Genomic DNA, 72,089 nt, shown 5'->3' with positions numbered 1-72,089 from the left:
CAGGACTCTTCAGTAAGCATAAATGATTGCTGTACAGCCTCTAAAGTACAGCTACTTATGCAATGTAGCCTGGTCTGCTATTCGTACAAGTTCTCACATTTTATGCCTATACTATTTATTGGAGGTGAAAATTTACCATACTTTGGCTCAAATTTTATGTTTCATTGGTGTTTTGAAATATTCGAATAATATTCGCATTTACAAATACTGACCATTCAAAGATCAAATCAAATAGGACACTGATCAATTCGAAAGTTTCCAGTATTTGCACACCACTAAAAATATGTAACTCCTAAATTGGAGAGGCATATCTCCCCAAGATGTGGTCCTCAACGGGCTAAACAAGAGCAAAGAGAAAACCCATTCATCTTCTTGATAAATTTAAGCCCATAATCTACTTAGCAATGGTTCATAACCCTGTAAACAGGCAAGCGAAGTCAGGAAGCAGGAAACAATTCCAACAATTTCAGAATGGGAGTATTGGACATGTCCGATGGTCTGTAAGAAGCCTTATACAGTAGTCACCAAAGACTCATTCTCAATTTATTGAAGTATACGGCGAAAAGCCACATAAATATTTTTTTCATATCTTAGAATACAAAGTGATAAAGTGCGCGTTAATAAATACGAGTCGTAGGTTAAGTGCTTAGAATGAGTAAGTGCCCACTAAAGTAGTACTGTTGACAGTGATGCTGGCAACTCTGTCCCTGTTTCTTTGATTGAAAGAACCAAGAGAAAATTGCCACACAACTCATGTTCCCTCTGCTGAAAGGCTGCTGTCTCACATCACATGGACCTCCTTCAAGATAGCAGCAATTTTAATTCAATGTGGTTTGTTAAAATTGGTGAAACTACTGTTTCACATCCCGGAACCTGGAGAGCTGTTTTGATGGCTGAAATTTGGTGAACGTGCTGCTCCTCGAGCTGAGCAGTAACCACATTTGAGCATAGCTTCTCTGCAATTCGTGTATTATAATAACACTTTCAGGCTACTTAAACATGTCCTCCATGCCACTGGCTTTGGAGCGTGCTTCACAGACTATTCATTGCAATGACAGCCAAGTAGCACCGCTAATGCGCAAATGCTGCTCATTTCATCTGGTTGAGCCGCCAAAAACTTCTGGCAATGAAGGCAACTTTTAAATTTTAGAAGCACGTCAGTGTGGTGGCATTAGCCTTATGAACAGTCATTCCAAATGGTAGGCTATTGTAGCACAGAACTGCACACATGAGCTACTTGAAAGTCGTTTGTTATGCCAATGGCAAGTTGCTAATTTTAGAAAAAAAATGTGAATGTAAATATGCAACCGGAAAAGATATATGGTACTTACCTATAACAGCGTTGACCCTGGTGGTGTCAAGAGCCTCTTTTGCCCCTTGCTGTTATTTCCAAAGTGCAAATCGCCCATGAGGTCCTCCTCTGTGAACATATGGTGAAGCAAGGCCCTTGCAAACTTTCCTGGTTCACCATGGCAGGCCATGGTAAGCTGTGCCAGGATAACCTTCTCAATGTGCACTCCTCCAACCTATGTGAACCTGCATGTTTAAGTAAATGTTAGCAAAGCAGTTTTAAGCCTTTCAAGCACATTTACACAACAGCCCTACTGCAAAGAAATTACAAAAGCACCTGTTGCAAATATAGAATGCTAAACTTGACTTCTTACTAGCTTCTTATGCTGTTTGGATGCCATCTGTTTCAGAAAAACAATCCAGCACAAACAAGAAGAATAATAAACCAAACAATCCAAAACATCTAGTACTTGAAAAAGGGGGTGGGTACCAGCGAAACACAAAAGACGGGCACACAAGGAAAAGGCATTAGACACGGGCGGACGTTGGGACGGACCAGCGTCCATCCGTGTCTAACACCTTTTCCTTGTGTGCGCGTCCTTTATTTTGCTGGTAACACCCTTTTTCAAGTTCATCATGCCACCAACTGGCCCAAGAGCTTGCGCTAATGCACATCTAGTACTATTTATTGTGATTAACATTCTTACGATACTTCATATTTTCTATTTAATGTGATTACCATTCTTAGGATACTTCATACTTTCAGGTGTTTGTTTCTATTTTCCCATCCGTTTGTGTCAATGGGTAGCCCATGGTCTAATGGGGAGATTGGGCTGCTATGTTTAGGGATGTAAGTTCAAAATCAACCGCCAGAAAAGCTTGGGTGACTGGGTATGCGACCCTGGGCGTATGCCACTTTTCAATTAATCTCTTTCACACTATCTTGGGCAACTGCTGCTGCTTGTGTTGGCAAGGAGCATTAGGAGCTCGAAGAGGAACATGGCATTCGATCAGAGGGTGTCTACCAAGTCCAAATTCCCTGAGTTTTGCAGGTTTTCCCTGAGTGCCTTTGCAAAATTTCCTGAGTGATGCAGAACTATGTGTTATGTCAAGACAGGCTGAAACCATATTACCCGATGCTGTCACTCTCTAGTAAGCATATGAGTTGAGTTGAGTTTAATGGCACATAAGCAGCTATCATGCGCCAAACACTAGGTATAGATTCTTTAAAAAGTTGGGGCATCTCAGTGAGTCCTTGTCTGGGCAAGAGCCTGGAGGGTCCAAACAAATTAACCAAAGACCTCGGCCTTCTTCTCAGAAAAGAGAAGGTGGATGAGGTGTTGTGTAATGTGTAGTGAAGCTCTCTGCGAGGTTTTAAAGATTTGTGAGAACACCTGCTTCGTTTAAAAAAGCTAAAAACACATGATACATCAACAAACGCATCTTCTCCTAAAAACAAAGCTGGGTGAAATTGTAAAATATGGTAAACAACTTCTTCCTCACTGGCTCAAGTTTTCTGCATGAAAATAAGAGGGGGTTTACTGTTAGTTGATCTACACATAATTCACATTGGGGTTTGTTTTGCTTTGTTAGAAGGAAGTTGTGTGTTAGGTGTGTATGTCCTATGCGAAGACGGCATAGAACCACTTTTATGAAATGTTCCTGGTGTGTGCAAGATTTCCATTCGCATAACATGGGTTTTTACAAGTTTAATTCGTTGTTTAGTTCATTGTTCCCCGCAGACTGCCATTTTTTCGTTAGTTTATAGTGTATTAATTTCATGCAGTCGTTAGGCGGTATCTTTATTTTTGTGACTTGTTTGTGCCGGGCTTGTGCCGTGCATGCATCTGCTCTCTCATTGCCACTAATTCCGACGTGGCTCGGAACCCAGTATAATTTAATGTTCAGTCCTTGTGTGGTGGCTTTTATTAAATTGTGCATAATGTCTCCTAATAATGGCGTGACTGCATTTCTGGCATGAATCGCTCTTCGTGCACTAAGGGAGTCTGTGTATATAATACTATTTCCGAGGTTCTCCTTTACTATTTTCGCTATGGCTATGGAAATGGCGTAACATTCAGCAATGAAAATGTATGTACACTGTGGAAGTCTTACTGTTTCTTCCTAGTTCCCTTGTACAACTGCGCTTCCAACACGTTCATTCGTTTTCGAACCATTAGTATAAAAGTTTCTGAAGCGGCTGTATTTTTCTTCTAGTGCCAGGAATTCCTGAATTATGCGTTGTGGCGGAGTTTGTGCTTTACGGAACTGTGTTAAAGCGAGATCGCAAGCTGTCGGAAAGATGAACCATGGGGGTAGTGGATTTTGTCTGTGGGTAATGCCAGGTAATGTGTCCACTATGCCAAGATTCCGACACATCTCTTCAAATCGCAGGAGCAGTGGTCTTGTAGTTTGTGGTCTGTTGTTGAAAATTACTCGTGAAGGGCATTTTGTTACAAGGGGATAGCAAATGTGTTTTGGTAGAGATTGTACCTTAAGGATATACGCACAGGTTAGAGCAGCTCTTCTAGTTTCTAGTGGGGGTTCGTTTGTTTCTACGTAAAGGATAGTTATAGGGGACGTTCGGTATGCACCGCATGAAATACGCAAGCCTGAGTTATGTACTGGGTCTAATTTTTTTAGGTATGTCGGTCTTGCTGAACCATACACTATGCAGCCATAATATAAGGAGGAACGTACTAAATAACGGTAAATGTGTAGAAGGCATGTTCTATCAGACCCCCAATGTTTATTTACATTGGGGGTCTGTTTGTTTTTTACATTGTTTAGATCTATCTCTTATGTTATGTTATGTTATGTTAGATTGTATTAAGGTATGCAATGTTAGGTTGTAAATTGTTGTTGCATTTATATTTCACGAGATTGTATTGAATGACAATTTATTGTATTTATAACATCTGTTTTATTGTTATAGCTGACTTCACTAATTATATGCATGAAACGATGTCTTTCTTTCTTGCATTTTGTATTTTTCCAGACTTTACTGTGTACCTACATGTAGCGTATCTAGTTCATTGTACTTTGTATTCTCATGTTCTATGAATAATGTTGTATCAACGCTTACATAGTAACAATATGCCCACCTGCTATGGTCTCGATAAAGAGACTGGCAGTATTGAAAATAAATAAATAAATATGACAGTACTTTGAGTATATTTAGTGACTGGGAAGCTTTCTTTTTGAGAGTCGTTATGCATGGTAGGAATGCGAGGTTTTTATCGAAAGTTATACCTAGAAATTTTTGTTCATTCTTTACTGGAAGTGCGGTTTCATTAGGTGTAGGGTGGGGTCAACCTGTAGGCCTCTTTTGAGTGAGAAGAGGACAGCAACTGTTTTTTGGGGTGAAAACTTAAACCCATTTTTGTCTGCCCAGGTCGCGAGTTTATTCAATGTAAGTTGTATGTCTCTCGCATGTTAGTAAGCTGGAGGATGTGCATGGTATCTGAAGGTCATCGACATATACAGAATACATAATGGACCTAAAAATGATTTTTGCCATGAAGTTCATTTTTACTATGAAAAGTGTCGTACCTAAAATACAACCCTGCGGCACTCCATTCTCCTGTACGAATTTCTTCGAAAGGGTTGCACCCAGGCGCACAAGAAATGAACGGTCGGGCATGAGATCTTTCAGGCAGTTCAGCATCCTGCCACGAATACCAAGTTCTGCTAGGTCGCGGAGAATACCAAACCTCCAGGTGGTACCGTAAGCCTTATCGATATCGAAAAAGGCTGCTAAACAGTGTTCGTTTTGTACGAATGCTTCTCGGACTGTATTTTCTAGGCGGACGAGATGATCAGTTGTTGAAAACGTTTTTTAAATCCACGCTGGTGGATGTCAAGGAGTTCACGTGATTCAAGAGTGAACATCAGCCTCATGTTGAGGACACTTTAACATGGTTTTGCGAGACAACTTGTGAGAGCTATAGGCCTGTAACTGCCAGGGCTGGTTGGTGGCTTTGCAGGCTTAAGAAACGGTACAATCACGGCTTTTTTCCAAGCCTCCGGTATTTTTCCCGATACCCATATTTTGTTGAAGAATTGTAAAACTGCGTTCACAGCAGCGTCTCAGAGGTGAGCCAGCATTTCATAGTTTATTTCATCATGGCCAGGTGCCGTCTGTTTACCTGCGGACAGTACTTTTCGGATTTCGTTAAATGTGATTAATGCATTATAGCGCTCATTTGTACAGCAACTTGTAGGAAGTTCTTGTTTTTCGGTTGTATGTTTGTGCTTCAGGAACGATTGAGTGTAGTGTGAGGAACTTGAAACATTGATGATGATGATGTGTGGTGTTTTGTGGCGCAAGGGCCAGGTTTGGCCAAAGAGCGCCATGACACGTGGTAATGTTGACGATGAATTACGGAAGATGTGACTTGGTTGTAAAGTGGCCTAAAAATAGTCGCTGTAAAGTGCGTAAAATCTACATGCTATAAAATTATGGCGATGAATAATGACGAATACTATGAACATTAAAATCCATCGTAGAAGAATGATGTAAAATCAAGCGCATAAACGCTATACGTAATAAAGTTATAGCAATGACTAGTGAGTACTACTAAGAACACAAAAGATACATTGTGATAGAATGATGATATTTAAAAATACATGAAGGTAAACGTTTGCAAGAAGCACTACTGCCTAAGAGAGCCCTTGGAACAGAAGGGCCTGAAGGCATGTGTTATACAAAAATATTTTATTGCAGCAGCATCCTCTGGAGAGAGGATGTGCTACAAATTCGTAGGGCTAACAACATGTAAGACAACATCGTTTAGGAAATTTAGGACTGCTCTGGTGTCAAACAAAGGTTCGTTACCAAGAAACATTACAGGATGAAGGGGAATGTACTGCCGGTATGCTAGCGGAAAATGTTTCTTTCTCTCTGTTTCGGCTTCTCGACACTCCAGGAGAGCGTGGAGGACGGTAAGCCTTTCACCACATCTACCACAGGATGGTGGTTCATTTCCAGTTAGCAGAAAACTGTGTGTGGCATATGTGTGTCCTATTCTGAGACGACAGAATAGGACTTCTGTTCGTCGTGTTTTTGATGCGGGGGGCCAATAACCCAGTTTTGGCTTAATCAAGTGAAGCTTATTATTTGTTTCAGCATCCCATAAGCACTGCCAGTGGCTTCTGAGTTTCTTTCGGATGAAAGGCTTTAGATCTAAGGCAGGTAGTGCAGTGGTAGGATGGATATCTTGTGATGCAATTGATGTGGCTATTTGGTCAGCCAGCATATTACCCTCAATGCCCCTATGTCCAGGTACCCAACATATTATGATTTGCTGCTGAGACATGTACGATGTGCAAATGACAGAATAAAGCTCGGTAAGTACAGGGTTTCGATAATTGCGGAGGAACATTAGGGCTTTTACAACGCTTAGAGAGTCCGTGTATATAATGGCTTTGTGCAACTTTGCTTTCTTGATTTGTTTAACAGCACATAGAATTGCATAAGCTTCCGCAGTGAATATGCTTGTTTCCGGATGCATTCCGCCGGACTGGGAGAAGGATGGTCCGATTGCAGCATAAAACACGCCGGAATGCGACTTAGAAGCGTCAGTGTAAAATTCTATGCACGAGTATTTAGATTGAAGTTCCAAGAAATGCATTCGAATATGTGCTTCTGGAGCGTGTTTCGTCACCTCTACGAATGACATATCGCATTCTATGGGCTTCCACTGCCATGGCGGCAATGGCTTAGCTGGGGTCATCAGGTTTTGCTGTAGAATTGGGACTTGCATATTCTCAGCAAGCTTTCTAATGCGGAGAAAGAATGGTCCTGTAGTTGCAGGTCGGTTATTAAAAAGCATTGCAGATGCCACGTCGTTTATCCTTACATAAGAGGGATGGTCGCGGTTTGCGTTCACTTTTAGAAAGTACATAAAACTGGAGTATGACCTTTGAAAATGGACCGACCACTCATTAGCTTCAACGTAGAGACTTTCTACAGGACTTGTCCTGAAGGCACCGGTCGCCAAGCGGATACCTAAGTGGTGAACAGGGTCAAGCATCTTCAAAGAACTTGGGCTGGCAGATTGATATACTATGGCCCCATAATCTAACCGTGTGCGTATAAGACTTTTTTACAGGTTTATCAGACACTTCCTGTCGCTGCCCCATGTTGTATGTGATAAAAGTTTAAGAAGGTTCATTGTTTTTAGACATTTCTGTTTTAGGTGCTTTAAGTGTGGGATGAAGGTCAGTTTTGAATCTAATATGATTCCTAAAGATTTGTGTCGTTTGACAACTGGTATGTGCTGTCCATGTAGTTCTACACTGGGCTCTGCAAATAATCCTCTTTTTTGTGTGAAAAGGACACATGAGCTTTTAACAGGATTCAGTTTAAAGCCGTTTTCTTCTGCCCATTTACAAACTTTGTTCAAGCCAAGCTGGACATGTCGCTCACAAATAGAAAGGTTACATGACTTGAAGCCTAATTGTGCGTCATCGACGTATACCGAATAAAACATGCTCTGCGGTATAGATGAGCGCAACGAATTCATTTTGATTATAAAAAGGGTGCAGCTTAATACCCCTCCTTGCGGCACGCCAGTTTCTTGTGTATATGGCCTGGATAGAGCGTTGCCCACCCTAACGCGAAATGTACGGTTTGATAGGTAACTTTCAATTACATTAAGCATATTGCCTCGAATACCCATTTCTGAGAGGTCTTGCAAAATCCCATACCTCCAAGTCGTGTCATATGCATTTTCCATGTCTAAGAAAACAGCAAGAAAAAACTGCTTATGGGTAAAGGCGTCGCGAACGCCTGCCTCAATGCGCACGAGCTGGTCAGTAGTCGACCTACCCTCTCTGAAGCCGCATTGATAAGGGTCGAGCATTTTATTCGATTCAAGGAAATGTAAAAGACGATGATTCATCATTTTCTCGAAGAGTTTGCATAAGCAACTTGTGAGTGCTATGGGACGGTAACTTGAAACGTCGGATGGGTCCTTGCCTTGTTTCAAGACCGGTACTACGATAGCTTCTTTCCAGGAGGATGGGAGGTATCCAGCAGCCCAAACAGAGTTAAAGAGCGCCAGAAGTGTCATCTGTGTCTCAGTGTGGAGGTTTTTTAATCATGTCATACTTGATTCTGTCAGCTCCAGGTGCAGAGTTCATACACGAGCGCAACGCAGCTCTAAGCTCGGCAATATTGAAAGGGCAGTTGTACGGTAGATTAGGTCTGCATTTGCGGTTTATTGACCTAAGTTCTGCTATTTGTTTATATTTAAAGAATGTTTGTGAATAGTTTATGGAACTAGATATGCGAGCAAAATGTAATCCAAGGGAATCGGCCTGGTTTTCCAAAGTATTTCCACGCTCATCAATCAAAGGTAATGGATTGATCTGCTGCCCCTTTAGCCTTCTCAGTCCATCCCACACCTTAGCCTCTTGGGTATAGGAGTTGATGCCTGAGAGAAACCTCTCCCAGCTTGCTCTTCTAGCCTGCCGTCTCGTGCGCCGTCCTTGCGACTTGATATGTTTAAATGCAATGTAATTTTCCGCCGTAGGGTATTGGCGCAATTTGCCCCATGCCTTATTTTGTCTTTTTCGTGCATCTCTGCACTCTTCATTCCACCAAGGAACTCGTTTCTTAGATGAGTGACTATTTGTTTGTGGAATGAACGTTTCAGCTGCATCAATAATAAAATCGGTAAAATATGCTACAGCGTCATCCATGCTAAAATCGCGTATAAAACCTTGTGATAAGTAAGTAGATTCCTTAAAACCCTTCCAATCAGCGGAGTCAAGTTTCCAGCGACGTACCTGTGGGCGAGTGTCGTGTCGTGTTAGTAAACTTAAAGTTATCGGAAAGTGGTCACTCCCAAATGGATTTCCTATAACATTCCATTGTAAGTAAGAGAAAAGTATGGAAGATCCAAGGGCTAAATCTATGGAGGAGTATGAATTATGCGCAGCATTGTAGTAGGTGGGTTCTTTCCTATTAAAGAGGCACACACCGGACGTAACAACAAAGGATTCGATCAGTCGACCCCTCGAATCAGTCCTGGAATCTCCCCAGAGACTGTTGTGCGCATTAAAGTCCCCGACAATAAGAAATGGCTCTGGAAGTTGATCAATGAGTTCGTGGAATTCAATTTTACTCATGTGATAGTTTGGATGTATGTAGATAGAGCAGACGGCTACTAACTTATTAAAAAGAATTGCGCGAACCGCAACTGCCTCGAGGGACGTCCGAAGCGGCAAGTGTTGGCAAGCAACAGTTTTATGGACAATTATCGCTACACCGCCGGATGAGGTGTTGACCTCGTCACGATCTTTACGAAAAATAATGTGTGACCGGAGAAAATTTGTCTGTGCAGCTTTTAAGTGCGTTTCCTGAACACACAGTACCTTTGGATTAAGTTTGTGTAGGAGTTCTGTTACGTCGTCAAGATTGTGGATGAGACCTCTCACATTCCATTGCATAATTTGTGTATCCATTTTGATGGAGTTGGATACTGTGTGTTCTGGAAAGGAAAGGTTATTTCACCGGCGCTTTGCAGGCGCCGTGATGGGAGTTTTATCTCTCTTGGAGCGATCGAGAGATCCTCGCCGCTCCTTAGGCGCTGGTGGCGCCGTATTGCTGGCGGTTGTGTCCATCGCCTCTAGCGAGGCGCTGGACACGCGCTCTTCCGAGCGTTTTGCTTGATGTGAAGGCACGTTGGACTACGAGACCTTCGAGGTCACCTGCCCGGAGGTAGATGGCCCCGTCTGCTGGGGTGACGGAGTAGCGCTAGCTGCAACCGCCGCGGGGGCAGGTAGCGTAACTGCCGACTCACTGCTTGCGGGTCGGACAGCCGCCGGAAGCCGTTGTGTCGCTGCCCCCTGACGCGTCGCATCGGCAAAGCTGCTCTTAGGCAGGTATGACACCCGCCTACGTGCCTCCTTGAAAGATATATTTTCTTTGACTTTGATTATCACAATCTTTTTCCTCTTTTCCAGGACGGGCAGGACCGCGAGTATGCGGCATGCTCGCCATCACAGTTGACACAATGTGGAGTTTTCTGGCACGTTTCGGAGGAATGTTCATTGTCACTGCACTTGGCACATGTCAGCCGGCCTCGACAGTTCTGTGAACTGTGGCCAAACCTTAGGCACTTAAAGCATCTAAGAGGATTGGGCACGTACGGCCTGACACGGAGCTTGATGTACCCGGCCTCGATTGACTCGGGCAGGACACTCGAACCGAAGGTGATTATCAAGTGTTTGGTTTGGAATTCTTTGCCATCTCGTCTCATTTTAATTCTTTTGACATTTATAACATTCTGTTCACTGAAGCCCTCCAAGAGCTCAGCCTCAGTGATCTCCAGCAAATCATTGTCCGAGACAACGCCGCGGGAGGTATTCATCGTGCGGTGCGGGGTTACTACTACTTGGGTCTCTCCAAATGATACTAGTTTAGGCAGTTTCTCAAATTGCTTCTGATCGCGGAGCTCCAAGAGGAGGTCACCGCTTGCCATCCTGAAACTGAAACTGACATACTACATATTCCCCTCTTTACAAGAATAAAGTAATAGTTAGTAGATTAGTGTCGTTACACAGATATACAGTATTTACAGAAATGTACAAATATCTGCAACCATACATCGCATGTGCTCTTCGCTATAATACTGCATGGAACAACTATACAGCATGGCCTAGAACAAGCAATACAACAAAAACAACAAATAAACGCTCGCAGAGACACGCGATCGTCTGCACTCAGTTCTTGGAGCACTCAAGTTCTCTGGCATTGCACAGGTCTGCACCTAGCACGCAAGCTACATGTGGTCCCGGTATCGATCTGGAGGCCTTCTTTTCCTCGGTGGTTGGACCCGACGTTGAAGCACAGGGTCCTCCGACACAGCTGGCGTTGCAGCTCGTAGCATGGGCGTAGCTGGTGAGGCTCCGGGTCGAGCTGTTGAGGCGTAATCGTTGGGTTGCCGAGATGCCGACGACGGAGTTACGGGTTCGAAAACAGCACTATGCTGCAGATTCCATGTGGCTGAAGCTGCAGGTACCCTGGATAGCTTCGACGTGTCCAGGCTCGCCCGTCATCAAGCCGATACGATGATGGACCTTGCTGACGGGCTACCTTTCTCGAGTGGCTCAACGTGAGGTCTCCCTTAAGCGATATTCCAGGTTTCTCAATTCTAACGTAAACACCAACAGACACTGTTGCGTTTTTCGCGGCCCTGCGAAAGTCTGTGTACTCTTTGCTGTAGTCTTGCTTGCTCTTAACCCGTTGGTGCAGACGATGAAGTTCGGAAACATGGTCACTGAAGAAAGCTGGTGACGGGTGACTCACAACGTCAAGGCGTGTTTTCAGTCACCGTTCGTGTAGGAGAACAGACGGTGCAACTGCCGTAGTACCATGTGGCGTGCAGCGATATATGCCGGAATACTCCGTTACTACTTGGCGAAGCAGACGCTGTTCCAGCATGGCGACATGCATAGTCTTGAAGACCCGGCTAAGCAGCTCGACAAGCACGTTTGCTTTCGAGTAGTAAACGAAAGAGCGCACAAGGCGGATTGTGCGATCTTTGAAGAACTCAATGAAATCCACAGATGAGAACTGGGGCCCAGTGTCGCATACCACCATGTCCGGATACCCTTCACGGGAGAACACAAAAAGCAAAAAGTTTATGACGGTGCGGGATGATACTTCACTGCAGAATTGAACATCTGACCATTTGGAGAAATAGTCGATGAGTGTAATGGCGTATCTGCAGTCATGGGGTGCTCTCTCCACAGGGTCGTCGACGTCAACGGCAAACTTCTGCCATGGATGCTCTGGCAGGCGTACTGGCTGCAAGGGAGTAGCAGCAGTGGTGGCACTTTTGTCAGCTGTCGCCATATGTAGCAATTCTAGATGTTAAGCTCCACTTGCCTGTCCATGCCTGGCCACCAGAACCTTTCTCGTCACCGAGCTTTTGTTCGAACTGTACCAGGGTGAGCTTCATGAGCGGCAGCGGGGACCTGTGGCGTGAGAGACGAGGGTACGACCATTGGTTCTCCGAGCAAGAGCAGGTTGTCAACGACGGACAATGCTTCACGTAAAAGAAGAAAGGCTGAAGTTTGCCCGAGAGTGTTTTATGTGCAGGCCAAGATGTGGCGACATGAGTATTGCCTTGTTCTGACATTGAGTCTTCACGAAGAGCCTGTTGAAACTACTCTTCTGTTAGGCACGGTAACTCAACAAAGGACGCAACCCCATCAAATGAGACATTTTCCTGCGGAGATGCAACTGGTAGGACGGACAGGGCATCCGCCACCTGGTTTTCAGGCCCCTTCCGATACTCTGTATAACTGTAGTGAAGCAGCCGTTCCGAACAGCGTGTAATGCGAAAGGCGCGGCGCCCAGTACCTTGAGAAAGTTAGTTAGCTCGAGTTTAATGGCGCAAAAGCGACAGAGGCCATGCTGCGCCAGTCACAGGACAGTCCAAGATCCAAGGTTAAGGCAGCAATAGCTGCGTTACCTTAAAGTCGATGTAAATACCCAGTTTCATCGAAAAAGTCGAACAAGTTAGTGAATGGCACTAGCGGCTCATCGCCCAATAATAGGGTAAGGTATAAGCAGGTAAGGTATAAGCATACAAATTGTTAAAATGTTTCCGTTGTTGTGTTTCAGTATGTGTACATGACGTAATGCGGTTTACTGTAAGTGATTCATGGCATTTCCCGCAAGTTGGTGGGTCATCTTTTCAAAATACAAAATTGTGTGTTAGATGCGTGTGTCCAATTCGAAGTCGACGCAATATCACCTCATAGAACCGTTCTTGGCGACTGCGTGATTTCCACTCGCCAAGAAGGGGTTTAGTCATATCTAACGTGGAATTTATGCAGGAGTTCAATTCTTGTTCTCATTTTGGTGTTAGGGCCATACGAATCACTCGGATACTGTCTCTGCATGAAAGCGTTGTACGTGATCGTTGTGAAGAAGTTACAGTGTGTCTTAACGAAGACGAAGAAGGGACGAGGGTGGAGAATAAAGAAGATAGGTGACACCATAGCCTAGCCCTCCTGTGTATTATTACAAATTTGTGCAGCCGCATTTTTTTGTGTGAACATTCCAGTCGAGATGCGGCTGGACTTCATCATTGGAGCAAATCAACGCAGTGACATCCGAATCTTGGCTGCAACGCCTCCACGTGAAGAGGAGCAAGCTCTTCTGGAAGCAGGGAGCACTGACGCATTTGTCTCCTCAGAAGCGCTAGAGCGGAGCTCACTTACGATGATTTAGTTGCGAAAGAAAAAGTGAAGCTGAATATGAAACTTCAAGCTCATGAGAAGTTTGTGCTGGCTCTAATTCGAAACTGCGCGAAGCTTGCTGCTGTTGCTTCGTCTGACAGTGGTGTCAACCTGATCACTAAGTTTCTTCAAGTGCAACAGGACCAGAACAGACAGCAAAATGACTCAATTTGTTTGCTTGTAAACGTGACTGAAAAAGGAATAAACAGGTCGAGTCTCAAATACGTGTAGTCAGACATGTTTGATGGAGATTCCAGTAGTCCAGAGTCCTGGCGAACATTTTATGAATATGCATGCAATGAAAACAAATGGCACAGTGATGAAGATAAAGTGAAAAACATGCGACTGTTCCTATCAGGCATAGCCAAGAGTTGGTACGAATTGCGTGTCAACGCTCACAGCTACAAGCAATGGACGGAGTGGAAAGAGAATTTTCGCGGCCCTTTTGGAGAGAACAAGGTATTACAGTAAACTCTCAGTTGTATGAACGTCGGTTTATCGAATATTTCAGAATAACAAACTTTTTAAAAATCCCCGGCAGTTTTCTTACAGATTCTATGCAAAAAATGTTTCCCTTAAACGAATTTCGGAAGAGTGAATATTTCAGTTTAACGAACTCGCTTAGAGGACCAAGGCTTATTTTTACGATCAGCTCAACAAAGTTTTGCGTCCTGCACTGCAGGCGCGACCGATGCCCGCCCTCATCAAACCGCCGTTCCAGCGGCAATGTAACGTCTCTGGCGCTACAGCGCCCCTAGGGCAAAGCGGCGGCGCGGAGAACGAACGGCAACGTGGCATAGTCTCCGAGATTGCCCGCACAAAATGAACAAGCATGTAATCTCGGAGGCCATGAACAAAGTGACATCTCTGGCGCTTACAACGCCTCCAGAGCAAAACGGCGATACGTTACATCCCAAACAACGTGGTGTGTGTTTCTTTATGACTGGCTAGTCGTTGCGTGGTCCTCCCATCTCTTTCTTTCCAGTCTCGTCGGTTCCGCGTGAGCACACAAACGACCGACGTGGTGTGTTTTTCATCGTCTCCGTTCAACCTTCCAGTTTTAAGTAACAACAACAACTGACTTGCTCTGCCTTAAAAGTACAAGTGCAGAAGAAGATTACAGATTTTTTTTCTAAGTGAGAAAGGCAGCATTATAAATGTTATGAACCTTGTACTTGTTTATATGTACAAATTCCATTTCACACATTTCTAACACTATGCATGCCACGTCTTTTGCTCCATGAATTGCACTTGTAACTTGTGACTCTGTATGCCATGTCTTATGTTGGTCTAGTGAATATTCATTTTAGTGAACTTTCAGTTAAGTGAACTATTTCCTTCGGTCCCTTGAAGTTCACTCAAGTGAGAGTTCACTATATTATGGGTTAAAGTTATGACATTCAAGTAGAGAAGTTTTGCAGAACAGAATAATATGCGGATAATGAATACCTTCTTCCGCAAGCCAAAAGTGGACGTGGAGGAGCTGAATGGCGAGACTAGAAATGATATAGCTCTTATGCTCTGCGCTAACCCTGACATCATGCAAGATGTTGACGTGCTCGGCAAGGTGCGCTGCAGTGACGATAGCATGGTAAGAACTCGAATTAGCCTAGACCTGACGAGGGAACGGAAGAAACTGGTACATAAGAAGCCGATCAATGAGTTAGCGGTAAGAGGGAAAATAGAGGAATTCCGGACCAAGCTACAGAACAGGTATTCAGCTTTAACTCAGGAAGAGGACCTTAGTTTTGAAGCAATGAACGACAACCTTGTGGGCATCATTAAAGAATGTGCAATAGAAGTCGGTGGTAGCTCCGTTAGATACGATACCAGTAAGCTATCGCAGGAGACGAAAGATCTGATCAAGACACGCCAATGTATGAAAGCCTATAACCCTACAGCTAGAGTAGAACTGGCAGAACTTTCGAAGTTAATCAACAAGCGTAAGACAGCTGACATAAGGAAGTATATGGATAGAATTGAACATGCTATCAGGAACGGAGGAAGCCTAAAAACAGTGAAGAAGAAACTAGCAATTGGCAAGAATCAGATATATGCGCTAAGAGACAAAGCCGGCAATTTAATTACTAATAAGGATGAGATGAGACAGGAGGTATTCGGAGACCTGAATTGGGAAGAATTGGGGATAAGAGTTACCGGAGAATAACCTTAGTAACATGCGATTCGCTCGTGAAATTGCCTTACTTTATTAACTCAGGGGACCAATTGCAATGCATGCTCACTTACCTGGAGAATTAATCCGCAGAAAACTAATGTTTAACAGTCTCGGAAGCGAACAGCAATTTGCAATAGGCAACGAGGCACTGGAAATGGTAAGGGAATACATCTACTTAGGGCAGGTACTGACCACAGATCCGGATCATGAGACGGAAATAATCAGAAGAATACGAATTGGCTGGGGTGCGTTTGGCAGGCATTCTCAGATTATGAACAGCAGGTTGCCATTATCCCTCAGGAGAAATGTCTATAATTGCTGTGTCTTACCAGTACTCACCTACGGGGCGGAAACCTACAGGCTTACGAAAGGGGTTCTACTTAAATTGAGGACGACGCAACGAGCTATGGAAAGAAAAATGATGGGTGTAACGTTAAGCAATAAGAAAAGAGCAGATTGGGTGAGGGAACAAACGCGCGTTACTGACATCTTAGTTGAAATCAAGAAAAAGAAATGGGCATGTGCAGGACATATAATGAGGAGGGAAGATAACCGATGATCATTAAGGGTTACGGACTGGATTCCAAGGGAAGGGAAGCGTAGCAGGGGGCGCCAGAAAGTTTGGTGGGCGGATGAGATTGAGAAGTTTGCAGGGACGACATGGCCACAATTAGTACATGACCGGGGTAGTTGGAGAAGTATGAGAAGGGCCGTTGCCCTGCAGTGGGCGTAACCAGGCTGATGATGATGATGCTGCTGATGATGATATACCGTGAGGGGCGCCATAGGAAGAGCCATTTCGTAAACGTCAATTTGACGTTGCGTGACGTGGCGCTATGTCGTCATTCCAGAGATATCCTACTATAATTTGTGGTGCGACGAGCTGCGCGATTGGTCCTGATGAGCGGCAATATGTAATGGCGTTAAAATGTCATGCGTATCGCCGCATTTCCCCCGTCATGTGGGCCCATGAAAATATTTTGTTCAAAACACGTGCTCACAGTATTTACATCGCTGTTGGGTGATGATGGCATATGTGTTTTGGGCGATAATTTTTTTTAAAAAACACGCCTACTTGAAGTAATATTGGTTGAACATGGCAAACCTTCTGAGACGTTTTCCACTTTTCACCTCTGCGTTTATATTGTAATCAACATTAATTACTTTTAGCAGCATCTGAAGTTATGACAACGTGGGGTTTTTTATTTACAACGAAATCTACGCAACGCAGCTCCTTGAAGTTTCCTCACGCGGTTCGGGTAAGCAGCGAAATGAACAAGAGATTCAACGCCGATGCTTACGTCATGCAAGCGGACACTTCGGGCGTGCGCAACGCTGTCGGTGATGTTGGTCGTTTCTCTGCCAGCTGAGTAGGGCTGGGTTGCTTGCGTTTCGCGAGATAGTGATAACGCGGCCCGGAACGCGGGCTCATCGCTACTCGCAAGTCAGGTATGTTGCCTCAACATAGAAAACAAGCGCGTTGGCGCCAATATATGACGACTCATTCCGTTCCCGGCGATACGCATCCTAGCTAATGAAGCAGACGGCGTAAGCCAGAAGCGCGCGCTTTGAGCTTGCAGCTTTAATTTTACTGAGGAGGAAAAATCTTTTGCTTTATGGAGAACGTTAGGTTCAATGCTTCCATTTCCATTTCTTAGACAAAACGGCAAGTTTGCGCCACGTTACGAAAGCAAAACGGGGCTATCATCGCCAATTTGTACGGGCGCGGCTACATTAAACCTTAAAGAAAATGGCGGATGTTCAGAATGAACCCCCTGGAGCAGTGTCGATTGTGGCCAGCATCGGTGGCTTGTCACGTGGGTAGGACGATAAGTCGGATGTATGCTGAATCAGCAACTAGCAAACGGAAATGTGCGCGCACTTGCCGCTATGAAACGCTCGGCACTCCATGCACTTGCTCGCTGCCACATCGCGCATATGTCATCCACCGCCAGCTGAGCACGCACAACTACAAAAACCTCAGCGGAACACGTGGGCGCAAAACAATATCGATTGCCTTTCTTTCATAAGCATAGCTTCTTCGTGAAGGAAAGAACTCAAGCATTAAGAAAGAAAGAAAGTTGCTCACACTGCGCAATCTAAGTTTACTAGTAAATGTTGCAAGGTTCCAGGCATCTTGTTCCCAATTTGCGCTTGAAATCTGTCTTATATTTTGAAAGACACGAAGGCTGCATTCCCATGAAAAAGATTACCGCCATCTATGTTACACCGTGCACGGAACTAATTACTCAACTGAAATCCAGCAAGGTGAGCTTTATTGCGCATTTGGTGTCATGATTCTCTATAACCCATCGTGTGCGATTGTTTTCTATGTGAGAGCAACATGGGCTCACTCCAAAAGTGTACCCAATCGCAGCACATTTTGATTTCGGTGCACTAGCGTGCTGTCGTCGGGTATCCGACGACGGCCAATGTCAATTCTCAGCTCATATGGGAGGCTTTTTCCTTTTTCAATCCCCTGCACGGCACCCTGCCATCTATTTGTTTTAGAGCGCAGCTCTTAGGCGCCCGTTCCTGCTTTTAGTGTGGGCGTCCCTCGGCGTCGTACATCCTCGTAGTCGAGCAAGCGAGCACAGCGGGGAGATGAAAGGTGGTGGTAGTGAAGAAAGCGCGATGAGGAAAGTGGAAGAGCCTTTGTCTAAAAGCGTCAGAAGAAAGGCGTAGTGATGCGCAAGACGATCTGTGCTGCGGCGACCACTACAGGACGGCGCCAGATAGCGCGCTGGCTTTTGTTTATCGATGGCATGCGGCGAGCGCGGCCACCGATACCATATTAACGGGACAGCGTTAAGGAGCTCGTGTCACAGAAAAACCGGTGTCGGCGGCGTTGGCCGTGAGCGAAAAATCCTGGAAGGCTATTCATAAATAAAAATAACTTGCAAGATGGGTTCGGCGGGAATCGAACCAGGGTCTACGGAGTGTGCGACGGAGTCGCTGCCACTCAGCCATGACTTCGACGGTTCAAAGCTGTACAAAAGTGCCTGTAGTGAATGCGGTGTTGCCTTAGAAACGTGCCGTAGAAAGTTATACAGCGGTGTTTATAGGTAATTATGAGCATGTAAATAACAGAAGTTGCAGTTAAACGAGTAGCGAAGTACGTTTCTGCTACATTTCTTCTGCGCTTGGCGCACACGCAGAGCCATCTTGCAGCAAACACAGAATACTCCCTCCTCGCAATGTACGGCGCTGCCCCGACAGGTGGCGCTACAATCGTCCGCTTCTCCCGTTCGTCTCGTTTGAGCGCATTGGGGCCGTGCGGGGACCGGTGTGAGGATGCCCCAATACCCTTGCGTTTAATAAGTTTTCTCGCTCTCTCCCCTTCCAACTTCCAGCGTACGTCACTCGAACCCTCGTGTTTAGGCGACGAGGCTCCTTTTTCTGCTCACAGCGCGATTCCTAGGTGCAGCGTCCGATGCGCGACGCCTCTGACGTGATCGCAGCGCCATAGCGCGTCTGCGATGTGTGCGTCCCCTGCAATGTGTTCCGAGCTGCTGGCGACGAGTCATGCGTCGTTGCGGTGCTCCGAAGCGAGATAGAGGACGACCCCATCGAGGCGTCAGCCCCACGATCGCGTTCGCCTTCGTGAAGCGTCGCGTTCCGGCTCTCCGTGCCGATCACGACGTTTGGCTCGCGTAGATCGTTTCTCCCGCGAGACACCGAGTTCGTTGGTTCGTTCTGCTTGCTCAGGTGCACATTTAGTCTTTGTGTGACTCAAGATTGAGCATGCCGTGCGAATGAGTGGGCGGTGCGAACGGGGTGCCATAACGCTATCGCGTTCTACTCTTGAAGGCGTCCTCCAATTTTTTGTAAGCAAAAGCGCTGCATTAGCGGAGGTCCGCTTGCGGTGCCTGCTGTGATTGAAAGCCACGCGTCACCCACGAGCTGCTACTCGCGATCTCCCGATTGGAAAGGGAGTGGCGCCACTCTTCGTCCCGTTTACAATATGCTGCACGAGACAGATTGCCGCACGCGCCAACATATCGCGAAATGCAAACACGTATAGAGGTGAGCTGAAATTTTGCGTTAGGGAGCATTGCAATCTTCTATGAATATTTTGTTGCTCGCATTTTACGTATTTATTGATAGCATCCGTGGTAGTGTCTCTCCCAGTCGTATTTGCCAGCCAACAGTGCACCGCGATAGCCTCGCGTTTCGAGGAGCGACAGTGGCAAAAAAGCTTTGCGTGCCACACTCATTTCTAGCTGCCCATGAGGTTTTCTACGTGATCAGTTCGTGACATGACCCCACGGTGGCGTGAAATTTTGTTACCCGCTTCCAAAGAAGCGCGAAAAGAAAGTGACTGCCCCGTAAAGTGAAGGAAACAAGAAATGAGGCGAGAGGAGGCAGACACTACGGCACATCGTTTGCCTGCCTTATCTCTTACGCACTACTTGCACAAAGAAAATGCATCGCAAGATTGGCAAATCTGCGCTCCTGTCAACCATACTGAGTACCTAGGATTATAACAAAAATGATTTACTCAGACGGTAGATCTTTGGCGGAATTCATATATCTTGAGAGAGACGCTCAAGTCTAGATGAATAAAAACAGAATCGCTCAGCTAGAAAAAAGCATGTTTCGGCTATTAGTATATTTGGTTTCCTGAAACATGACAGTCGAGAAAAACATAATAGGAGCACTGCAAGTCCAGCCGACGCCTAACACCACCTACGAGCAGATGGTAAGGCAAACCCAAAGGGTATTACCGATGACACTGAACGAAACAAAAATAACAGCAGCGATAACAAGTGGGGAAGATGATAGGGTGAAAAAGAGTAGCAAGCAGGATTGTGATTCACGCAATTGTACAAAATGTTCCGCGGCAAATACTTGGACAGCGCTGCTCTTTTTTACGTTAGTAAGTATTCGCCTCACATTTGCACGCTGTAACACAACTAATGATAGCCTTCTTAAAGGGAAGGCTCGAAATATCAGTAATATAACAAACACTGAGATAGACCGCATGCTGGGTAGGACTAAGCTTACCTTTATATTGTTCAAGTTCTCCCCGTTATCAGTCAGTGTTTCAGAAGACGTCGTCTGTACGAGTATGATGAGAGAGCAAAACACAGTGAAAATGGTTGAATATAACCTAAACGACTTGAGCATTTTCTGAGAAAAAGAAGCCTTATAAAAGGTTTGAAGTGAAGAAAGTGTCTGCGAAATCGTCGCTTCGATGAATTTCACTGACTCACTTCTGTTTCTGCATCTTATAAAGCATCCATGTTTGTATGTATAGTGATGGATATATATTTGGTGCACATAATTTTTTGAAGAATTTCATCGTGCTGGCACTTATTGCAAATTCTACAACCTTTCTGAGATGCATAGATATTGAGGTGCTCTTATTTTTCTTGTTCTAAATTGCCATGGTATTGAGACATATCCAGCGGCCGCTTCTATGCATCTTCAAGTTTACAAGCGCAAAATAATTGTAATAGGCCTTGTTTACGTCATAAGAATGTTGGCGAGAAAGCATGTTCATTTACTTGCAATGGAAATGCGATAGCTGGAGATATGCTGCTAGAATAATTTTTCCCAGGAATATTTTTCTATTTTTACTGTTCACTTACACTATCTTTCAGAATTTCGAATGGGTTCTTGCAATAAAAGAACGCAAGACGACAGTGTTCGACGACAAGGATGTTCTTAGAAAGCAATGTAATTATTCATAATTATAGAAGTCATTTATGAATTTATATTGGCGTTCGTCGAGTGCAACTTTTACGTTTGTGAGTTTGGAAAAATGACGGCCTTGATAAGAAGTATAATATTTTACAGGCTTTAAAACCACGTTCAAGCCATCTGGTACACCTCCCTTAAATACACATGGAAACGATGTATTCCCTGACAACACATAATATATAGTGTTTGAATTATGCCAGAAGCTAATCGAACATCTCTGAGATTGTTATCGAATAACGAGCAGCCTTTGCCACTGTCAATATGAAATAATGATCGATAGCTAAAATTAGGAACGGAAATAATCCTCTGTCATTGCTTCGCCCATTAATATGCGCGGTTTACCACAACAGAGAAAAAAAACACATTAAGATAGATAAGTAGTTTCCGTACTCTCACTTTTCGCAGCGTACGTAGCCATCCATTAAAGGAATCCCACTTAGAAAGGCTGTCTTGGTGAGGTGAGATTGAGCAGGATGGCAGGCATCACTATCAGTAAATGTAGGTCTACAGTTCAACCAAGGAAGATTTCAATAACCTCGATTTACTCAGATCTGGGGTTAGCTACCCGATCTTATACATCATAATTATAGATATGTAACACAACCATTCTCCAATCTGTTTTAATGCGTTTGCATTCTTAGGGTACTTCACGCGCTTTCCGGGGCTAACTCTCTATTGTTATTGTTTGTTTCTAACCGTTTTCCCCTCTAGCTGTGTCCCTGGGTTGTCCATGGTCAAATCTGCAGCGCACTGGGTTACTGTGCTGAAAGAACACGGATGAAAACCAACCATCTGTACAACTTGGGTCCCTGAGTATGTGGCAATGTGTACCGCTTTTTACCGAACACCTTTCAGGCTGAAATGGATCACTGTGGATGCGGGAATGCGCAAGCGAGGCTCTTCAATGAACCTCTTTGACGCCACCATGGCCCACGGGGATGTGCCACTCGTTGTGTGATCATCTTCAGTGAACTTATTGATGTGAATACCGGTCTCCGGGTATGCGCCTGTACGTCTATGCCGCTCTACAACGAACATATGTGACGCCATCTTGAATAGATAGGTATGTGCCACTGAAGATGCTGATGCATATGTACAGCGTCGCATCATACTGGGACGAGCTGACGTGCGCAGCGGTGCTTCGCAAACGACTGACACTGCTTATTTTGATAGCGGTTTCGGTTTCCGCATGTGTCGCCGTCACCTGCTTTTTGTGTGCGCAACGTACGAAGTGCAGAATGGTTCATTTCATAATGCTGTGGCAAGAATTCAACAGCACTGAAATAAGAAGCACAACACCAGCCTCGTGTCGCCCTTGAACGAGCCTTTAGTTCAGGACCGCAGGTCGTGTGTACATGGCAATCCTAAGATGGACGTAAGCTCTCCGGTGCTCGAAATCTACGCACGCTCAATACCTCGACTACGACGGACGGCATGGGCTTGGAAGGGGCATTTCAAATTCGGAAGTAGCTTTCGATTCATTCGGTTCGGTCCATCAATATATAAAATGGCGCATCTACCAAGAAAATCGCATTTTCCATGGGGTGTCTTTGCGTTGTGGCGGATTCCAAGAAAACTGGCCGAACCACAGTCTGCAGACTGGTTTTTGTCTGTTTGAGTGTCATGAAACACTATCACACTGCGACAACTCGTGTCACCAGTCGCGTAGGAGGCGGCGCTGTCGGTCTAATGTGGCAGAATGCCTCTCAGCGGCACAGTCTGCCGACAAGTCGGCTGAACATTGGCGTTGCTGTCTTTTGTCGGTGACGTATCGGCCCAGCCTGTTGATTGGTCGTCATATATTTATGACTACGCATTGCCACTTTCTTCTTTAAATTTGAATTTAGCGAACTCGTTTTCAGTTCTCTGAATTTGTCGTTGTGAAAACTTATGTTTGTATCGCTTCATGCTACTCACTTGAACGATATACACTGTGACATTTGAACGGTAGACTAAATCATGGTGTTCGAAGCACCCAACCTTTAGCAATATTATGAGCGTGACAGCTGACACACGATGGCAATGTACTTAGAAATAGTATTCGGTTGACGGTGTGTAATTGGCATATGTAAATGCTGTGAATCATAGCCCCAGCCTAAAAAGCGACATTGATTGATTGATTAGTAGGGTTTTTTGGCGCAAGGGCCAGATGTGGCCAAAGAGCGCCAAGTCGATGGTCTGTACTTCTGAATGATATATGGGTGTTAATTGCGGGGAGTAATGAAACACGGCTGTATAGTGGCCTAAAATATTCGATAAAAAACGCAGTATATGCATGTGGTGCGATGTGGCTGTAAAAGGGTCTAAAATTTATTTGCTCTAAAGTGCGTAAAATACAAGTATATACATAATATAAAAAAATGACTGTGATTGATCGTTTCTGCGATGACAATAGATGTTTCACAAGATGGGGATGGTCAGTAAATTATGTAAAATCTGTAGCACTAGTGCCTCAGCAAAGCCTTGAAAGCAAGGGCTGAGAGGCAGGTGCTCTAGAAAATGTTTTCATTGCAGCTACGACCTCCAGGTGGAGGCCGCGCTACAAGTAGCCTGGCCAAATCACATTTAGGGTGTCAGTTTCAAATAAAAAGTTGAATAGTGATTGAAAAGTAAAAAGGGGTTCATTGCTAAGAAAAAATGCTGGATGTAACGGTATGTGTTGGATATAAGCAGAGGGAAAGTGCTTTTTTCTCTCTGCCTCTATTTCAGTGCATTGGATAAGAACATGAATAACTGTAAGCCTGTTGCCACATTTGCTACATGTCGGTGGTTCGCTTCCCGTCAGAAGGTAGGAGTGAGTGGCGTACGTATGTCCTATTCTTAATCTACACAGAAGCACTTCCTTATGTCTTGTTGTTTTTTCAGTTATCCAGTTCCCTAATTTTGGCTTGATAACGTGTAGCTTATTCAATACTGCATTATCCCATTGGTCCTGCCAGTACTTCCTCAGTTTGTTGCGTAAGAAGGGCGTAAGTTCTTTTGCTGATATAGGTTTATTCATATCCGTTTCATTAAACGTGACTAACGTTGCACTTTCGTCAGCAGCTACATTGCCTTTTATGCCCCTATGGCCAGGTACCCAACATAGGATGATGTTCTGGTTGTACATTAATGCTAGGCATAGTTGTGTGTATAGTTCATTAAAAACAGGGTTCTTATGTTTTCGAAAACTCATTAAGGCCCTTATTACGCTTAATGAATCTGTGAAAATGATGGCCTTATTCAGATTTGTTTTTCTGATGTGCTTTACGGCTGAGAGTACTGCGTACGCTTCAGCCGTAAAAATACTTGTGTTAGGATTTAGAGTACCGGAGGTGGAAAAAACTGGCCCAAGAGCTGCATACGCGACACCAGCAGATGATTTAGAAGCATCTGTATAATACTCGGTACAGCAGTACTGCGCTTGGAGTTCGAGGAAGTGTGATAGTATATGTGCCTCAGGTGCATGTTTCGTTATTGCAACAAAAGAGATATCGCACTCCATGGTCTGCCATTCCCAAGGCGGTGGAAGGCGAGTGGGAGGCATTAAGATATTTTCTGGGAGATGGATGTTTGTTTCTTCTGCCATTGCTTCCAAACGTAGGCTCAAAGGAGTTCTAATACGTGGGCGGTTACTGTAAAGTCTGGCAGCGGACAGGTCGCTAACAATGGAATGACATGGATGCTCGGTGTCTGATTTTACCTTAGTGTAGTATGAAAAACTTAAGAATGTTCTGCGTAGATGTAAGGACCATTCGTTGGCCTCGACGTACAAACTTTCAACAGGGCTAGTTCTAAAGGCGCCTGTTGCCAGTCGTATACCGAGGTTGTGGACTGGGTCGAGAATCTTTAGCGCACTTTCAGTTGCGGAGTGGTACACTACGGCTCCGTAATCGAGGCGTGATTGTACGAGACTCTTATACAGGCTCAGCAGACACTTCCTGTCACTGCCCCAGGTTGTTCGAGAGAGCAGCTTGAGGAGGTTCATGGTCTTGAGGCATTTTTCTTTAAGATATTTTAAGTGGGGGACGAAGTTAAGCTTTGTGTCCAGGATAACACCTAAGAATTTGTGTTCAGGGCTAACAGTTAGTCTTTCTCCATTAAGGTTAATATCGGGTTGTGGTAGTACACTTCTCTTGTTAGAAAACAGGACACATGTGCTCTTTTGGGGGTTCAATTTGAAACCATTCTCGTCCGCCCACCTTGAAAATCTATTCAAGCCAAGTTGTAGCTGCCTCTCGCAAATGCTAAGATTGCATGACCTGAACCCTATCTGTACGTCGTCCACATAGACGGAATAGAAGAGTGTGCGAGGTAATACGGTGTGGAGGGAATTCATTTTAACAATAAATAACGTACAGCTCAGTACTCCACCCTGCGGTACGCCTGTCTCCTGTATGAATGGTCGAGATTGCACGTTGCCAACTCTAACACGAAATGTCCTGTTAGAGAGATAGCTTTCAATTATTTTCAGCAGGTTGCCGCGAATGCCCATTGCAGAAAGATCCCGAAGGATCCCGAAGCGCCACGTGGTATCATACGCCTTCTCCATGTCAAGAAACACGGACAACACAAGCTGTTTGTGGACAAACGCTTCCCTGATATACATTTCCATGCGTACAAGCTGATCTGTCGTCGATCTGCCTTCTCTAAAGCCACATTGATATTGATCTAATTTCTTGTTAATTTCTAGATAATGTACCAGGCGACTGTTTACCATCTTTTCAAAAACTTTGCATAAGCAGCTCGTCAATGCTATAGGCCTATAACTATTTGCCACAGAAGGGTCCTTACCCTGTTTCAAAATAGGAATTATGATGGCCTCTTTCCAAGCAGAGGGAATGCGGCCGGACGACCATATAGAATTGTAGAGACAAAGAAGGGTTTTTTGTGTTTCAGGCGGCAGGTGTTTAAGCATTTCATATAGGATGCGGTCAGATCCGGGGGCAGATTGGTTGCAGCTGTTTAGGGCTGCCTGAAGCTCTGCCATGCAAAAGGGTCTATTGTATGCCTCGTATTGTGTGCTTTTCCTTTCTAATGGTTGTCCTTCTATTTGCCTTTTGTACCTTTGGAATGTTTCAGAGTAGTGCGACGAGCTGGATATCTGTTCGAAATGTGCGCCAAGAAAGTTCGCCTGATCTTCCATGCTGTCGCCTTGAGTATTCACTAAAGGCAGAGAGTAAGACTGTCGACCCTTTATTCTATTAACTCTATTCCAAACCTTTGTTTCGTCAGTGTAAGAGTTAATGCCTGATATATACTTTCTCCAACTCTCTCTTCTAGCTTGTCGCCGCGTTCTTCGACCCTGGGATTTGACCTGCTTGAAATTGACTAGATTTTCTGCTGTCGGAGAATCCCGAAGTAAACCCCATGCCTTGTTTTGCTTCTTTCGCGCTTTTCGACACTCATCGTTCCACCATGGAAGACGGCGTTTTGTGGACAATCCACTTGTTACAGGAATACATTTGGAGGAGGTGTCAAGGAGAAAAGCCGTAAAATATTCAACCGCAGCGTCTATGCTTAAAGCACACATGTCGTCCCAGGATAAACAAGCAAGCTTTTTGAACGTTTCCCAGTCAGCTGAGTCAGTTCTCCAGCGAGGTAATTGTGGAAGGCATTCATTAGCGATAGGTGTGCTTAGAACTACAGGGAAATGATCACTCCCGTATGGGTTTTTAATAACTTTCCATTGAAAGTAAGGTAGAAGAGTAGGAGATGATATGCTAAGATCTATTGAGGAGTATGTTTTGTTTGCCATGTTATAATACGTGGGCTCCTTCCCATTCAAAAGACATGCACCTGAAGAAAAAAGGAACTGTTCAATCAAGCGACCTCTCGCGTCGCAGCGCGAGTCGCCCCATAGGTTGCTGTGAGCATTTAAATCTCCAAGCACAAGATATGGTTCGGGTAACTGATCTATTAATGTTTGGAATTCTTGTTTGTGAAGCTGAAAATGCGGCGGTATGTATAAAGAGCAAATGGTGATCAGTTTATTTAAAAGTACTGCACGAACGGCCACTGCCTCAAGGGGTGTTTGTAGCCGTAAGTGTTGACAGGCTATAGATTTGTCAGCTATGATGGCTACGCCGCCGGATGATGCGAGGGCATCATCGCGATCCTTCCGAAAAATAACATACTGACGTAGGAAGTGTTTGTGTTTAGATTTCAAATGAGTCTCTTGGACACACAGCACTTTAGGAGTTAGTTGATTAAGGAGTTCTTGGATATCATCGAGGTTGCAAAGCAGGCCTCTGATATTCCACTGAATAATCAGTGTATCCATATTAAAATAAATGTTGTGCTATGTGTCAAAGAGGACTTGATTTAGCTTACAGCGCCCTTTTGAGGCCCTGTAATTGGAGTTTTGTCTTTCCTGGAGCGGTCGACAATGTCGCGCCGCTCCTTAGGCGTCAACTGCGCCTTCTGACTGGGTGTTGTGTCCATGGCCTCTTGAGAGGCACTGGACACGCGCTCTTGCGAGCGGTGTGTTTTACGCGAAGGCTTTGCCTCTAAAGACAAGGCCTTGGAGCCCACCGTCCTGGTGGTTGGTGGGTTTGTCTTGACCTCGGAGCTGGGCTGACTGGTGCCAGCACCAGCAGAGGCCTCCACTGTGGACAAATTCGGGAGAGGTAGGGCAGCCTTCGCCGCTCCCACCATGGGGGCGGGTGGCGTTGCCGCACGCTCGCTATGCGTGGCGCTGGCGTCCGCCAAGTGCCGTTGTGGTACTGCCCCCCGACGTACCACTTCGGCGAAAGATGTGCTCTGTGCAAATGTTGGTGAGATGCGTTGTCTTGCTTCTCTAAAAGTTATGTTTTCTTTTACCTTTATCGTAACTATTTCTTTTTCTTTTTTCCAGACTGCGCATGATCGTGAATATGCAGGGTGGCCACCGTTACAATTACTACAACGGGGCTCAGCCTTACAGTCATCTGCAGAGTGATCATTGATGCCGCATTTCGCACATGTTAGCCGCCCTCGGCAGCTCTGGGAAGCGTGGCCAAACCTCTGGCATTTAAAACAGCGTCGCGGGTTGGGGATGTAAGGTCGTACTCTGATTTTGATATATCCAGTTTCTAATGTCTCTGGTAACGTGCTAGAGCCAAAGGTAACTATTAGGTGTTTAGTTGGCAGCTCCTTGTTGTCCCGTCTGATCTTTATTCTTTGTACGTTTATTACATTTTCATCCTTCCATCCTTCCAGGAGTTCTTCATCGGTCAAGTCCATCAAGTCTATGTCAGAGATTACGCCTTTGGCCGTATTCATGGTTCGGTGCGCTGTCACACTGACAGGGATGTCTCCAAGTTGTACAAGGTTCGTTAGCTTGTCGTGTTGTGCTTTGTCTTTCAATTCGAGTAACAAGTCGCCACTGGCCAGCTTGGTGATCTTATAGCCGCCTCCAATGGTCTCTGTGAGATACTTCGCCACAATGAATGGTGAAATCGTTCTTGCCTTCTTGTCATGTTTCTCACTTTGTACAACGTGAAACTTCGGGAAAGTCTGAGTGGGTTTTAGAGAAAACTGAAATGTAGCATCGGTGCGCCCCCTTTTAGAGGGACGATCGGCTGAAAAAGGGTTGGAAGTTCCCATCAAATATATTGAGTATTCAGCAACGATGCCAGTCACCCACCACCGAGCCCAACAAGGGGACAAGGCAAGGTATGTGGTGAAACAAGCCCTGCCATGCCAACTGTACATCGTCGCTATAACCACATATGTTATAACCAAGGTAGGTCATACCACACCAGGTTAACCCTCGCCGCCAGGAATGTTGGAAGTTATCAGAAAAAAAAAGAAGACAGGAAAGACTAAAAGGGAGAGGGAAAGACGAAGATGTGCGAAGAGAGAGACAGGAAAAGGCGACTGCCGATTTCCCCCGGGTGGGTCAGTCCGGGGGTGCCGTCTACGTGAAGCAGAGGCCAAAGAGGTGTGTTGCCTCCACCGGGGGGCCTTAAAGGTCCAAACACCCGGCATCGGCTCAACCCCCAGGATCCCCCTTTCCCCGGACACGGCTGAGCCGCGCACGGCTACACGCGGGAGGGTCCAACCCTCGTGTGCTCGGGTACGTGGTGTCGCAACACACCAAACGCCTGCTTACGCAGACGCCCCTGCGGGGTAAAAAGCGACATAAACTAAGCGATGAGTGTGGCTATAACGATGATATATCTCTGTTCCCTATACTGATTTACTTCTTTAACAGCGTCACTCACTGCAGAGAAAACACACATTGGCGCTCCGGTGCTTCCGGAGGCGCCGACGGCCGGCATTAGCTCGTCGGTGTCACGGTCTGCGTGTCCTCTGATGTGCGTCATCGCTGTGACGCACGCACAGCGATGATGCCATTCACCGCGTGTCTTCTGCTTTGGCAGCGGTGCTCTGTGATTTCTTTGCTGCCAGTGCACGCGCTTGCAATGACATTTCGTTTCATCCGTCTTAGATGAAATTGACATGCTCCATGAAGCGGTAATTATGTACCCACTCGTGGTCGGGACTAACGATCTGTCCTTGCCTGTCAAATGCCAAGCGGTGTGGTTCTAGATGACTCCTGGAGCGTACCTCTCCAGTAGCTGTGCGCGGCGCGGTGGGGGTGCCATGCAGCGGAAGCCGCCATCTCGCAAAGCACTATCAATGCACTGGCTTGTACTCAGGTTGAGCCGTTAAGGCACGCCTAGGCACCACGGACGTGTGACATTAAAACAAGAATGCTTCGACGAGGTCTCTGCAGAAATTCACGCCCAAATTAGCCCTAAAGATGTCCTTGTTAGGGCACACGATAGCGGCATCTCCTTGGAACGGCTGCTGTGTTGATCTTGTTTGCATGGAAATACACTCCTTCTATCATCCTTCTGCGTACCTCCCATAGTCCATAGCCCAATCTGCAATAAATTTTTCAGTTCCAGAAAAACCATAGCATTTCAATATGACTTTTTATGGAAGGCTGCGGAAGATCAAGGACACACTGACACTTTTGCGTCCTTTACCTCTCAGCTATCACGAAAGGCAATGCAAAATAATATTCATCACATTCACCAAAACGGAAAGGCTGATAAAATACGGCTCACTGATAAATACGGTACACACGAGCATCTGTTTGTCCACAAGCACCCAGTATCGACCGTGTACGTTGGCCCACACCGTTCCGAGAACTTTCGAAATCCTCGTTAACGTCGGTTACAAAAGTATCGTTTTGAAAGCAAAAACAATAATTTCTTAAATGCGGATGGGCTTTTCGATAAAATACAGGGATAGTGAAATGCGACTCTCCAAATTTAGGCAAAGGCCCTTCAGCGCGAATGTAATTATGAATAACCATGAAATATTAAACCCTAAATAAATAAATGCAAGAACGACTGTGCGGTCAACCAAGCGTACAGAAAAAAACTTTTTGATAGGCGAGATCGATATTTTCCCAAGTCATCATTTAATAGATACATTCCCGGCGCATTCATATTTTCTAGATGTTTGCCGAGTTTAATATGATTAGCAATCAAGATGATTAGGGGAGCGCATTTGGTAAGGCTAGGTAGGTTTTGTAACATTAATTATAGTTATGATCATAATAAAAAGTGGCGCATACCCAGTGTTATACGGTTTGTTTTTTCTAGACCCTACAAAACAAAAACAAAAAATGCCAAGGGAAATTGCGCAGGGAATTCGAGTCCTTGAGCTAGATCTCTCGAAGCGGCGGACATCAAGCGGACGAGAAATTGAAAGGCCTAATTGACGAATTAACAAAAATAGTGTCATTGGCTTTTCTAATTATTTCGCTCCGCTCCTTATTGCAATTCACGAATTGTAGCCGGTGAGTTTGGCGGCCATGCCTATTTGGATCGAATTACATGGGGCGCACAGGTTGTCAGGTATGCGCCGTGAACCTTCCGGTGAAAATGCTGTATAGCTCCGCTTGCTTTTCAGGAGACTGTCGGTTAATGCATTGTAGCACAATATCAACTGCAATAGCTATGTATTTCGCTGCGCATTGGAGAGTAAATATCGCGAAACTGGTGACATTCCTTCTTTTTCAGCATCTGCATGTCATCGTGCCTTGTCTGTCATGCACTGAACAGTTTCAGTGGGTGAATTACCTCTGTCATCTAAACTGGTACTTACCGCTGTCATCGAACCATCATCATAAGTCTAATCTGGCCAAGGCTTTCAACTATGTTGCCGTCAGCGATTTCTGTCTAAGCTATAAGTCCTCATATTCTACACTATTTCTTTCTGATGGATCATCTGTTTTCCACCAACAGCTCTCGGCACACCCTTGCTGACCTCACCATTCGGCCGCTGCCACCTTGATATCTGTATTACTGCAAGGAGGGGTCTATCCTAGGCCCACAGCTTTCTAAGATTTTCGAAAATAATTTATTACTGGCATACTCATTGCAGACGACGGCGTACTTTGTGATCGCAATCGAGCACAGACTGGGCGAAGCAGCGCTTCAAAAGAAGCTTCACTTAATAGAAACGTGATGTTCAGCGTGATAAAGGTTAACGTGTTCAAATGTAAAGTTACGGAATTATCTCATATGCCATCCTACAAGAATTACCTATACTCTCGAACCCGAAAGCCATCTCCTGTTGAACTATTTTGGGACCTTCGTAAGAAGATTTTGACCCATTCCGATGGCAAGCTACCGGGGTAACTTGGTTCATCTCCCTGACTTTTCCAAATGCCTTTTATATATCTGCCCCCCTCTCTCAATTTTTATACGTACACACACTCACCAGCTAACTTCACAGTTTTTATCCTCGTTCTATCAGTGCCGAATATCCGTATACAGTTGCTGAAAGCCCGAAAAGACGTTACTGCACATGTATTGTGAGATGCTACACACGATATACTGCAACACTAGTCGCGGTGGGTAGTTGCCCCCGAAGGTCGAAAGCAGCCAAGTCGAGCAACTCCGCGACCAGGTGCGCACACTTTTCGGAGACCCACTACGCAGAAGCACTCTGATATTTTAACCACGGGTTCGTTTAAAAGGCTCGTTGAATTTAAAGAAATCCCATGTGCCAAACTGGGCACGCCGGAAGCTTGCGCACACGGCGCAAATATTTCCGGGGATTTAATCGCTAAAATATTTGAGAACGATCAAAATAAGATGTCTTTTTCATCAAGGACTCTTTCGGCTTCTACGAAATAGCTCGATTCGGTGCCAGAAAAAAGAAACGTGACCACAGCACCAAGCAAAATAGCCGGAGTGAACCTGCGTATCATAGCCATCTTTCTTCTTTGGACTGTGTTGCCAGCTCGAGTAGCGGATTTCGAATCGCCAATATAGATCGATCTGCAGCCAAGGGGAAGAAGGGTTTCCAAGGATCTTGGATGAAGGCGATTCCAATCCCAGTCCGGCTCTTCAATGTTTAAGACATGTACTACCGGTTCTGATGTACAGCCTTTAACTAAACCTCTATTCTTACACAAATAAAATAAAACAAACTAAACAAAGCAACGAAGGCGCAACGTTTACACATCGCATAGCAGCGAGACTCGGAAGAGAAACAAGAACATTCTGGATAAGCAATGGCAAGTGCTCTTTCATTGCACTTTAGTTCATTGAATATGAGTGGCTTGAGCAGTGAAGAGAGGCTGCTTCCATTTGCTGGACAGTAGTCATTTATACTTTGTTGGCACCCATGAAAGCAAGCTTGAGATTTATGCAGACACAGAATCAGCCGATATAAACCCTTTCTTGTCTGTTTATTAGGCAAGTGTAAGCCTTGTGGTGTGGGCACTTTTTAAGGAAGAAACCGAGGTTCGATATCTTCTGAAGAGTGAATGATTTCGAAGGGTGTTTAATATTGTCTTACGTGAATATATATATATATAACCGCAATTGGAGATTCATTTTTTTATATGCTCGAAGTCATTTGCCGGAAGATGAGAGCATCTTTTTCTCTATGAGTCATTATTGGCAGAGGTAACGCCGTTCGTGTTTTGTAAAGTTAATTTTGTGCACACGCTACAGGATTGGTCGGTGAGACGAAAAAGATGACGTATGTGCTGACACTTGCCTTGGTATAAAGTCCTCTGTGAATTTCGGTTCGCTGACATTGGTGAATATGATAATAAGCTTTTGCAGAGATACACGCATATCTACGATTCATACCGCATATGCTGAGAATTTATTTTCGCTGTGAGCCCTTCTTTGAATTTTTTACTGTAAGGCATATGTTCAGAGTTATCATTTTGTGGTTAACGCATATTTTGACAACCAGTGCGGGTCGAGACGCCATACAGGCTGATATTTGCTGAAGTGTTTGTTTGGTAAGCCTTTTCTTCAAAGTTTATATTGTAAAGAAAGGAGCACTTCCCTTTTGCACACTGGAGATAAACTGATAGGTAAGCATCTAGAAATATTATTACTTCAAAAGAAGGTCAATCACAAAAATACCTATAGAGCTATTTTCTTCCCTATTTCAGTTTTCGGCAAAATTTTGTTTATTGGCTCACGCCTTCCCTGTACTCAGTCTCCCGAAGTACACCGACTGCACCGTTCACGAGTCCGTCCTTAACGTGGATGTTGAATTTCGCCATGTAAGGCTTGTCCTGACCGAGCAGTATCGTATGGAGTAAATTGCCCATTTAGACAAGTGTCATACCGGCCATGTTGGCCTGTACGCCAACACACTCACTGTGGGACGTGTCCGAGGTACACATCAACTGCTCTAGTGTCGTGTACGTATCCGACGCCTAGCAGGGCAACATCGGTGTTGACCGCACCGGGGTCCTGACTGGAGTGGAAGAGTCGCATAGCACCGGGTGCAACGACTAAGGCTCAATCGGCGCTGACGAACTCTCGATGACGTGCACCTTTTACGGTTGGAGAGCCTTCCCGTCTCCGAGTTTAGTGAGGACTGCTGAGAACGCGGCGTACTTTTTACACAAAAGCTGCCGCAATGGCAAGTAGGAGAGATAATGCCACTTCACCTCCGGGCTCAGCACCTTGCTGTTACCGCGTGCACGCCTAAAGACCTGGTTAGCACAAACCGGAGGCAGTTGTCGCAGATGGCCGCACATTGTGACGTCCAGACCCCCGAACAGCTCGTCGTATATGTACGTGATCTGTAAGTCGTTTGTCTACAGAGCCATATCAGGTACAGGCTCATACCCCTTAAGCAATGGCTTATACCCCCTTCAGCATGGCCCACGTTATGATTGCTTTGGCACACGCACATCATGAAACGGAGGAAACTTTCTTAAGACACCTACGCTGTAAAAAAATGCGTGACATTTTCAATGGCTCATACCCGCTCAAGCAATGGCTCTTACCGCGCAAGCAGGAAAAAATGCAATGGCTCATACTCCCGTAAGGCTCAGGCAAAAAGCGCTCAGAAAAGTGAATCGAACAGTGTATACATTCATTGAAATCACCCATACAACACACAGAAGAGCATGCGTTTCAATCTCCTGCAGAGAGGATACAATGTAGAATCGAAGAGGAACTTCGTTGGCGCGAGCGTGACTCAATATGCGAGCGCGCGATGCCGCAGCAAGCGTCGAAAACGAGCCCGAGAAGCCGAACTGCGAAAGCAGCAAGGCGACAATGCTAGACGGCGCATTACCAAATGTGTAGCAGGCTTTCACCTTCACGGGCTACAGGAGTGTAACGAGCTGCCGAACTGTTTTTCTCAGACATGTTCGCTGGTTGAAAAATATCGCAAAGCTTGTTGCCGCTCTTGGAACTTAGAATTACTCGCTCATAGAAATTTAGTATGACGAAGAGTAATAGCACAATAACATAGTTAGCGTAGCTTAGATAAAGCGTAACAATATATTTATTCGTGCTACTAGAAGAAGATGATGTCGATCCTTGGGTTTAGTGGCGCGTACCCGTAAGCGGCGACTTCCTGATCTGATTGCGACAAGGTGCCTTCCTTCATATTGGCGTCCTTTCACGTTGTCCAGTACTTGCTATCCTTGCAAATACATCGTGAAAATAGTTTTCCCATTGTGCTTCCAGGTAATATTTACCGTCCTTAATATCGTATGTTATTTGTTGAGATACCAATTATAGGAAAAGAACGATCCGGTATACGTTGTCCACCTTGCTGAACGTGCTTATGTGTCATTGTGACGCCGATCTTCGTTTACTTGCTAGAGAAACTTACCTGGCATACTTGTACAGAACTCTGGTAAAAACTCCGAGTGACCACCCTCTGTCTACCCACGTTTTGCATGCAGAGAATTATGCTTTGTCTACATTATTTACCACTATACGCGTGCAAGTTCGCGATTTTTTAGCTTGCATCTGTATTAGCCCTATTTACGGGTAATTATCCTTATTTATGTATAGCTTCATTATTACTGCAGTGAAGGAGTGCGCACTTATACCATTCTTTTGTATTTTTGTACTTGTTGTTCCAAGCTGCAACTTATGGGAGAGGCCGCCTCACTAGGCGATTAAGTTTAGCAGCTATTCCGCGCTGCTGTTACCGCTGTATTGAAGCTAAATAAACCTGATTTGATTTGATTAGAATCGCGCAAAGAAAATGTGGCCTCCTTTTTGGCTCGTCAACGTTCAATACCTGCCTCCAGATGTTTTTCCTGAGTTACCGTCAAGTTGCCAATCTCACGGATGGCATCGCGGATCAGCTCACACAAGCAATTGTAGCTGTTGGCGGTCATGCAGAGGCAGTGACTGAGGCTTGGTATTGCCGGTTGCATGGGCGGCACCATTGCTGGAGCACAGGCTTAGTCACAATAGCCTCCTTGATGCAATACAGGGCAGTTTGCGGCGGATTGCGCAGAAAGCCGGCAAGCGGCTGTTCCTTGGCGCTTTGCATCCTATGTCGAAGCTCATTGGCATCCGTTACCTTGAGGTAGGCTCGGCAAAACAGGAGCCCATCTTATCCACAAGTTATGTCATGGTAAACACTCAGCAGGTTTTTGACGGCGCGACGCAATGCGTTGCTGCGTGGAATGAGGGCGATTGCTCCGCGCGAAGATACAGAGAATTTCACGTAGAAAGTCATACCAGAAAAGCGAAGTGGCCAACTGGTTCTTGTGCTAAGTGAAGAGCTGTCTCCTCAAATGAAATAGACCGTTGAAAGTTTTTAGTGTCGTTTTCATTCATTTACTCTTGACAGGCTAGTAGTATCGTTCAATGCAGCCACCGAAGTCCACAAATATGTCACCATGGACAGCATACATGAGCAGATGAGTCGCGTGAGAAGGGTTGGTGGGGGCTGCCTTGGTGTGAGAAGAATGGCTCCTTGTTTAGTAAAATTTCGGTGAGGTAAACACGGGGCTAACACTAGCAGGTGGTGACTGAAAGGGTTAACAGGAGTATCGATAGTAAGAGGCTCATGTGAGTCCGGGTTGGATGGACACCTCCGAGCAGGAGTTCAGAGAGTACGAGCACTTTGCTCGTACGAGTAAAGTACGAGCAGCTTTGCAGTATCGCACACCGATAAAACAAGATATATGATCACGGGGTGGCAAAAGCAACACTATATTACGAGACTGACAAACTGTTTATCCAGACCTAGGGTGGTGGTTGCTGCCTATATTGATCGTTTATTTACGTCTATGGTAGCATTGAAACGCAGCAATATAAGTATACAATGCATTTGAAGACCGGCTGGCTTTAAATGAGCACATCCACTTAGGATGATAAGTAGAACTGTGCCAATGCAATCTCTGAACTAGGTTTTATTTACTATTCATTGACAAGCGGAATCCAAGCTACCCATCTAGCAACGGCTATGGTGTTAGAGGTTAACAAGAGCCCACTCTTAAACAGGACCACAGGCAGGACCACAGGACCACAAACAGGATCACAGGTTAAACAGGACCACAGGCAAAGGAGACAACATAAAAGAAGAGAGAAATTTCCGCTGTTGTTTATGTATATTTTTATGCTGCAATGCTTGTGTTTAACACTATATAAAACTTGTTTACTATCCTCAAATTTGCTTTCCCGATGACCGCTTTTCTTAATAAGAATACATTTTATTGCCACCAGACCAATAGTAACATGTTCTATTCGCATAAATTTGCTGGAAAAATGAAGCATAGGAAGCAAAAGAAGAGCTTGCGGAGCTCATTACGAAGAGCCTTCTGTTTCGTCTTTATCGTCACCGTTAACTCTGTCTTCTGTCGTCTTACATGAGGCGCTGTACGGCTGATATATCTTGGTTGTATTGCAACGTTGTTTGAAGAAGGTCTGGCAGCTATCTGAAGGTCCCTCTTGTACCCTGCTGTCTCTTACATACATTTCGCAGGTTCCCATTTCTGAAAGACAGTAGACCACAGAGCAGTTTCGTTAAAGCTTTCAAATGAACCATCGTCCTCACTCTGTGAATTGTGTCGTGATGTATGTGGAATAACTCTTTTGATTATTAACACTAAATAGGTAGTCTTTGCTGCCCGGTATGCCTAAACAATGCTTGAGTGCCCATGTTTGTGTATCCTTAAATATGCAAACATTTTATACGCTTATTGCATATTAAAATATCTTCCTTTGAGTGGAAGATCTTCATAATCGATTCGACACGAATGTTCTATATAAATGCGAATCGAATAGCGATTCATCTTATAGGAAACAAAGAAAGATAGGGACATTGCGAAAAATTCTCTCGATTAATAAAAAAGCAAGCTTGTTTACATGAGTTGAACCTCGCAATGCAGTTGAAAAGCAAATTAATTGTCAAATGAGGGGTCGGGAATTGCATCGCAACATAGACATGATTATAGCTGGTGCACTACAACAGCGGCAGTAATAAGCAGGCAGCGGCAGCACGTCATCTCACCTGCGCAAAGTTCTCAGTTTGTTCGGGAGGGAAAGTGTAGGCTAGCGCCCATCGTTTTCAAGGGATGCAACATGTTATCCAAATAGTCAGTTGTTACACCTAAATCAAGAAAACAAGTTCCTAAGCCCCACAAAGGCGGGGTTTCTAAAAGTTAATGACTCGAAATACTGAATAAAGTAAGCCACTCTCAGCCGTTGTCCAACATATTATGACTATTCACAGCAACCGCAGCTCCACCACTACAGAATCTTTTTGAACAATCGCGATTTTGGTATGACGTGCTCCGCGTAGTCTTCTGCCACTATTTATAAAACCATACTTGATTTCTCTCTGCCATCTATACGTGAGGGCGGGCTGCTGTCTGGTAGCTGTTGTCTCGCCATGTATGCAACAGCTCCAGTCACAGACTGTGCGCCAGGATAGATAATTTGGGACACCGGGTGCGTGCACTGTGCGTATCTTACTGTGTAAATTAGGGAAGCAAAACATTGTCATCGTAATACCAGTCAAGGAGTGCCACATGACAGATCGTTGAACCCTCTAATTCACATCACGGTATGAATCGCCTGATCAGACCGCAAACGAGCGCGACGTGGTCGAGCTGCAACCAATATTGCCGCAAGCAGCTCGTGAGGGGCTGCTGCTTTTGCGACGGTGTAAATGGGTAAGTTGTGAGTATAGACAGCATGCTGCTTTTTGATGGCGGATTCTAGTAGCCACCTACTAGGAGCAACCTAGTCATCCTTGGTTAGTGCCTATATTCTTGGCCTATTTCCTAAATTGGCGTACAAGTGTGATGAAATGCGCATAAAGCACTACATATAATTAGGTGTGTCCACTTTACGGTACCTACACCTCTCATTAATATGCTTCACTCGGGAGGCATCATATATAGCTTTTGTTCTCGGTACGAAGATAACCAACCGCTCCAGGCGACGACACTGGCCTTGTGTCATCCATTACTCGTGCTACCCTACTGTCACTAACAAGCTTCGCGTCATTCAGATTCGAACTGTTTTGAACTTGCGCCTTTTCTTGGTGATTCTGTGATTCATACATCCTTGTTGGATGCGGCAGTTTTGATATATTTCTTTTACCGTAGCGAACTATTTGTGAAAAACCTCAAGCATTAAAATGTCAAATTCAATACAAATTCAGCAGCAAAATAGGGTTGATGCATATTTGAAGTTTGGTGTATTCACATTCGCCTCAATAACAGAAGAAACATTCATAATAAACATAAACATAGAAAATGTTGGCTCTCCCGTAATGGAGAGTAGATGTAAGCAGGAAATAGCTACCGACACAGCAGATTATTTGGAGATGGTACTAGCCACAATCTTAAAACGAGTATAGTACATGTTCGCAACGGCACACCCTACCGTATAACACCGCACCACACCATACTGTGCACTGGTCCATACGGACACAATTGTTTCCTGTCACAAACCGTGACAGGGAACAATTGCGTTTGCAGCGCGCTCAGCGTCTATCGCTACTTTTTCTTCTTGTCGCAGTGGTCGGCTACGAATGTGCGAAATTTGGAAAGTGGCCACGGTCCGTGGCGGTATTGTCACCATCGTGAACGGCCGCACGAGCCTCAGTGTTGATGGCACAGTCGAGGAATCTTCTGCTCTGGCGTATAACTCGCTAAGCGATTGGTTTATCGAAAGTGCCACCTACCCCTCCTTTCATTGGGCTGCACTGTTCGGCTTAAGCATTTGTGAAGGTGACCTCATGAAGAAAACTAACGATGCAGTAGCGTATGCGGCCACAACGCGACACAGGCCTGAATGATTACAGAGCCGAAATATAACTGTTTAGAACTGAACCTCGTTTCAATACTCGTCCCAACCATCCGAGGCGCGCCGGAAGCGGCTAGCTTGGTCACGCAGCGTGGCGCCATCACTCGAGGCAGCGCAAAGCCCGCGCCGCGGAACTCAGGGACTGCTGGCGTTGAAAAGAGCACAGAAAACCCTGCATCAACGCCAAAAGATGACACTCGAGTGTACGGTGCCCTGTATGTGCCTCTTGAACGTCGGTATTGGAAATGACAAAATATAGCTCAGCGTACTAAAAATTATAGCTTGCGCGATATTGTGAAGAAACATTAGGATGAAATCGGAAGAAATATTCTTGTAACTTGCCTAAGCAATAACTAGCGTACGTAATGCGGTCCTGTAGAAATGGTTGGGGGCCGGAGACCGTATTGTCTGAAGTTCTGACTGGTTGCCCGGAAAATCTGGCTGCGTTCTGGCTTCGTTGTCGTCTTAAGGGCCCCGAGAAGGGCTCGGGATTTTTGCTCAAGGCCTCTTTAAGGTAGTCGAGCATTTCATGCTTAAAACGATTACGAATGCGAAAATATGCTTCATCTGAGCGATCTGCGCGCTACGCTCCGGTTAACGCAAATTCCACAAGTTGTTCGTTGGTAGCCTAAATGAAGGTTTATTGACAAGGGGACAATGATTCAAATATAGTAATAAAGATTTCTTTCACACGGTCGAAGTCTGTAACCAGGCAAGAGACGTCGCGATGTCCGATCGCTACAAATGTGTCGGCCGTTAAGCCGCTATTTCAAAAAGAAAGGTTATGCGATAGCTCAGGTCTAATGCATTTGCACTGCGTAATTTTGTAGCTGGGCAGGGAAAATGATTAAGTACATGATACTTTTTTGCACTAAGGAACAAGTTCGTATTGCAAGGCCGCCACTGCGCAGAGTAGAAAAGAGGGCATTATGTCGACCATAGCTAAGTTTACTCTTTGCTGCCTCTCGAACTCGAAAGTGGGTGCATCATATACTAAGGATGTGTCTTGTTTTTCCTTTGTTTCTAACCCACAAAGAAGCTGCTCCATATTTTCTGGAGGACGAAGACCCTGTTCATATATTTTTTTTTCACCGGCTAGCTGCTCAAGACGAGTCATATAGATGGATGGGGGATCCTATGAACCATTATTGGGAACCTTGGTTTCGTGTGGCACCGTCGTTTGTGATCTTTCTATTTTACATCCACCAAACCTCCAATCGCATTTTACTGATCTCAAACGCAGGTATGTTTAGCTTCGCCTGCAGGCCCATGGCGCCAAATCCGGCAATGGGATTTACCTTCGCACTCTACTAAAACATGTTCCATCGCTTCCATAGCTTTACCGCAAGAAGCACACGTTTCTTCTTCCTCGCGCCATCTCGCTTTATAAGTGCGTGTTTTAAAGCATCGTCATCTCGCTTTGAACCATAAAGAGCTCTTCTTTTAGTAACCAAAAAGAATTACTTTCCTGAATTTACCTTTAGAGTAGTTACTCATATTCTGTATAGCTTCAATTGCCGCCACCTAGGAGATTGTCTCAGTCAGCATCTCTGACTTTGCGTTTAACGTTGCTTGTTGCCACGATGCTTAGTATAGAAATCGCTTACTTGAAGGTAAGCTTCTTAGTTCTTTTCCTCCAATGTGAGTCAATATTTGTCCGGTAAAAGTACTTGAACTCTCTTGCAACCAATTTATTTTCGCATTCCTCAGTCGTTCTTCGAAATCAATTTTACTCTGGGCATCCTTGACTTCAAAAGTTCTACAGCCCATATAAACATATACAGCTTCATTTGTATTCTTCCCGTAAGCGTCGAATGCGAGGCGTCCCATTCACTTTTGGTTGTCATGGATTCCAGATTCTACGTCTGGCTTCGCATTTCCAAATGTATGTCCTGGCAATATTACACCTTTCCATTTACCCCCGTGCACATCGTGCCTATTGTATCCCCGTAGCGCTCTGTTTCATTATGGTCACATTTATCTTTCCTCTGTTATTACTATCTTTTCTTTGTTTCGCCAAATATATTGCCTTCGTTTATCCGTATACCAAGGTAATTATAATCTTTGCCCCGAGGTATTCGGTGGCCCCCTATTGAAACTCTCTGTTCACTGTTTTCCTTGAATACCATAGTACATATGTTAATAATGCTAAATTTTAATTCTAATTTCTGGCCTTTCTGTCCAGCGATATTAGCCAGACGTAGCTTATCCCTTTTATTCATATACCCTAAGGGCCCATTCGGGCATTATATAAGGGGGGGGGAGGCAGTTACAATTTGCCGTTTATCATTCAACATAATGTTTTCTGTATAAAAGAAACCTGGGAGATGCTCACCTAGCATAGTTCCCTCCCTTTTGTATGTGAGACTAAACCCGACATTGATTCTTTCAAGCGGCCTGTCCGTTTTTACTATTGTAATTTCTAAATACAGCACAAAAAGTACACATACACATAACGAAAACACGAAAGACGCGGTCGTCCGCGTCTGCCGTGTCTTCTTTGTGTGTATGTGTACTTTCTAAGCTGTTTTTGGAATTTACAATGTTATACCAACTAGCCCAAGAGACGGTCCTTTGGTTCCTATGTAGACGCTTCCCAAATAAAATCCACATCCCTTCACAACGCAAATGGAAGTTTCTAGATAAATCCACCTAAAAAGCTGTATACAGTCGTTGCTTAAGCCTTCTCCTTCCACAATATCCCATCGACGTCAGAATTTGCGCCCTCTCGTGCCGATGACCAATTTACGTGTTATCGAGTTTTCCGCAATCTTTATGAATGGGTCAAGGTAACGCATAGAGGAATATGTTCAAAAGGGCCATTCTAAAACACTTTAGGTTAGAACATTCTTTTTCGGTAAGTGACGAGCAACAACATTTTTGATGTTGTCTCGGTCAACGATGGGTTTAAAAACGCTCCTATATCGGAGGCTGTTCACGAAGCAACAAAGCACGCGGAAATTTCGTTGTCGGTGACAATTTGTGAGTAACAGTGATTAGTTACTGCACACACAAAGTGACAGAAATGTTTACCTTTCAGTATATTTTTCCCTTTTACCTTTAGCAGTATCGTAATAAAGTGAGGAGACAGACCAAGGAGCCAGCAGGGCCGAACTGGGATGGTTCTCAAGAAAACAATCTGCCTGTTGCATCTCCTAGGATACATATTCGGCATCCCATGGTGCATCCATTCGGCTTCGTCACTTTAGATGGCAATATCACGGCACGTCTATGCGCCCTTGGAGACCTTCTAAACCTGAACGCGTGAGCTGAGCTTGTACCTTCGATACCGGGATGACACAGTGGCGCGGAAGGCGATGATGGTGCGAAAGCGCCTCGAGTGACCGTATATTCGCAAAGGCGCAATAAAGATGCCTTTTCGGTCCGTCTTCATGGTGGCAGCTAAGCCATGATGCTTTCTATAGTGTTGATCCGTCGCGTTCTCTATTATTTCGCTGTTGGTATTCGGCACTTTCAGCATTGTACTCTGCAAGCATGCCATGTTTTTAAAGTCGCACATCGCTGCCTGATGTCATCTGGCATTGGATCCCATTTGTATCAGTACCGCGCCATTTTAGCCCAACTTTCCGGGTTACCGGTGTTCATATCTTGGCAAAGTCAAGGATGAGGGTAGCCTTATTGCATATTTAGTAGATTTTGAAGACTAAGTTAAATAGTACAACGAAATACAAACCAGTGAACTTTGGTATGTGCCCAGTTGAGTCAAGTTGGTGCCTCCCGCGAAACGAAATTCTGGCTGCGCCACTGCCCGAAATTAAATGGTAGACATAAAAGTTGCTAGCACAACAGCTGCGTTAACTTCTGACAGCATTCCATTTTGCCGATTTTATTCACGCAGCGGAAGAAAGCACAAGCACAGAAAGTTACGACCATATTTTTGGAAGCGTAAATGACAAGAAACTGTAGAAGGGTTTTTAGATGGGCTTGTTGGTGCATGTTAACTTTTGGGTGAACGGCCCAAGGACGGCACAAGGAAGGAAACATACAAGAGCGCGGACTATCAACATATGGTTCATTTAGAAATAAACAGAACATATATACTGACGGGAATTGCGCACTTGGTTAGTCGAGGAATCAACCCCTGTCTGTTAACCGAGGTAGACAAGCTCCATATGTGTCAGATCGATTAATGGGATGCTGACGCAAGTGTGCCTTCTGTGGATTGTGTGGGCCCCAAAAATTTCGCGCGGGCGAGGCAATTCTTGTATTTCTTCAACATAGTGCTACGCGCAAATTCTGTTTTGCAACCGCTGTACGCCGACACGTCCAAAGCCAGATTGCTTTCCTTAGCCAGCTCTGAACGAGTATGAATGTTCTCTGAGGTGGCCATTGACACAACGACCCGCCCTCTGTCTCATCGATGTACGAGAGACCACATGACGGAGGGACGCTGTACACAACATCGCTGCGGCAATCCACGAAAGTTTACGAGTTTCCTTTTGCACTTTTCGGTCGCTGAATCGTCTCGGTATATTTTCAAATAAATCACGTCTTGATAGTCCGCGCTCGTGTTTCTTTCCTCCCTTGTCCCGTTATCGCGCAGCTCACTCAAAAGTAAATGACAATATCGAGTACTGGTGAACTACTTACGACATTAATTTTTTTTTGTGAAAAGAAGACGCGTACCTTTCATAGGCTTGATATGCCTATAGCGAGCCGACTTTTCCAAATAACCACTGGATTGCAAATTTATGACCAAAATCTGTGCTTATCGTTTATGATATACCATGTAGTTTGTAATGGGTGTATTTTTCGACAGACAAAGGCACTTTTATGTTGCACGGAACTTGAAAATAATATCATGACCATTGAAAAACTTAGCACTTCACAATAAACGATGAATTTATTCGGTGCAGTTCCAGCTAGTACGTTTACAATTTTTTTTGAATTCATTCTCGACTGACTGATCAGTACCTTCATTAGCTATGCCATAATATTTATAGACTGGCTTTATGTAAATTATTTGGGTTGCATAGTGCCCATGAGCTTTTCAGAAGCGAAAAGCGAACGTTTCTTGTTTTCCGAGATTCATTGGCTACTTTATTGTTACTTGTTTCAGAACATGGCACGCAATCTTCAAAGTGAACACTGCTGGACTTCTAATTTACTTACCCATTCTGAAACAATAAGGGTTCGGAGAAAAGCATCGTTTCTGCATACAATAACTCCTGAGTCAAAATTCGTTCTTTCGCGAGGAAACATATGTATATGGGCCTCCTTGAGAAAATGCCTAACTGCATGTGGTATAATATATGATACCTGAAACACAGCTTGTCTTACAGAACCATCCAAGTGTATTTCGAAATTGAAACATCAAATTAGGGTAGTAGATAAACGCTCTCATATTGTTTGTGCGCTCATTCCAAGTTTATAATTGTATAGTAGCCTTTTCACTTACAAAACCTTTGTTCAGTGTGTTACCAGCTGCCACCATGCAATTTTTTATTGATATATAGGTGAGTGCTAAAGTCATAGTACTATTTATGTGGTTGCTAGAGAGGACATACATTCTGGGTTGATATCTAGAATTTTATTTCATTTAAGAGTTTTTATGCTAGACATTGTTTTATGGATATTATATATTATACACCCTGTGGTAAGGGGTTCGATTACCCTCCTCCTAGAATTGAGAAGCCACAGAAGACTTGACATGCACATCGCTGATCACGAAGTTTGTAATCGATCTTGCTCAATCAATTTGAGCTATCCTAAAAACAACAATAAATCTACGACCTCACAATGCAAGAGGCGGCACTGCAATGTTTTCCATTTCGGCAAGCAAGATTGCACCACATCCGTTTATTGACGACTTCTTTCGGAGGGGGGGGGGGCAGCAGAATTTCGCGAACTCTTAAGCAAAGGTTTGTTTCATTGTTCCTGTACCTAAGTGCACGGAGTCCATCCAGACGTCGAAGCCAATGCCTCATTATTCGTAGCACGATCCAAGATCAACGGCTGCAACATGGCTTCCTCCGATTGACCAAGATATGGTTCGGTGTGAGGTGCTCGTCACGCCACGCCATGGGGAGTCGCCCACGGGATATTAACAGACAATCGGTCAAAAATAAATTCTGCAATCATGGACCATTTTCGCCTTGTTGCTGCTATGAATTTTGCCAAATCTTTAGCAGCGTATGCGTTTCGGTGTGCGCGAAGTGGTACTAAATGACGGAAGAGGTTGATTATTGTAGATATTTCTGAAACATGTTGGTATAATCTTAAAAATGCAAGTGTTAGACATTACTTGAGGTACTCAGTACGGCCGTCACTCGTTAAATTTAGAAGTACAGGTACAGTACAGATTGTTACGCTGCACCACCACTTCAACAATAATGAACGTATCACGTGATGCCGCACGTACCTCTTCCATACCCTTATGAAGAAAACTACCTGTAATACGCAAACATTTTCGTTCTTACCGTCGGTAATGGTATTGGCTGCAGAAAAGATGAAAAAGACGCTACATCCGAAAGTGCCGTCATCATCAGTGTACTGTAGAGTCATGCGCTTGACGGGCTCTGGGGGTTCTGAAAAGGAAAAAGCGCTAAATCATACGCCTTGAGTGTTTCAACATAAAACGGGTGGGAAAGCAAATACGGCAACTCTACGCATGAAATACAAATATATACTTTAGCAACAATATTGAGGCCACTAGAGATACCTTGAGTAACTAGAAAAAATTTTGGATTTCTGATAATAAATAAAGGTGCCTAGGTGTGCTAAAAGAACGTGGTCACTCTTTCGAAAGGATGAAAATGAACATCTTCGTTTACCATTTTGTACTTTGCAGCTCTAGGAAAATACTGCTTCCATAAAAATTCCTTCAAAAACTAGCTGAAGCCAAAGACCACATATTTTTTTGAACTTACTAAGCTGCTCTTCAAGGATACCAGAGTAAATGTTAGTGAACTTTAAGCAAGCTCTACCATTCTGGTAGAGCTTGCTAAACTGGTGGAGCAATGTTTAATGTGGAATCCGGAACGGCACTCAATAACCATTTTAAATGCCATTTTCTGGCTAAATTAATGTTGTCCCTACCTAATCGTAGTTCTTGAGAAAAGAATGTTTGAAATTCAGATAAGCCACAAAGGCATATGCAATTTAAGCAATTTCCTTAAGATTTCAGTGTCATCTGTTTGCGTCAAAATAACGCTAATCTACTATATGCGGATTCTTAATATCAAGAAAGATATTTCAGGTAATATTCACGCATCTATTAGTAAACCAACACACCCCAGTTGATTGGAAAAGGGATCTTGCTATCCATATCTTGTAGGCAGGTTGCCTCGCACTTGCATGTTTAAATCGTCCCATTCTCCATTACTAGCGGACCCTAGAAGCTACTGTACCACGCGTATCAAGCAATATAACGAATTTTTTAGGATCTAATAAATTGTTCAATGCTCGCCAGCATAATTTTAGCGAACACCTTTTGTGCGAGAGCTAGCTAGCGGAATTCGCTCATGACGTACTAGTATGCTTGCGGGCAATCCGTATATGGATGGTATGGTTTCAGATTTTTCATTACCGCTTGACGACATATGATACCAGTGCTGCCAAAGTGTCACCACTTGGACTTCAAATTAGTTTAAATCCTTTGGCTAAATAATCTCGCTAGAAGGCACCTGCCGGTAAACTTTGTAAGAACCACACATGTAACCTCAGCAGTATGGTGCCTGTACTTCCCCAGGGTGCTAGCTTTTAACATCTACTATTCTTGGCCAATAGTATTGTTTCGATTTGCAAGTATCAAAATAAAACTTCGTGGATGATTGCTACTTGTATAACCCCTGTATGCCCCGTGAACTGTATGACGTAGCCAAAAGACATGTAAAATATTTGCGTGGTGCAGCAAAACTATTTCTCAATTTATGGAATTCACACCGGTATTCGCCACACTTATTTCATATATTGATTCGAATTACCAGAAGTCTTTTGTACGTCCACGTTTTCCCCTTGATTATACCACTGCTTTCGTGGATAGTATGCGTTGATCATGGCACCAAGAATGCGAATATCTGCAGGTGCACCTGCAGAAGCGGTCCACCTGCAGTGAATATTAACGCATTCAGAAAGCAGCTTTTCAGGCATTTGTCACGTTTTAACACGGCCAAAGAAATTAATTAGACGTTTACCACGAGGCTAAATCCTCGCCCCCCCCCCCCCATTTATCAGCGCCTATCAAGAAGTCGACGCAGCGTTGACACCGACTGTTTACGGGTCCACAAAAGATCCCTTTGCTTTAACCTGATTACCTGAACTAATTGATGAAAAGCGCCAACGTCGAATGCTACCGTAGCAACAGCTGAGACATCGAATTCCCAGATTGCTAAATATATGGGGGCGAGGTTTCAACTTCGGACGGAATGGTGCGATGTCGTGGGCGGGGTATTTTGACTAATTCAACGATTTTGAATTGCCGAGATACAGTTTCGTTGTCTGTTCTCCGGAAGCCGACGCAGGATGACTCCACCGCCGACTCGGACACGTCGATTGCCATCTCCGCGTCGCCGCTCGCCTAGGCCGCCCCAGCTCGGGAAACTTGCTGGTGCGACTGATGGAGGTAAGGTCGCAGGACGGTCACTTTTTCAAATGCCTCCACCTATCACGATGTTAAAGAACAAAGTGTGTGTTTGTTTTCATGGTGTATATATTGTGGCTCTGGTAGATACTGGTGCTTCGGTGTCCGCGATGTGTCATTCTTTCAAAAGTCACCTATAGGACCGAAAGTGATGTTTCCTTGGGGCGCAAATACCATGTTTCGCGGAGTTGGCGGTGAACTGTTACGTCCTGTGGGAGTATGTTTATTCGTCATAACCGTTGGTGGAAACGCATTCCGAATGGAATTGAGTGTACTCACACTGGCCACGCACGACGTAATTCTTGGCACTGACTTTTTACGGGAGTGTGGAGCAACATTAAACTGTAGGGCTGGTGAACTTTCACTGAGCAGCGATGTTAGACCACCAACGCTCGACGACGTGCCATCCGATTGTCAAGAAGTATTTTCCGTGTCCACGGATGTATGTGTGCCAGCGCAGACGGTAATGTTCATCACACTGTCCTTGTAGCGCGCCCGTGTGGGTTTTTTGTTGTGGATGAATTGAACCCGAATGCGTCAATACTCGAAAGAAGAATGTACTTGTCTCTCGCCCACTTATCGAAGTTGTAGAAGGTCGTGCTCAAGTATGGACGGTGAATGTGTCCTCCAAGTCAGTTATTTGGCCAGCCGCACTGAAAGTAGCACGGTTTTAGGAAGATGTGAACACTAGTGAAGTCCCTACGGCCACGGCCGCAAGCTCGTTGCTCAGCAACCACTCTACAAAATTTTAAAACATGATTATTAATGAATCGCTCCATTTTTCCTACCGACAAGTGTTGGACTTTGCACAAGAGCGTCTACATGCACCATGGCACACTCGCGTACACCACCGCATCAATACTAGAACAGCATCGCCAATACGACAGAAGCCGTAATATGCTTCGTCAGCCGAGCAGAAAGTGCTCACCGAACAAGTTACAAACACGCTGCAGAAACGCGTCGTTCATAAGTCCAATAGTCCGTGGACGGCTCCAGTTATATTGTTCAAGAAGAAGGATGACTCATGGCGATTCTGCGTCGACTACAGGTGCCTAAACGCAGTGACAGAGAAGCATGTGCATCCCATCCAGCGTATAGATGACGCTATTGACTGTTTACATTCTTCATCGTACTTCTCTTCTGTCGATCTGCGCTCAGGCTACTGGCGGATACTCAATGACGTCAAATATGTGAGGCGATACCGAGACACGTAAATGGCATATAATTACAAAACAAAAGCAACACAAATTTACATATCTAGAGTTTGACCTAATGTCGTCTGGTCGGGAAGAAGCATCATAAAAGAAAGACACTGCAGGCCAAGAAAAAAGAACGTATTAAGCAAAAATTAAAAGGCGTTTCGCATCCAACACGGGAGGCCCGTCTAGGAACCCAAATGTCTTTTAATTTCGCACTAAAGAACTTTTTTTGGGTCGGCGTTCTTTTTTTTTCATGAATGCGAATCTTAGGTTAGAATTGCATAGCAATTGAAAAAGAATTGATTTTTAACGGAAGCCCCCATTGTGCATCAGAAATAAATACAGTAGTGTAACAGAGTACTAACCTCGGCCGCCTAATAACGGTTGAAATGCAACCGAGCAACATCGCAATATCTAAGACAGACAGATACAGTTTTCCTTATAAGTTTATTGCGGCTTAAAACAAAGCGTGCTTTTAGCTGTTTCACTGTGCCGAAAGTCTATATTTTCGTTTTTAGATAAAAGACGTGCGTTACGCCTCAAGACTAGTACATAAAATTTTCGTATGACTCACGGCAAATGGACTTGTAATAGTGTCATTATATACAGAGGAATAGTGTTGAAAATAAACGGGCTTAAAGTTTAACGCCTTCCTGCTACTAAATATAGCCGCCAATGCATTTCTTGCTCGCTGTGCAGAGCGGGCTTCATCAGTGAGCAGAACCAGAAGCGGTCCGAGGCCTTTGTTTGTGAACAGCGAAAGGTTCTTTATAGCACAAGGACCCGCCGTGGTTGATCAGTGGCTATCGTATTGGGCTGCTGAGCATGAGGTCACGGGGTCGAATCCCGGCCACGGCGGCCGCATTCTGATCGGGGCATAATGCGAAAACACCCGTGTACTTAGATTTAGGTGCACATTAAGAACCCCAGGTGGTCAAAATTTCTGGAGTCCTCCACTACGGCGTGCCTCGTAATCAGTAGTTTTGGCTCATAAAACCCCATAATTTCATTCTTGAAACACAATGTGGGTGCACTTCGATCTGTGACCTCATGCTACCTTGCACGACTACCACAGAATCCAATGGGGACGCTACCGAGTGAGCCGCGCTACCGCTTTCGTCACGTCAGGCCTGTCAATGGAAATTTCGGTCCGAGTATCTGGCGTCATGAAGGAAAGTGCACAGGCCTGCCATCTAGGAAGGGCTGACTTGCTGCACCAGCAGGTGTTCCCTCTCACCCGCTCTGCAGGCTTCGTCCAGGCGCCCACGTGACGTGATGTCGCAGCCAATGGGATTTCGGAAGCCGTTTCGCTGCTACAGGTGCCGGCTTTTTCGCTCAGTGGGGCATTTAATGTTTCCGCACTGAAAAGCGTGTTACTTTATGGGGAATGTAAATAAAGAAAACTGTCAGGAATGTAGCTTACACGCACGTTTATGAAGAACCTGTGATGTATGATTTCAACGGTGCAAAGTGAATAGATAAAAACATACAGCAAACCTCAGCAATACGTTCGGTCTGTATTAATTTACTGCGATAGCAACATTCGGGTGCAGTGAAAACGAGCATCTTATTTTCGTTTGATTGATAAAGCAATACCATCACACACTAAGGGTAAAACACAAGAATGCAGCGATTGTAGGGCAGTTGGATGGGGTTGGCGTTGTCGAAAAATAAGGCTTTATTGCAACATTTGATGAAATGGCTCATTTGCCATATTAGTTAAACAATAAGTAAAATTACGTTGCATTAGAGAAAAAAAAGCTTGTCCTTAATAAAAAAATTTCTGCGGCATGGAGGTGGACGGAGCACCCAGCGCGATGTGCGTGTGCCATCAGCGCCGGAGATTGCTTTTGTACTTCTGAACATTCGTTTACTTTATGTGATATTACCGCACCATTTTCACTATAGTTCGCAGCTGCGGATTAGCAGCAATGATTAGCTCCAAACCAAATGACTAACCCAGCTGCGTGGGAACTCTTCTGCTGCGGAATCAGTAGTGCTGTTTACTTTGACAGGAGTTCAAATTGTTACCAGTAGATACATTGCGCGGCTACCTCATTTGTTCGCAGAGTTTCAGCCCACAAAGCAAATAGTGTGGTTAGTAATAGCAGTATAATGCAAAGAGTAAATTACACCTGTCGAATCGGCCAGTGACCATCCGCGGACTGTGCTAGGGTCTGAAGCAGGGGTACACGGTGGGTGTATAGATCTGTTTGTTCTATATAGCGAATTGTCCAAGCATGCGGCATGACCTTGCAAGGTGGCCCTATTGTGGCGTTATCATGTTTTAGTTTTTGTTTCTCGCTCGCGAAGGAACACGATGACAAGCGATTCCTTTTTTCAATGGTGTATGTCCCCGCCTCTGCGACGCACTTACCGGTCTTATGGAAATTGTGTCTTTTTAAATAGCCACTGAATTCTTTTGCCGTCTCCTTTAAACATTTCTGTTTTGCTGGTTAAATTGGCAATGACGAAACCCAAAGCCAACATGTATCAGGCTGGTTTACCTGCCACTGTGATCGGTGTGTTCACTAACACCATCAGCCTCACACAAGAGGGTAGCGTAGACATACCACAGTGATTTCAAGTCTACTAGACTTGAAATGCGTGAAAACGAGACCGGTGGATGGCGCAAATATATTATAGCGATTGGTGCTTTGATATTTTAGGTTTCCATTGGGATGGTCATACAGGAACGTGCACTTTTATATGTGAGTTTCCGCGCCAAGCGATAGGCTGTTAAGATTTTACAATTCACGCTGTCAATTCAGAGGCCTCGGTTCTCTTCGTCGAGTGACCGCTTGAACAGCCAAAATAGTTCACATTACGTACAACAATCGTCATGTGATGATGCTGGTTACTTGCTTGCGCAGCAAAGAGAAATTGCCGCAGGCTGTAGCTACTGCTGCACTAAGAGGCTTCGCAGTAGTTCCTCGACAACCTTGTATGAGCTGACATCGCGAGAATTTCACAGAGAACGACCTAGAACATCTCGAAATTATTCCGCAGCGCGTGACAGGAATAAATTCAAAGAAGCACCACGTCGGCACGCACAGCCAGAGAAGAGGAAAGGCTCGGCACGTGCCCTTTCCTCCTCACCCGAAGAAAAGGTGTATACATGGACATAATTTAGGAATCCAAGTTTCCCCATGTCTCAGATGGCCTAAAAAAACTGCGAGTCTTTTCGTTCGAGGAATCTGTATGTGTTTCCATTGTAGCATTTGCTACGAACGGGTGGATGTCTGATTTTCCCTATAATAATTACTTCTCTGCACCTTACGGGTTTGCGCAGAACTATTACGTCAAAATCAAATAAACTTCTTTGCAGTATTAAGCTAGTGTCGTAGTGATTCCCGCATCCCTTCGTGGGACAACCGCATTGCTCGGCAAAGCGGTTTCAGTTTTAGCCACTTTATGTTCCTTAAATTATGGGGTTTTTAGGTGCAAGAACTACGATTTGATTACGATGCACGCCATAGTGGGGGACTCCGGGAATTTGCACCATCTGGTGTTCTTCAACGTGCACCTGAATTTAAGTACACGGGTGTTTTCGCATTTCTCCCGCATGGTAATGCGGCCGCCATGGGCGGGATTTATTATTTCTGTTCATGTAGATGCGTATAGAAATGCATTCGCATGTTGGCAAACAATAGTAAACATTTCGTGTACTCACCCATATCACTGTCGTACACTGTCATAGATTTAGGCGGCTCTCCGTCGTTTACAAATATTCCCAAGTAGTCGTCAGTTTCCCTTGAAAAAAAATAAATGATGAGGTGGTTGTAAAATTGCCGCAGCTACTTATATGCGTTGGCAAGAAATAACATGTGCGTTATGTATTGCAGATTTGTTTTTGTGATTGATCACTTGTGCGCAGTCAGTTTCAACACATCCGGTGGAATCCATGTCACGATGTCTGGTAATGGTAACGCGATTAGCGTTGAATGAATATCGCGACACAACGTACGGCCATCGTTGAAATGAGTTATATATGACGCGTATGCAGCTGCGGGTCCCTTGTTTTGCACTCTCCTAAAAGCAGGCGGCGCCTTCTAGCGGCACCCCCGCAAAGCTTGCGCGTGACCTCCACAATGTGTAACATTCCGGTTCGTACGAACGCCGAGGAGTGCGCCATACGGCAAGCGGGCTTCTCTATCGCAAAGAAGGGCATGTCTGGCCTCCTAGACGTGGCGCGCCGGGGCATAAACACGCTGATAGTTGTTCCCTCGATCCAAGTTGGCGCTAGGTTTGTTGAAGAACGGGAGATACGCAGTGCGTTCATGGCGCAGCTTTCTGAAGCCTCAACATGATAGACGTTAATTGTAGAGCGGCACAAATAATGTGGTTGTGGCGTAGTCTGATAAAACTTCGGGTGGCTCTCCTTGTAGAACCGTTCTGTCATGGGCTCGATTCTGCGCAGCATCACAGAAATATAAAGGATCTTTTTTGGTAATTCAGGGCGGCACACTACGGGTGACACACACACGAAGTTGCCAAAGTTAACCTCCAGGACGTTTATTAAATAGCGACACACACCAACTGGCGCTAGCCCAGCGAACGAAGTCGGCGTCAAAGTGTTCCATTGAGCAGCGCCACCTACGCAGTCTCACTTCTAAAATGACCCCTGTTGGCGTGAAAAATGTTCGTAGAAGAGCGGTACTAGCGTACGCATTGATACGTACTCGGACCCAAGTTGGTCCAACTGTTTGTTTTCAGCACTGTTCCCGCAGCAGAGCAACCCAGGCTGGCGGAAGAGAGAGATAGATAAAGGAAGAAGGTAAGGCAGGGAGGTTAACCAGACCGAATCCAGTTTGCTACCCTACATGGGGGAAGGCGAAGAAGCGCTCGAACTGCTTTCTGGGCTAATGAACTGTGACGCCTGGCTGGCGCGAAACTGTTAGTCAAAGATACGTAGACCAACAGCCACAGCAAGGTGTGTGAAGTGCCTAGGCACCGTAAAACACTAAAAGATCCTTTTAATTTATCCGATGACGGGCAGAATTGAACGCACTTCACAAAGACTCATCATGCGCAACAAAACTGTGCTTTAGAAGGCTGCGGCGCAAAATGCCCCATACTGCGTTCCATACATAGCAGTCAACGCTGGGGAAGCTGCGCAAGAAGTTGGGTAAAGAAAATGTATCTCTCCGTATGTTCCGTCCATGGTTCGCGGCGCGCCAACAGCGTTCGCTTGCACGAGCATACACGTGAGGCTCCTCGCGATTGGTTGCAAAAAACAAAACAAACGAAAACAAGCCTTCGAAAAGAACAATAAAAATAAATATGGTCTGAAACAACGCACTAACACCCTTATACCAGAGTGTGTTTGTTTCTAAGGATTAAAACTTGTTTCATTTAATACTGTGCCTATATACACAACAGTTGCTCACAGTTTCGGTCAAAAACATCGAAGTATATGTATGTGCGATTGAACCCACTGCAAGAATTCTCTAGCCTCCACAGCGCGGACTGCTATCGATGGAACGGAGTATAGGTATGCGCCACTTCTCAACGTCTTTCTTTAGCGATCTGCACCATGAATGCAGGCGGTATGTGCCGTTCTTCAGTGAACCTCTCGCCAACGTGAGTCACTGAGTTTGTGCCACTGGGTGCGAAGCAACATTTCCCAGAGATGGAACAATTTTTAGCCTTCGCACGCACCGACTCACCATGCTTCTCTTCTCGGAGGCCACGGGGATTTCTTGGCAGCGCCACTAGGTGGCGCGGCATGTCGAGAAATAAATGCGAAAACAGAGCATGCTGGATGTGTTTCTCAGCGTTCGCAAGCACCGGTGCGCCATGCATTTAGTAGGCCACGCATAGGCTTCCCGTCGGCACCATTGGATGGAGCTGAGTGTTCTTAGGGAAGCGCGAGAGAAAAACCCCACTGCAGTCGATCACTCATGCATAAATATTTTCCACGGTGGAAATATGTCGTGTCGCTATGCTGATTCAATGCTGAACACATTACCGGGCACAGTTAAGGTAGATGGGTTGTAGCAAAATTTTTCGATCTAGAATTTCTGCCACAATCCCAGAGCTTATGCTTTTGTTCATAATGCATTGCTGTCCCCCCTAATGTTTATTATAATCATAGCGGACAGTATAAACGGCAGACGAAGTATTTTCTTATATAGTGTAACCTAATTTGGGATAATGATACTGCTCTTTTTCACTGTTTCAGAACTTGTTTATAAATATATATTTTGCTTTCACGAATTCGTTTGTATTGCGGCGCTTGAGGACAAGTTTTATTATCCCCCAACGTTCATCTTTCTCGGACACAAAACTTTAAAAAAAATCATGAAGGCTTACATTACAGGAGAAGCAGTATCACCTTTTCTGAAATGAGAACAGACATTTCATCAGGAACGAGAAGCAAAGCAAAGGCAGCGAAGTTAACCGAAAATATCTCCGGTTGACTCCCGTGTACAGGGCGATGTGGATGGGATACGCTTGATGAGAGGAAAATATTACGAAAAAAAAGCTCATACACATTCAAGAACTATATCTTTGGGTACTGACACATAGTTGCGAAGGCGTTGCATAATGTGACACTGTGTAAACTTCCCACCAACATAGTCTAAGCCACGCAGCACACAGTCTCAACTTGGATACAACTTGCCAGCCAGTCAGGGGTGTTTTAAAGGGACAATAAAGCGAACGAATTAATCAGTTTAGACTAATGAACCATTGTTTGAGAACCCTGCAGGCAGTCATTTAAAAAAATAGTTTGATTATCAGATGAGAAAATGAAGGTCCAAGTATCAGTATTTGAATTGCGCGCCGAAACCCGAGCGCTGGTACGTCAGCGTGACATCAGGGATTCCAAAGTATGTTTTCGTATTTGGGCCGCGTCGGCTGAGTAAAGGTACCCGAAACCTGCCATGTTGATTACTGGGTTCCTTTAGAACACAATGTAGTCAATCTGTACCGCTATATATAATTAGTAGACCTTAGAAGATGCCATCAAAATGCAAGGCGTCACAGCCCCCAGGTGCGGGAACTCAAGTAGGCGTCGCCACCCGCATTTCGTTCTTGCGCTTTTTCTAGCGTATCCAACCCTCTTATTGTTGTGACATTGGTGTTTTTGGTGTTGTAGAACGGTAATTTACTGAGGCAGAAGAAATCATTTTTCATTTTAGTGTCCCTTTAAATAAGGCACCACTGCCTTCATAGCTGCTCGCGGTAGTGTTCGTGTAGGTCAGTTTCCAATAATGTTTTGCGTGTGTGGACGCTTGCTCAGTTGGCCTAGCCTGGATGAGAGAACTCTTCTTTGCGAGTTCAAACGAAGGCACTCGCAAAGAAGGTCCGCGATCATTTCGCTGCACCCGTACAAGTCAGAAAGCGGGCTATTGGCTATTGCGATCAAAAAGGAGTACGCATTCGAAAATGCCACTTGAAGGAATAGACGGACTAGAAGGGTGCAGTCCCGCCGCCGAGGTTCGGGCGGAAGGCAGAGCTGAAAATTAGAGTACAAGGTATGGAGGCGTGCACTTGTGAAGTTGGAAGAATTACACGGATCTAATGCTGGAGGTTACGCACTAACACGCAATGTTCTTTTTTAGCAGCCTTGGCTCCCGAGAGAGGAATGACAACTCAGTCGCCGCCGTCATTAGCAAATCGGGCAGCTGCGTCCGCTTGATCATTGCCATGAGTGCCACAATGACTAGGCAACCAGTGACATCGTATCTCATGTCGTTCGTCAACTACTGAATGATGGACTTGTCTGATGTCCGTGACCAGCTTGTCATGGGATCAACGAAGCAGTGCGGAGAGTAAACTCCGGAGGGCTGTCTCGGAATGTGGCCTGTCTCAGAACAAGCGACCGCATGTTAGCTTTCTTCGCGATTCCTGGGATGGTGAAGCCTATTTCACGTTTGTGCACGCACCATAAAGAAGAGTATGGTCTTCCTGCATGCACGTAGTTCGATGATTACGAGGTACGAGAGGCAGCAATTATGCGACTTAGAGATGTGTGTGGCCTCTCTGCCGATAAAGAAGCAAGATGCTGAGAAGGTAGTCGAGCTATGTGCCTAATATGCACCCTGAAAGCGTCGGTGGCTGTGTGGGTTGATAGTGGGTGATCTCGCGCTAGAACAGCTGCTGAAGCTGTGAAGCGCACTTATGAAGACCGATGCATGGTCTTAAATTTTCAGCATGTAGTACCTGCAGTGCGTGCAGGTTTGTTTCGTAGGTGTTGAGAGAAAAGGGAGGCTGTATCTTGCGAAGCCGAGGTACAAGGCATTATAAAGCTACAGCATTGACCGTACCGATGTGCCCCATGACTTCCCACCAAGAAACTTGAGGAGGTGCGTTAGTGTAGTTAACCTCTCTTTATGTATGAAACATGCGAGCGCCATGATAGGTCGTGATAGATGATTACCCCTAAAAAGCAGTGTTTGTGTGCATTTGCAAATGCTTGCCCACTGACACATAAAGAGTAAGGCTCTCATTAACTTCCGAGTGAATGCGAAAAGCAACATTTCTGTGAAGACAGCTCCAAATTCTGCTTTCGAAAGTACAACAATGTTCGCACTGCTGCCTCTAGTAGCGTTGGTCATTCCTGCAGTCGTATTACGGCAGACGTCCAGATATATGTGTCATCAGCGTAGACTGACATTTGAACTGTGTTGGGCAAGCATCGGACAAGGCCAACGTGCACTACGTGGAATAGTGTCGTGCTCAACACTCTGGTTTCTGGTACTTCACGGAATGTTTGGTGACAAGTCGTGGTGCCATGCTTGGTCATCACGAGTGTTGTTACTGCGCAAGTCTTTCCCCATATAATAGCACCAGTAGAATGCAACGATTGCGTAACTCTCTCTTAATGACAATGATAAGCGTCCAGCCAGGATTTGGTAATGCCTGCTGTATGCACTCTAACCCATTTTTTCCGTTTATTTCTTTTTCATTGTCGGGGTCCTCTGTGAGTAACTGACCTTGATAAACGTACTCCTGCAAAAACCCTAGAGGCTTACTGGTTATCATAAATTCTCATTTTCTTACCAGCTTATTGAACATTACCGGTGTCTTAAGCATAATAATAATCAACCCTACTCTTACAATTTCTCAGTTAAGGTCCTGAATCATTTGTTGCAATTTATCTTTAGTGTTGCTGTACAGGACAATGACGTCTGCAAACTGAAGGTTCTTGAGATATTTGTCATTGATACTCACTTAGCCTTCACAGCGCAATAGCTTATGTTTTTAAGCATGCAGTGAATGCTACTGGAAATATTGTGCCTGCTAGCCTGAAGTCTTCCCTGATAGAAGTTTTTCCACGTTTATTGTGGAGAATTAGGATAGATGTGGAGTCTATGTAGATATTTTTCAAAATATTCATGTATGTTTCCCGTACTGCTTGATTACGCAATGCCTCCATGGCTACAGCATCTCTACAGCATCAAAGCCTTTTCCGTAAAGTGTAAAGCCGTACAGAGGTTACTTGTATTCCAAAGATATCTCAATCACCAGATTGAGGAAATACACGTGATCCATCTTAGAATAGCACTCCCTGAAGCCAGCCTGTTCGATTGTTTGACTGAAATGAAGTGTTTATCTGATTGTATAGGATGTTACCCTGTTGAATTTCTTATAGAATACTGAAAGCAAGCTAATGTGTCTATATTTATTTATTTCTTTAATGTCTGTCTTGTTATGGATTAGTGTATTGTTGGCATTCTTTCAGCTCTGCTGTACACTTGAAGGCATGCGGCATTGCGCAGGAAGGGCCAGACATGTTTAAAGCATCGCAATAACCAACAATGAAGTTAGGAGTGCCCGAAAGGACATGTTCGAAGAAAAATCGGCAAGGGTAAATAGAATAACAGTTGATTCAGTCAACCATGGAGGAAATATTATGCTCGAAATGCTTCCGGTCGAATAATAGAGTGGCCCAAATATAACTATGAGCAAAGGTGAACAAATCCCTCACCGAGGAGCTAAAGGGTTATTTTAGTAGAAAGCAGTGGTAAAGTCTGAATCGGTAAAATGAGGATGAAGAGCCGAGCCATTCTCCTTCACCGCGCTTCCACAACTTCCGTAAGTAAACAAGATTAACTCTTTCTTTACTCCTCGAAAAGAGACTGCTAACTCGCTGCAGGCAATGATCACTTCAACCAACACAACACGAAGCCGTTTTAAGCTTACTACACATTTTATTTCGGTCGCTATCGCGTCGCAGCTTCTCGTTACTAATCAAACTGTCTTTTGTTTTCTTTTTGAAGAAATAGGTTTTGCTGACAAACCATCACTTTAATGTAAAGACAAAAGTATCTTACGCTTTATTGTTTTTTATATTCGCATGTCCGTTGGAAAGAAATCGACGGTGCTAGAGATGGTGATTCATTGCATCAATCAAATCACTTGCTGTTTTTTGACTTCAATACAGGCAGCAACTTTTACACACCGCAATCTGAGAAATATTACCTACATTTGACCAGTGAGCAGTAATGTCTGCGTGAATGTGTAATTTTTCATTGTAATATTTTTCATATCGTTGCGGATGCAAGTCATGGTTTCTTCAATAGCAAAATCTTTCAGGGTTTCAGTATAGCCATTTCTCATAGTTTCCCAGTATAACCAAAGCGAGTCAGTTGTATTGAGTACCTTTACGGGAAAGAGAAACCATAAAGAAATGAAATGCTGTACATAAAGAAAAAGCAGAAAGTGAAAGCAGATCCACGCGTATTAATATGAATAACAACTCAGAATTCATCGATCGTGCATCACCTATGAGGCATCATTGCGAATGAGGTAATCACCGAAGCAAACGTATTAATTTATATTGGGGTAGATATTGCAACATGTAATAAAAAGAAACTAATTAACAATTAGCAAAAATTTAACAAGCAGCTAGCTTGAGATGTAATTAGCTGTGTTTTATACTGCAGGTAACTGTTGATATTTTTTTAGTGACGGAACTCAAGTAACCCGAACTTACAGTTGCCATTGCTGTGTGGGACAAACGTTGAAGCAGTGCACCGACTTGCTGCATATAATAAAGTGTTCTCCTTCGTGGTTGCTCTGCCGGGGTTGCTCAGTGGTTGTGGTGTTGGGCTGCTGAGCACGGGGTCGCGGGATCGAATCCCGGCCACGGCGGCCGCATTTCGATGGCGGCGAAAACACCCGTGCATTTAGATTCAGGTGCACGTTAAAGAACCCCAGGTGGTCGAAATTTCCGGAGTCCTCCACTACGGTGTGCCTCGTAACCTGAGAGTGGGTTTGGTCCGTAAATCCCCATAATTAATTCTCTTTAATAGTAGAAAGGCTCGTCGTAGGACCACACGGCGGCCGGGGCATCTACTCAGCTACGTGCACGGCGTATGAGATAGGGCGGCGCGCGTGCGTGCCAGCGGGTCGTGGACGCCACACGGTGATTAACTTTCCTGCGTTCAAAGACGGGAAGCACGTACGCACGCGTTTTTTTTTTTGTAGCGATTGTGCACTTCAGCGTGGCCGTTCTATGCGGCACGGAACGGCGGTTTTCTGCACTACCGTTACCAGCAGATAGTAGCTAAATCTAATTTCTGCATTTTAGAGCAGTATCAGTAGCCCAGTACAGGTTACGAGGCGTCTGGGCAGTAGTAAGCACGTGCTCGTGCGCATTCCCTGCAGCCTCTAGGTGCATTATAGGCGAGGCGGTGCAGGTGCATGAGAACGAGTTATCACGCGCGTGAGGCGCTGTCACGCGTGCGCATGTAGGTTTCCGTCGCTTTCATCTTGCACACTACCGAGGCATGAATCCGGTAACGCCCCTACGTGCGTTTCTTATTGTGGCAGCGTTGTGGCGCATCTGGTGTCTGCTAGGGTCATGTTCCACCTGGGCAGGAGTAGTCGTAGTGCATCCCCCACTGCGCCAGCATCTGGTTCCCGAAACTTATTAGAACGCTTTCTAGGGCGCTCGAGCGCAACGAAGTGCTTTGCTGTCACACTTCATGCTTCAGTTTTCTGATGATACAATTTTATTTTCAACGTTGTAGTCTACCTGATAAAAAGTAGGCCTACACCAATACTTTGGGTTGGCGCACCCGGAAGTTTAAGTTGGCCCACCCCTAAATTTCATTTGGCCAACCCCTAAATTCCAAGTTGGCCCACCCTTAAATTTCATTGGAGCCACACCTAAATTTCATGTTGGCCTACGAACCCAATTTTAAGTTCGCCCTTCCGCAAATCTGGAATTGGCGAACCTCCCATTTAACTTTTCCCACCCCGAATTTCAAGTTCCCCCACCCCTAAATTGAAATCGACCCATCCCAGAATTTCAAGTTGGCCCACGCCCCAATTTCAAGTTGTTCGACTCCCTAATTTCAAGTTGGGCAACCCCTACTACACGCTTCCTTATGCATTTTCGATGGCGCCCTATGTATCCTTATGGGTATGCATAAGTGTCATCATATGAGCATTCTCTCGTACCAATTTTTCTTCAATTGTTCCTTATCCCTTATTCTTATCACTTTATTGCGACGAATCAAGCTATTTGCAAATCATGCATTTTTGTGCAGATGCAAGGGGCACTTCTCCAGCGACAGACAGATTTAGCTGGCGTACTCGCTAAATCATGCTGATGCATTGTCGCTACAATATTTACTTCAGGTAACCGTTACTTAGTTACCTTAGTAGTGATGGCTAATGAATGCAATTTGTGTGAAGTCCAGGCTTATGATTTCAAAGACTATTCTGACAATATTTATTACGCTTCAGCTTTCAACATTTCCGAGTGCTGACAGACTTGCGAATAGATCAAGGCAACGAAACATGTGCGATCGCTGCAAATTGTACAATGTGTGCAAGAATCTGATATCGTGGTAGCAATGACATGGATACACAAGGTAAATATTCGCCGGCACTATAATTCTCCGTATATACTGATGCACATTTAATACACATGTTTACATATGCGGCATACAAGTATTTCACATAACTGCCACAGCATTCATAGCGAAACGGCAGTAACTGGACATAGTCCTCAAAAGGGGGCTTTCTACCCTCAACAGACTCACTGGAGGAGTGCACTAGCTTGAGTGCAAATTGGGAGAGTAAGGGCTTAGTCTCTGGTAGGAAAGAGATCACTGCATGACGAGCGGCAACCAATACCATGCCCTTCGCAGTTTTCGCCAGTGTTGTCAAGTGAACCAGCAGAAACGGTATTGTCTGTAAAAAATTTGAAGTTTGTGCGCTGTGAATTCAACTACATGCCGGCCAGCACTCTGCCTTTTTGTGAGAAAACTGCGTCAAACTTAAAAGGCAGAATATGAAGAGCCATGCCCTTCTTGTGCACATCATATGTAAACGATACACATTGAACGGGCAAGTCATGAATAGACTGGTAGATTTTCGTGTTAGATAGCAGGTAAGTTGCTTCTGTTCGAACTATCTAACGTGAAGCGATGTGTAGCTAAAATTGGTCACGCTATGTGCCACAGAAGTTAGTCTTCTCTATCGTCCTGCATGCCCCATTTGAGCAACACGTACATCACGTACATCTCTTATTGGGTACGGGGTGAATCATCGTAAGAATAACCAAGCAGCTTTCATTTATTGCGTATAACCACTCCAGGCGCAGTTTTTCCCGTCGCCGTCGCCGTGATGCTGCGTATAAAGTCCAAGGGTGATGTTGGTTTATTTAACAGTTGCCTTCACCCAAAAAGATCACGCTCTCGTGACGTCTGCGGCAAAAAGGACGTTCCACGTCCACCGCCAAGGTCTGTGAGTGGTGGCGCGGGCTAACACTCCCTAACATAATAGCTAACACTCGGGCTAACATAATAGGAGCACTGCAACTCTAACCTACACTTAACACCGCATACGAGGAGATGGCAATACAAATCCAAAGGGCATTACCGATGACACCAAACGAAACAAAAATAACAGTTACGATAACAAGCAGGGAAGATGATATGGTGAGAAAACAGCAGCAAGCATAATTGTTATTGACGCAATAGCGCAAAATGTTCCGCGGCGAGTACTTGGACAGTGCTGCTCTTTTGTACGTTAGTAAGTAATCGCCACGCACATGCACGCTCCAACAGAACTAATGATAGTATTCTTAAAGGCAAGGCTCGATATATCAGTAATAATAACAAACACTAATATAGACCACCTGGTGATTAGGACTAAGCTTACCTTTATAATGTTCAAATTTTCACCGTTATCAGTCAGTGTTTCAGAAGACGTCCTGTGTACGAGTATGATGAGGGAGCAAAACACAGTGAAAATAGTTGAATATAGCCTAAACAAATCGAGCATTTTCAGAGAAAGAAAACCTTGTAAAAGGTTTGAATTTAATAAAGCGCCTGCGGAATGGTCGCTTCGAATAATTTCACTGCCTCGCTTCCGCTTCTGCATCTTATGTAGCATCCACGTATGTATGTGCAGTCATAGGTATGTATGTATGCACATATCTTTTGAAGACTTTCATCGTGCTGGCATATATTATAAATTCTAAAGCCGTTCTGAGATGCATAAATATTGAGGTTCTCTTATTTTTCTTGTTCTACATTACCATGGTTCTGTGACATATTCAGCGGCAGCTTCTATGCATATATATGATTCCTAAGCGCAAAATGATTGCAATAGGCCCAATTTATGTCATAAGAACGTAGGCGAGAAAGCATGTTCGCCTAATTGCAAGGAAAATGCGATAGGTTAGGATATCTTGCTAGAATAATTTTTCCCAGGAATACTTTTCTGTTTTTATTGTTTACTTATAATATTGCTCAGAATTTAGAATGAGTTCTTGTAATCGAAAAACGTAAGACGGCACTGTGAGAGCACAATAGTGTAGCCCGAAAAGATGTTCTTAGAAAGCAAAGGTCATTATTCCCAATTATTCAGCTCATTTATGACTTTATATTGTTAGTCTAGGTGTGCAACCTTTTCGGTGGTGAGTTTGGAATAATGACGGCCTCCATAAGAAGCACAATGTTGTGCAAACTTTAGAGACACGTTTACGCTATCTGGAACACCTCTCTTAAATCATGTGGAAACGTTGTATTCTCTAATACCACATAATTAATTGTTCGGATTAAACCAGAAGCTAATAGAACATTTCTGAAATTGTTATCATATAATAAACAGCCTTCGCCACTGTCAATATAAAATAATAATGGATCGCTAGAATTAAGAACGGAAACAATCTTGTGTCCTTGCTTCGCACGTTATTATGTGTGGTTTGTCAAATCACAAAAAACACATTTAAATAGATAAGCAGTTTTCGTACTCTCACTTTTCGCAGCGTACGTAGCCATCCATTAAAAGAATCACACTTCTGCTGTCTTGGTGAGGTGAGATTGAGCAGGATAGCATGCATCGCAATCAATGAATGTAGGTCCACTGTGCAACCAAGGAATACTTCAATAACCTCCACTTACTCAGATCTGGTGTTAGCTACTCGATCTTATACATCATAATTATAGACATGTAAAACCGCCATTCTACAATCTGTTATACTGCGTTTGCGTTCTTAGAGTACTTCACGAGCCTTCCGCGGGCTAACTGAATATTGCCAATGTTCGTTTCAAACCGTTCTCCCGTCTAGCTGTGTCACTGGGTAGAACGCGGTCGATGCTGCGCGCATTGGGCTGCTGTGCTGAAGGAACCGGGGTCAGAAGCAACCATCTGAATAACTTGGGCCACTGAGTATGTGGCAGTGTGTACCGTTCTTTAACGAACCTCTTTCACAGCTGAAACGGATCACTGTACATGCGGGAATGGGTAGGCAAAGCTCTTCAATGAACCATTTTTACGCTAACTTGGACCACGGCAATGTGTCACTCGGTGTGTGATCGTCTTCAATGAACCTATCGATGTCAATATCGATCTCCGGGTAAGTGCCTGTGCGTCTGTGCCGCTCTATAACCAATGTGTGTGTCGCCAACTTGAGTAGATATGTGTGTGTCACTGAGGATGCTGAGGCTTGTTTGCAGCGTGTGTGTCGCGTCACCTGCTTCTAGTGTGCGCAACGTACGAAGTGCAGAATGGTTCATTTCATATTGCTGTGGCAAGAATTCGACTGCACTGAACTAGGAAGCACAACATCAGCCTCGTATCGCCCTTGCTTGACCAAGCCTTTAGTTCAGGACCGCAGGTGTCGCGTACATGACCTCCTAAAATGCGCGTAAGCTCTCCGCAGCACAATATTTCCGCACGCTCAGTACCTCGACAACGACGCCTGGCAAGGGCTCAGAGATGTGCATTTCAAATTCGGAAGTGTCTTTCTATTCATTTGGTGCGGCCCATGAATATATAAAATGGCGCATCTACCAAGGAAATCGCATCGTCCGTGCGGTGTTTTATCTTTGTGGCGTCTTTGTGGCGGATTTGTGGCGTATTATCTTTGTGGCGGAGTTGTCGCGACTGGCAACAACTCGCTGTAACCAGTCGCGTAGGCAGCGGTGCTGTCGTTCTAATGTGACAGGATGCCTCTCAGCGATCCATTCTGCGACAGTTAAGTCAGGTGAACATTAGCGTTGCTGTCTTGTGTCGGTGTCGTATCGGCCCAGCCTGTCGATTGGTCATCATATATTTATGATTATGCATTGCAACTTTCTTTCTATTTGAATTTTGCGAACTTGTTTTCAGTTCTCTGCATATGTATTTCTTAAACCTTATGTTTGTATCACTTCATGCTACACACTAGAACGGTATACATTGTGACATTTGAACGTTACATTAAATAATGTCTTTATAAGCGCCCAACTTTCAGCGATATTATGAGCGTGACAATTGATGCAAGACGGGGATGTACTTAGAAATAATGTTCGGTTGATGGCGTGTAATTGGCATACGTAAATGCTGTGAATCTGTGCGCCAGCCTAAAAAGCGACATAAACAGCGCTTAGCGTGGCTTAACGATGATATATCTCTGTTCCCTATGTGTTTTACTTCTTTTTCGCTGTGACGCACGCGCAGCGATGATGCCATTCACCGCGTGTCATCTGCTGTGACAGCGGTGCTCTGTGATTTTTTCGCTGCCAGTGTGCGCGAGTGCGATAACATTTCGTTTCTTCAGTCTCAGATGGAATTCACATGCTTTACGAAGCTGTAATTATGCATCCGCTCGGGGCCTTGACTAACGATCTGCCCTTGCCGGTCAAATGCCAAGCAGTGCAGTGCTACATGACTCCCGGAGCGTACTCACCCCCCCCCCCCCCCCCAGCGGCTGTGCGCCGTGCGGTGGGAGTGCCATGCAGCGGAAGTCGCCACCTCGCAAGGCAGTGTCAGTGCACTGGCTTGTACTCAGGTTGAGCCGTTAAGACACGCCTAGGCACAATGGACGTACGATATTAAAACAAGAATGCTTCGACGAGGTCTCTGCAGAAATTGACGCCCAAAATAGCCCAAAAGATGCCCTTGTTAGGGCACACGATAGCGGCATCTCCTTGGAACGTCTGCTGTGCTGATTTTCTTTTTTTCACGGAAATATACTCATTTTATCATCCTTCTGCGCACATCCCATAGTCCATAGCCTAATCTGCAATAATTTTTTGAGTTCCAGAAGAACCACACCATTTCAATATGACTTTTTATGGAAGGCTGCGGAAGATCAAGGACACACTGACACTTCTGCGTCCTTTACCTCTCAGTTATCGCGAAATGCAATCCAAAATATTATTCATCGCTTAAGCAAAACGAAAAGACTGATAAAAGACCATACATAGGAGCGAGCATCTGTTTGTCCGCCAGCACCCAGTATCGACCGTGTAGCTTGGCCCACACCGTTCCGAGAACTTATGAAATCCTCGTTAACTTGGCTTACAAAAATATCGTTTTGAAAGGCAAAAACAATAATTTGTTCAATGCGGAAGGGCTGTTCGATGAATTACAGGGATATTGAAATGCGACTGTAACGAATTTAGGAAAAGGTCCTTTAGCTTGAAGGCAATTCTGAATGACCACGAAATAGTAAACCCTAAAAAATAAATACAAGAAGACTGTGGGGTAAACCAAACATACAGAAAAATCTCTTTAATGGGCAAGTTCGGTATTCTCCCAAGTCGTCGTCTAACAGATACATTCCCGGCGCATTCATATTTTCTAGATGCTTGCCGAGTTCAATATGATTAGCAATCAACATGATTATGGAAGTGCATTTGGTGAGGCTCGGTAGGTTTTATAATTATAATTATAGTTATGATCACAATAAAAATGGCGCATACGCATTGTTATACGCGTTGTTTTTTCCAGACCACACAAACATTTTAAAAATGCCCATGGGAAATTGCACAAGGCATTGGAGTCCTTGAACTGTATTTCTCGAAGCGGCGAGCATCAAACGCACGAGAAATTGAAAGGCCTAATTGAGGAATTAAAAAAATACAATGATTGCCTTTTGCAATTATTTCGCTTCGCTCCGTTTGCAATTTACGAATTGTAGCCGGTGAGATCGGACGCCATGTGTATTTGGACCGAATTCCATTGAACGCACGGGTTGTCAGGTAGCACTGTGAACCTCCCGGTGAAAATGCTGTTTAGGAGACTGCTGGTTAATGCATTGTAGCACCAAAGTAACTGCAATAGCTATGTATTTAGCCGTGCATTGGAGAATAAATATCTCGAAACTTGTGACATTCCTTCTTTTTTCATCGTCTGCACTGCCTAGGACCTGGTCTGTCCTGCGTTGAACAATTTTGGGAGGTAAATTACCGCTCTCATATAAAATGGTACTGAAAAAATTTCGAACCATTCCCATAAGCCCAGATCTGACCACGGCTTTCGTCTGCGTTGCCGTCAGCAATTTTCGTCTAAGCTATAAGTCCTCAGATTCTACACTCTTTTTTTCAGATGGATCATCTGCTTTCCACCAACAGATCTCGGTACACCCTCGTTGAACTCACCATTCTGCCGCTTCCACCTTGATATCTGTGTTAGTGCAAGGAGGGGTCCAGCCTCGGGCAACATCTTTCTCTGATTTTCGTAAATGGTTTAATACTGGCATACCTATTGCAGACGACGGCGTACTTTGTGATCGCAGTGGAGCACGGTCTGGCGAAGCAGCACTTGAAAAGCAGCTTCACTTAATAGAAATGTGACGTTCAGTTCTCTGATAAAGCTTAACGTCTTCAAATCTAAAGATATGGCAACACCTCATAAGCAATCGAACAGGAATTATCTATACTCTCTTATCTCATATATTCTTCATATTCTGTTCAATCACTTGGGTGCCTGCGTAAGAAGACTAGCGGGGTCAACTTGGTTGGCCTCCCTGCCTTTCCCTAACGACTTAAACGCACACAAATATATATATATATATATATATATATGTATATATATATATATATATATATATATATATATATATATATATATATATATATATATATATATATATACACGTGCGTGTAAGTCGTTAGGGAAAGCGCGAAAAGACGTTACTGGCTGTATATTGTGAGATGATATATGTTATATACTGCTACACTAGTCGCAGTGGGTAGTTGCCGACGATGGTCGAAAACAGCCAAGTCGAGCAACTCGGCGAACAAGTGCTTGCACCTTTCCGAGGCCCACTACACACAAACACTCTCTAATTTTAACCACCGGTTCGTTTAAAAGGCTCTTTGAATTTAAAGCAATCGGATGTCCCAAGCATGGCAGGTCGGACGCTCGGCGACACAGCGCGACTATTTCCGTGATTTCGTCGCTAAAATCCTGCAGACAGATCAAAATAAGTTGTTTTTTTTTCGTCAAGGACTCCTTCGTATTCTACGAAATAGCTCGATTCGGTGCCACAATAGAGAATCGTGACCAGTGCACCAAGTGAAAAGCCGCAATGAAACTGGATACCGTAGCCACCTTTTTTCTTTGGACAGTGTTGCCAGCTCGAGTAGCGGATGTTGGATTTGCCCAAAATAGAATTATCTGCAGCCAAGGGGAAGAAGGGTCTCCAAAAATCTTGGATGAACGAGATTCGAGCGTCAGCCCCGGCCCTTCAATGTTTAAGACATTAACGGGTTGTGACGTGCAGCCTGTAACTAAACCTCTATTCTGACACGAATAAAATAAATCAAACTAAACAAAGCAACGAAGCGATCTTCTATTGCAGTTTAGTACAATGAATAAGAGTGGCTTGAGCAGTGAAGAGAGGCTGCTCCCATTTGCTGGACAGTCGTCATTTTGACTTTGTTGGCACCCAGGGAAGCAAGATTGAGGTGCATGCAGACACAGCGTCAGCCGCTATAGAACCTTTCTTGTCGGTTTATTAGGCATCTGTAAGCTTGTGGCGTAGACGTTTTAAGGAAGAAATCGAAGTTCGATCTGTTGTGAAAAGTGAATGATTTGGAAGGGTGTCGAATATTGGGGATACGCAAATATATGTGCCGAAATTCGAGATTCACTTTGTGTGCTCGAACTCATTTGCCGGAAGATGAGAGCTTCTTTGTCTCTATGAGTCATTCTTGGCATAGGTAATGCCCTTCGTTTTTTGTGAACTTAATTTTGTGCACACGCTATAGGATCGATCGGGGAGGCGAAAAGGATTACGTATGTGCTGACACTTGGTATAACCTCCTCTGTGAATTTCACTTCGCTGACATTGGTGAATACAATAATAAGCTTTTGTCGAGATACACGCCTCTCTATGATTCGTACCGCATATCCCGAGAATTTATTTTCGCTGTGAGGCTTCGAATTTTTTTATTTTACCGTAAGCCAGACGTTCTTAGTAACTATTTTGTGGTTTACGCACATTTTGACAACCGGAGTGGCTCGATACGCCGTATATGTTGATATTTGCGGAAGCTATTGTCTGGTAAGCCATTTTTCCAAAGTGTATATATTACACGCCGTGGTTGCTTAGTGGCTATGGTGTTAGGCTGCTAAGCAGGTTGTCGCGGGATTGAATCCCGGCCACGGCGATCGCATTTCGATGGAGGCGAAAAATCCCGTGTATTTAGATTTAGGTGCAAGTTAACGAACCCCGGTTGGTCGAAATTTCCGGAGTCCCCCACTACGGCGTTCCTCATAATCAGAAAGTGTTTCTGGCACGTAAAACCCCATTATTTAAATAATTTTTAAAGTTTATATTGCAATGGAAGGAGCACTTCCCTTTTGCACAGTGGAGATAAACTGATAGGTGATCATGTAGAAATATTATCATTCTAAAAGAAGGCCAATACCGAGAACACCTATAGACCTATATTCTTCCTTATCTCATTTTTCGACAAAATTTTGTGTGTTTGGTTCACGGAAGCGCCGAAGTACGCGAGAAAAACTCAATTGACTTTGAGAAAAACGTCTCACAATCAAGCTATGCTGTACTTCAAATTGAAGCTTAAAAAGTTTCCTGATAACAAATATAGATTGCTAAACACAATGCGAGCGCTATTCATGAGTGAAAAGCTTGCCTCAAAAAATGCTATACCGCTTACGCATGCTATATGTTATTAATGAATGTCATCAATGTATATAAGTATTCCTTGGTTTTAAATAAACCATTTCTTGAGAGTTACCACTCTTGTTGTATAATCCTTCTGCGTTCTTGCTCTTGAAAGCGCTGCATGCACGTTGATATTCCCTGTAAGTCAACCCTTGTCAAGTTCCTTATGTCTTCTCGAATGATGAAAATTTTTTAAAATTCGCAGAGATTGAGATTTCTGTTTCTTCGATGAAGAAAAATAGGCAAAACCTCATTCACTGCAGTAAGAAACGAAAGCCTTGTTGAGTTCATGTAATGCAAACATGGACGCACATTGCTCGGTGCAGGTACAGTATACACCCTTAAGCCACTCAGATACAGCACTTGTCATTTACCGCTAGATAACACAGCTAGAGACACGACTAGATCGTAGAAAACGTTTTGCATGAATGCGTGTTACTCAATGCGTTAGGATTTTGGGGTACTTCACGTACTCTTAGGCGGATAAATATCTATCTATCTATCTATCTATCTATCTATCTATCTATCTATCTATCTATCTATCTATCTATCTATCTATCTATCTATCTATCTATCTATCTATCTATCTATCTATCTATCTATCTATCTATCTATCTATCTATCTATCTATCTATCTATCTATCTATCTATCTATCTATCTATCTATCTATCTCTTTTTGTATCAAACTGGTTTCTCGGTTACCTGGGCCATTGGGCCATGTGTGGTCTAATGGGCAGCACATCGGGACGTTGTGCTGATACGTTTGAGAACGACCATCAGACAAACTTGAGTCACTGAGTACATGCCCATGTGTACATACGTGGCGTTCTTCAACTAACCCACTTAATGCAAACATGACTCACTTGAAAACTGGGACTGGCTTGGTAGCACAGCTCGAAGAAACTCTGACGCCGGCTTGCAGTACTGGTTATGTGCGAC

At 44.5% G+C, this 72,089-nt stretch overlaps 1 protein-coding gene and 2 long non-coding RNA genes across 6 annotated transcripts; 2 read left to right on the top strand and 1 right to left on the bottom strand.

The window, feature by feature from the left end:
- Positions 1–23,810: 23,810 nt before the first annotated feature.
- Positions 23,811–27,907, top strand: LOC142563624 (uncharacterized). Its single transcript, XR_012824361.1, has 3 exons — positions 23,811–24,221; positions 26,495–26,591; positions 26,696–27,907. It is a non-coding gene; the product is annotated as an uncharacterized LOC142563624 (long non-coding RNA).
- A 5,575-nt stretch (positions 27,908–33,482) lies between these two features.
- On the top strand, positions 33,483–68,262 carry LOC142564527 (uncharacterized). Of its 4 annotated transcripts, XR_012824591.1 has the most exons (5): positions 33,483–33,755; positions 59,465–59,693; positions 62,479–62,606; positions 67,817–67,881; positions 67,963–68,262. It is a non-coding gene; the product is annotated as an uncharacterized LOC142564527 (long non-coding RNA). The 4 variants fall into 4 exon arrangements; XR_012824592.1 differs by lacking the exon at positions 67,817–67,881; XR_012824589.1 differs by lacking the exons at positions 67,817–67,881; positions 67,963–68,262 and adding an exon at positions 66,788–67,792.
- Positions 37,255–56,111, bottom strand: LOC142564526 (uncharacterized). The gene is made up of 4 exons (XM_075675542.1): positions 56,089–56,111; positions 53,447–53,526; positions 46,413–46,520; positions 37,255–37,649 (listed from the first exon to the last, which is right to left on the bottom strand). Coding segments are annotated over exons 1-4 (378 nt in total). The 5' UTR covers positions 56,091–56,111; the 3' UTR covers positions 37,255–37,461.
- Positions 68,263–72,089: the final 3,827 nt, after the last annotated feature.

This window comes from Dermacentor variabilis, chromosome 11 (assembly GCF_050947875.1).
Source record: "Dermacentor variabilis isolate Ectoservices chromosome 11, ASM5094787v1, whole genome shotgun sequence".
Classification (NCBI taxonomy): domain Eukaryota; kingdom Metazoa; phylum Arthropoda; class Arachnida; order Ixodida; family Ixodidae; genus Dermacentor; species Dermacentor variabilis.
The sequence above is the reverse complement of the archived record's forward strand: the minus strand, read 5'-3'. Positions and strand labels throughout refer to the sequence as shown.

Coding starts and splice junctions, on each gene's coding strand:
- LOC142564526 (XM_075675542.1), bottom strand. Junction 46,521..53,446: donor AGTGTACGACAGTGATATGG/GTGAGTACACGA, acceptor TTTCCTTTTCAG/AACCCCCAGAGCCCGTCAAG. Junction 37,650..46,412: donor AGCCAATACCATTACCGACG/GTAAGAACGAAA, acceptor ACTGTCTTTCAG/AAATGGGAACCTGCGAAATG.